Source organism: Podarcis pityusensis (genome assembly GCF_964106645.2).
Source record: "Podarcis pityusensis genome assembly, chromosome: 18".
NCBI lineage: Eukaryota > Metazoa > Chordata > Lepidosauria > Squamata > Lacertidae > Podarcis > Podarcis pityusensis.
The window spans coordinates 11,821,293-11,891,201 of record NC_138043.1 but is presented as its reverse complement, the minus strand read 5'-3'; the positions used below and the strand labels follow the sequence as shown (position 1 = coordinate 11,891,201).

The window sequence follows — 69,909 nt, the reverse complement described above, 5'->3', positions numbered from 1 at the left end:
GTCTGTACGACCCACTGAGGAGGATAGTACAATAAAACCCAAAACGTTTGCAGTCAAGTTATTCAAAATCACTTTCAAGCTCTTCATTTGGGGAAACGGACGAACTTCAGTCATTAATGCCAGCTTTTCAAATGCATGCCATGACTTCGTCAGGATCCCAGCGTGGAAGGATGCAGCTTGGCAAGAACCAAGAGTCTCCCTGAGATTTACTCACTTGTAATCAGGAATGGGCAGCCCAAGACCCTCCCTTCCTGGATCTGAAACGCCTGCAGGGTCCTCTGTCTTGGCAGCCGCCAGGCATTCCCTTCGGCTCTTGAAAAGTGTCTCTGTTTTACCTCCTGTGCGGTTTTTATGGGGTGGGGCGTTCCTTGCATTTTTAAAACTATGGATTTATCTTGGCCTTCTAATAGGATTGTTCTGATGTGTATTTTAGTTCAGGATATTTATGTGTCAACATTTGTGATTTTATTTTATCATTGTAAATCACTTACAAGCCCTTTCTGTCATTAAGCAGTAAATAAGTGAATATTAATGAAATTAAAAAAATAAAATCTCTGCTGCTTTGTCCAAGGGCTAAGACTGGAAGCAGATGCTTGACTTGGAAGAAGGGCAAAATATACTGAGAAAGGGAACCCGATTATCCTTGTTTGTTATTGTAAATTTGAATACCACCAGGCATCCGAAGATCACAGAGTGGTTCATAAAATCGCAAAATGAGATCATGGATCACATAATAAAACAAAAGCAAACTACTCCCCCCCCCCCCGGCCCACAAACACAGAATGTTGATCATCTCAAGGCTTGATTGCAAAACAATATTTTTGACTGGTGCCAAGCGAGCTTCCCTGGGGAACGCATGTCACAAGGGGAGACGCTGTAGGAAACGCTCCTTCTGGGGTTGCTGCTCTCATGGAGGGGGCACACAAAGAAGCGCCTCAAAATAATAAAATAATAATAATAATAATAATAATAATAATAATAATAATAAATGTATTACTTATACCCCACCCATCTGAATGGGTTGCTCCAGCCACTCTGGGTGGATTCTGACATAATAAAAACACAGCAAGACATCGAACATTAAAAACTTCCCTATGTGGGGCTGCCTTCAGATGTCTTCTAAAAGTTATGTAGTTCTTTATCTCCTTGACATGTGACGGGAGGGCATTCCACAGGGCGGGCGCCACCACCGAGAAGGCCCTCTGCCTGGATCCCTGTAACCTCACTCCTCTCAGGGAGGGAAGCCCCAGAAGACCCTCGGAGCTGGACCTCAGTGTCCGGGATGGATGATGGGGGTGGAGACGCTCCTTCAGGGATCCAGGGCCAAGCTTATTTAGGGCCAGCACCAACACTTTGAATTGAGCTCAGAAATGTACTGGGAGCCAGTGAAGATCCTTTAGGACCGGAGGGAAGATCCTTTGGACCTCCATGGCTTCCCTCCAGAGAATCCTGGGAAGAGTAGTTTGTTCAGGGCGCTGAGAGTTGTGTTAGCTGCGAGGTTTGACTGCTCAGCCACTCTTCTAGCTCTGTGAGGAGGAATGGGGTCTCCGGCAACTCTCAGCACCCTGTACAAACTACAGTTCCCAGGATTTGGCTGCAATTCCGGCACTGCAGGGGGTTGGGCTAGATGACCCTCGGGGTCCCTTCCAACTCTATCATTCTGTGGTTTTCCATTTGTTTTGCAGCCTGTTTCGCCATTTCAGCACAATCCATTCATTTCATAAGCCATCTCTCTTTGGTTGGTGTCTCTTCCTCTTACCTTTCTGGGAGTTCTCATAGGAAAGTCCTTCCAGGATCCCAGGAGAGTCTGGGGCCAGCGCTGGGCGCCCGGTTGGGTGCAGAGCTTCCTTCGAGGGAGCTCAGAGATGGCGCAGGCCAACCTCCTAACGTCTGGTTGCGGAGATGAGATTTGCTGGTACGTCAAAAAGCACCTGACCCCATTTCCTGTTTTCAGAGAATTTCAGAGGCCTGTGAGCCATTTCCTGCCGCTGCTGCCAGAGAAGATGCTGAGGACCACAGTCGAGGCAGGGGAGGGCGAGGGGAGGAGCAGATGGTTTTATTTATTTATTTATTTATTGAATTATATACTGCCCTGTACCCAGAGGTATATCAAAATAAAAACAACCCAGTAACCCCCCCCCCAAAAAAGAGCCACATTTTAAACAGGGCAGAGGATGTCAATCAGATCAACCAAAGGCCTGGTTAAAACGGAACAGTTTTGCCTGGCGCCTAAAGGTGTATAATGAAGACAGGGATGCAGGTAGCCCTGTCGTCTAAACCACTGAGCCTCTTGGGCTTGCTGATTGGAAGGTTGGCTGTTCGAATCCTCACGATGGAATCATAGAATCCTAGAGTTGGAAGAGACCACAAGGGCCATCGAGTCCAACCCCCTGCCAAGCAGGAAACACCATCAGAGCACTCCTGACATATGGTTGTCAAGCCTCTGCTTAAAGACCTCCAAAGAAGGAGACTCCACCACACTCCTTGGCAGCAAATTCCACTGTCGAAGAGCTCTTACTGTCAGGAAGTTCTTCCTAATGTTTAGGTGGAATCTTCTTTCTTGTAGTTTGGATCCATTGCTCCGTGTCCGCTTCTCTGGAGCAGCAGAAAACAACCTTTCTCCCTCCTCTATGTGACATCCTTTTATATATCTGAACATGGCTATCATATCACCCCTTAACCTCCTCTTCTCCAGGCTAAACATGCCCAGCTCCCTTAGCCGTTCCTCATAAGGCATCGTTTCCAGGCCTTTGACCATTTTGGTTGCCCTCCTCTGGACACGTTCCAGTTTGTCAGTGTCCTTCTTGAACTGTGGTGCCCAGAACTGGACACAGTACTCCAGGTGAGGTCTGACCAGAGCAGAATACAGTGGCACTATTACTTCCCTTGATCTAGATGCTATACTCCTATTGATGCAGCCCAGAATTGCATTGGCTTTTTTAGCTGCCGCGTCACACTGTTGGCTCATGTCAAGTTTGTGGTCAACCAAGACTCCTAGATCCTTTTCACATGTACTGCTCTCAAGCCAGGTGTCCCCCATCTTGTATTTGTGCCTCTCATTTTTTTTGCCCAAGTGCAATCCTTTACATTTCTCCCTGTTAAAATTCATCTTGTTTGTTTTGGCCCAGTTCTCTAACCTGTCAAGGTCGTTTTGAAGTGTGATCCTGTCCTCTGGGGTGTTAGCCACCCCTCCCAATTTGGTGTCATCTGCAAATTTGATCAGGATGCCCTTGAGTCCATCATCCAAGTCGTTGATAAAGATGTTGAATAAGACCGGGCCCAAGACAGAACCCTGTGGCACCCCACTAGTCACTCTTCTCCAGGATGAAGAGGAACCATTGATGAGCACCCTTTGGGTTCGGTCAGTCAGCCAGTTACAAATCCACTGAGTGGTAGCATAGTCAAGACCGCATTTTACCAGCTTCTTTACAAGAATATCATGAGGCACCTTGTCAAATGCCTTACTGAAATCAAGGTAGGCTACATCCACTGCGTGAGCTCCCGTTGCTCGGTCCCTGCTCCTGCCAACCTAGCAGTTTGAAAGCATGCCAGTGCAAGTAGATAAATAGGAACCGCTGCGATGGGAAGGTAAATGGCGTTTCCGTGCGCTCTGGTTTCCGTCAGTGTCCTGTTGTGCCAGAAGCGGTTTAGTCCTGCCGGCCACATGACCCGGAAAACTGTCTGTGTACAAACTCCGGCTCCCTCGGCCTGAAAGTGAGATGGGCGCCGCAACCCCATAGTCACCTTTGACTGGACGTAACCGTCCAGGGGTCCTTTACCTTTTTTTTACCTGTAATGAAGGCACCAGGTGAACTTTCCTGGGGAGAGCATTCCCACAGACAGGGAGCCCCAACTGGACAGAGCCTGGAGACAGAGAGAGAATCTCATAGACCACAGCAGCTCCCCCTCCCTGACCCTCGAATCTGGTCTGTGGCTGCACTGAGTACCCAGGTGGGCACAGCTGGGAGAGACCCCCTCCACCCTGTTCACCCACCCAGGTTTCTTTTTAAAAAAATTAACGTTCTTATGTCACATATGTATACATTAGCATATTACATTACAGGGCATATTATAATATAATTTCCAACATGTATACAAAGTTTATATACCAAATTTATGTACCTAAAGAAAGAAAAAAGAAAAAGAAAAAAAGAAAAGAAAAAGACATAAAGCCATTTCAAAATAACATTTGTACCAGCACTACGAACTTCCTATCAGTCTCGTTGTATATTCTTTTTTTTAACAAATGAATGTACTCTTATTATTGTATATTTCTTTACATTTTATCTAATACATTCCTATATCAATATGTAACCTTAATCTTGTTTCTCAACTCAATTTCTCTCCAATGTCAATTGAATGCTAGCATAGATAGCGAACCTTTACTATATTTTTGAACATATATCTTATATCTATCCCATTTTTCAGTCCCACTGTAGTCAATGGAGCTTACGACCAAGTAATTGGGTATAAAGATTGTGCAGCTTCACACTGCAAGCCGAATCTGATTTCCATAACCTTTCCCAATCTACCATCTGTATTTTATGTCCAAAGTCCTTTGCCCATTATATCATTACCGACTTAACCTGTTCGACCTTTGTATGCCACTCACTTGGAATCTAATAAATCTAATAAATAAAAATCAAAGGGCTGCTTAGAAGACAGTCTCCTGACAGCTGGGAGTCTCTCTCTGAATTTTGGAATGAAACACACATCAGAGCTGGCGGAAAGGGCATCTAGCTGTTAATTAAAGGCTTGGTGATTCAAGCCCACCTCAGGGATGGCTGTGGACAGGATTCCTGCATTGCAGGGGTTGGACTAGATGACCCTCGGGGTCCCTTCCAGATCCACCATTCTATGATTCTATGAATAATTTCCTTTCTCCAGGTTCTGGCAACCCCTGCTATGCCACTGCCCAGGCGCCATACTCTCCTTGTGGGAGCAGAAGCTCATTTGCCTTCCAGATGAACATATGCAGCAAAGCCGGAAAATAGACACTGAATTTCTCGCTGGGGTTTTTGGGGGGGCGGTATTTTCTTCTGGAGAGTTCCCCGCTTGCTGTCAGCGTATCGGTTGCTGTGGCCTCAGGATGAAGCAGGATGAGGCTCTTGCCAGCTGCTCCACAGGTGCAAGAACCCCTTTGCCCTGACCCAGTTACCCATTTTGCCTGCAGGTTTCGCCCTGGGGTGGCATTTGGGCGTTGGCTGCGAAAGCCAACATCTCCAGACAAAAGTCCCTGTTTGCTTTTGCATCCTTAGCTTTATGGAAACAAAGAGAGAGTGTGTGAAAAAGGATAAGAAGGAGGCCTTTACTTGGAGAGACATCAAGGTGAGGTGAGAGTTGTCTCCACCTCCTGAGATGCCAATCTGAAGACTGAAGAAGGAAGGAACATGCAGAAAACTGTCCTGGGGACTCCCCTGGAAAAATCCTATGGGGAAGAGCGCTTAATCCCACACTGAAAACATATGGGAAGAGATACGTGGGCGAGAAATCATTTTGGGGTTTTCTTTTGCTTACAAAAATGTATCAAATAAGTATTGGAAATGTAAGGCCAGTGAGGGGTCATTTTATCACATGTGGTGGATCTTACATTAAGCCAAAGGCATTTAGGGGCATAATACTTAATAAAATTAAGAAAAGAATAATGTGACTTTCCCCAAGAGGACAGAATCCTTCCTGATGGATGTGATATTGGGGACCGATCGCTGCCTTTCAGCCCAACCAACGTCACTGGGTTGTTGTGGTGATTAAATGAGGAGGGAGAGAACCATATGGGTCACCCTGGAGCTCCTTAGAAAAGGAAAGGTGCGCTATAAAGGCAAATGCAATAATAATAGACATATGCATGCAATAAATAAATATAAATCAATGAGGCTTTCCGGTCATGTCATGAACTCAATGGTGGTGGCTCCTCGCTGCCCTCCGTTCAGGCAGGGGAAAGCCAGGATTTATGAGGCAAAAATCCTGTCAGTGTTCCCTAGTGGGTTCTGAGGAGCTCACTGCATCCCGCTGTGCTGCTCAAGCCCGTGTCTGCCAACCTGAAATGCACAGCGGGTGCGACCTGGGAGTGTGTCCCTCCATGTCCAACATAATTTGTGGTTGGTTCCTCCATAATTCGGACAACTGACCTTAATAAAGAGGTGCTCCTGGGCTGACATATGCTAATGGACTGCAATCAGTCAGCTGCCGAAAGGACTGGGCTTGGCTCTTTGAGGTATCTAAATGTTTTCTTTGAAGCTTGAGAACCCTGACAGCAGCCGGGAAAGGAAGGGGAGACAAGGGGGGAGGCTTTTGATTTATGCTCAACAAGGAATTTAACAAGGTTTTACTATCCCCCCCCCCCCCGCGACCGAGGCTGAATGGACTTTATTTAAAATTATTCTTGGACTGCACCAGGAATGCTGATGGAGCAATGTAGTGAAAAAAGAATGTACTGCTGGCAAAGAGGCTGAATTTGAGGGAAAAAACTTGTTTCTAACTGTGTGCCGAGGAAGAACTCCAGAGCGGAGTTTTAATGGCGGAGACTGGAGATGCACTCTGTGGGTTATTTATGGCCGCAGCTCATACACTAGTTGGTGAACAGCGGAAGGAACAGAATGCGACCTTGTACCATCCAGATAAACACTGCAAAGAACTGGACAGTGGAAGATAGTAATGAACTCTCCCAGCACACCAGGTCTGGAACAACAACGCATATGAAGGACTACACACGCGAAATGGATCGCTTATTTATAAGATGCAATGGAGGTGCTGTTTGTAAGGTGGAAAAAGCGGCCAGCTGGAAGACTGGTTTAACAGCAAGTGAAGGATGTCAGCTGGACTCTAAATAAGAAATGATGCGGCAATGTGAAGAAACGATGATGGAACAGGAACGGGAAATTTAAGGAACTGTATAAAATTAAATTGATTTGATTTGTAATAATTTGGAAAATTAATAAAAATAATGTGGAAAAATATATAGCTCAAGAAAACTCCACCAAATTTCTTGCTCTGGGAGCAAATCCTGCTCCAAATCCATCATAGGCAAACATTACAATTCCTCTGTCCAGTTCAGAGGGATTTTGTTCGTTTTTGAGAGACAGAGAGAAAAGTTTAGAGGTGTTTTCTGTTTTAACTGCATTTCTGCAAATTTCAGGGCTTCCGAACTTCGGGGCTGCAAATTTCAGGAGCTTGATTTGGGCCTCAAGTGGTCCCTCTGCCTGATGCAGCAATCAAGGAACCCCCGCCCAACGCCTCTCTTTTCCTGCAGAATGATGTGGCAGCAACACTGAAGACCTTTGGAGATGAAAAAGGCAACATCATCTTTGTTCTGTCAGGCTAATGACAGCACCCTTTGTTTGGCTTCTGCGTTTTTGCATAAGAGATGCAATCCATCATCTTTGGGGAGATTGCCCTGGAGACAGGGAAGAAACTTAAATACTGTATACAGCACAAAAACCAGCCTTTTTTAATCACCTGGGAAATGGTGGAAGGGAGGGGAGCGTACAAGAGGCCTTCTGCAGGCTTACTCAGGAGTAAGTCCTATTGGACTCAGAGGTGCTTTCCTCCATGGAGGTATGCATTGCACAGAGCCTCTGTTTTGTTTTATTTTTAGTGGCAAAGAGACTAACTAGTCATAGAATCATAGAATTGTAGGTGACACCCCTTCATATATTTCATAGAATCATAGAGTTGGAAGAGACCACAAGGGCCATCGAGTCCAACCCCCTGCCAAGCAGGAAACACCATCAGAGCACTCCTGACATATGGTTGTCAAGCCTCTGCTTAAAGACCTCCAAAGAAGGAGACTTCACCACACTCCTTGGCAGCAAAGATGGCTATCATAGCTCCTCTCAGTTTCCTCTTTTCCAGCCTAAAGGTAAAGATAAAGGGACTCCTGACCATTAGGTCCAGTCGTGGACGACTGGGGTTGCGGCGCTCATCTCGCTTTACTGGCCAAGGAAGCCGGTGTACAGCTTCCGGGTCATGTGGCCAGCATGACTAAGCTGCTTCTGGCGAACCAGAGCAGCACACAGAAACGCCATTTATCTTCCCGCCAGAGCGGTACCTATTTATCTACTTGCACTTTGACGTGCTTTCGAACTGCTAGGTTGGCAGGAGCAGGGACCAAGCAACGGGAGCTCACCATGTCGTGGGGATTAGAACTGCTGACCTTCTGATCGGCAAGTCCTAGGCTCTTTTGCAGGCTAAACAGACCCAATTCCTTCAACAGTTCCTCATCAGGCCTGGCTTCCAGGCCCTTGATCATCTTGGTCTCCCAAGATCCTTCTTAAAACATGGTGCCCTGAATTGGAAACAGGATATTCCAGGTGTTGCCTGACCAAGGCAGAATAGAGCGGCACTATGACTTCCCTTGATGTGGACACTAGGCTTCTGCTGATGCAGCCTAGAATAGTGCTAGATTTTTTGGCTGCTGCATTGCACTGTTGACTCATGTTCAGCTTGTGGTCCACCAAGACCCCTCGATCCTTTTCACGTGTACTGCTAGTAAGCCACTGGCCTGATCTAGCAGGCTCTGCTTTTTATATTGGTGATGGATCTATATCTATATAAAGATGCCTTCCACCAGTTGAGGGGCTACCCCAGAGGAAACCCTGCTCCCCCGTGACCATGGCTGTTGCATTCAGACGGTCCTGCTTGCCTGCTTCCTAGAAGAGGCATGTGGTTGAGGTGGGGATGCTGGATTCGGTGGGACCCATTTGGCCTGATCCGGGTGCTGCAGGCTCTCTCCTGGAATTCCTACAAATTGCTGTGCATGTGCCAAGGTGGAAGGAGAGAGGCCAGAGTTGCTCCATGGGAGACAAGGAGCGGCAGATGTTGAGCTTCTCCCCACCCTTCCTCCTTCTTCCAGTTTCCTGCTTTCCTGCTACGAGGGCCTCGACTGGGAAATCACCATCCATTCCTTGGAAGAATTTGCGATTACAGATTAGGCACCTGGGATTAGCTGGATCTGTTTTCTCCTTGCAATAACCATGTGAAAAAGGACAGCGAGAGAGAAAGGAGAGAGAGGTAGGGACATGCCCAGAGCCACCCTCTCAATATCCTGGCACAGGCAGCGATTTATCTCGAGGGAAGGCACCTGGATTTTACTCACCCAAAGGAGATTAACCCAGCAACCTATGAAACATCTCATTGTCTGGTGTGTCGCTGGACTCTGCTTTCCCTTGTCAGCTGCTTCCATTGTTTTCATTTCATTCTTAAATGTTGCAACCTGCCCTGGGAACCTGGGCATGCAATGAATACAAATAATACTGCTAATAATTTGTGCTCTGTATTTATCATTCTTGATTTATCTTTATTTATACTCTGCCTTTTTCTGAGGGTCTCCTGATGGTTCCCTCCATGCGAGAAGACAGGTTTCAAGGAATCAGGGCCTTCTCGGTGGTGGCACCCTCCCAGTAGAAGTCAAGGAAATAAATAACTACACAACTTTTAGAAGTCATTGAAGGCAGATCTGTATAAGCAAGTTTTCAATGTTTAGTATTTTATTTAATTTTTATAATTTTTTTATTAAGTTTTCAAAGATTTAACATATATCAACAAATAAGAAATTAATCTTTTTCCAACTTCCACCCCATTTCCCACAGTGATTTAATTTCTTCCCCTCTGCTGCGAACTTCCTTCTTGATACTGTAATCTCTAATTTCTTCTGTTGCTCTCATTTCTAATCCTGCCTGTGAGTTAATCAAACAGCAATATTTCCTTAAATAGTCTGAAAAGGGCTTCTATCCTTCCACAAAGCAATAATCATTTGGTTCTCCTGTTTTGGCTGTTAACTTTGCCAGTTCAGCATAGGCAACCACCACTGCCACCAACCAATCAATCTTTATTGCGGTCAAAGACCTGACAGTCAACAACAACCACCACCATTTTATTATTAGTACCCTGCCTATCTGACGGTTGTTCAAGCCACTCTAGGCAGCTTCCAACCTATATCAAAACGTAATGAAACAACCTTACTTATCCTCCATTCTTCTTTGGTGGGAACTTCTTCTTCCTTCCACTTTTGTGCCTAGACAATTTAATCATCTTTTTTGGAATTTCTGTCCCTTTAATCCCTAATTTTAGGGATTATTATGTTTTTCTATGTGCTGGAAACCCCCCAGAATGGCTGGGGCAACCCAGTCAGATGGGCAGATATAAGAAATAAGTTATTATTATTATTATTTTGCACCAGCTACAACTTCTGGACCAACCTCAAGGGCAGCCACACAGAGAGTGCATTGCAGTAGTCCAATAATAGAGGCTACCACCAGCGGCCAGTGTGCTTTAAAGGAAGATTGATGGGCACTGCAAACTTTAAATGACATGAAGAAACATCCCTAAGTCATCTGATGTGTTGCGATGAAACATTTTAAGTCTCATGTTTGGATCCTAGAACAATAGGCAGGTAGGATCCTAGAATGCAAGAACCTGATTGGCCTGCAGGAGCAGCCCAATCCGGCTCCAGAGGAAGCAGAATCAGTCAACCAGATGGGACCCATTGTGTAAATAATGTATATAAAGTCAGAGGTTTTTTGGGGGGAGGATGGATTCCTTCACTGTTTTACGAGCTGCAATAAAGAACATGAAATCACTATGCAACTCCGAGTATATTTCACTGGCGACGAAGGTGGGATCCCGCTGAGCTGTCTGCCGCGCACCGCACCACAGCCCACCACTGGCCACACTGCTGCATCGCACCGCACATCCAGGCTACAGCTCCAGAACCCAAGGACCCAGAATGGCAACAGACAACAGCTTCATGCCGTTCAGCCCAGCATCAGGAGACTGGGAAGGATACGCCACCCGCTTCCAGTTCCTCCTGGAGGCAAAGGACATCACCGAAGCAGCCAAGAAGAGGGCAACATTCTTCAGCGTCTGCGGAGAGGAAACGTTCGAGGTCGCCCGGGCCCTCCTCACACCTGAAAATATCACGACCGTTAATGGAGCAGCTGAAGGGGCACTTCTCGCAGCAAGCCTCGGTGGTAGTGTGTCACAACGCCTTCTACGCAAAGCAGCAGGCCCCTGGAGAAACCATAACCGGGTATGTGACCTCCCTCTGCCAGGCTGCCAGGCTCTGCAACTTCACAGAGCTGGACATGCTCCGCGACTGGCTCATGGGTGGCCTGAGGGACGAGAAGTTGCTCTTCCATGCCAAGAAGGACCTGACATTCCAGGTCGCCCTAGAGGAGGCCCTGGCAACCGAAGCCGCAGAGAGGTCTGCGCAAGGATTCCAGCCAAACTCATCGTCCCAGCCGAGGGCCCACCACGAAGACCTCACCGACTCATAATCCGACAGGGAGGACGTGCACTGAGTGCAGCAGCTTCCACAAGCCGCACGCCCACCACAACTGCCTCGGCCAGAAGAGGGGAACTGCACGACCTGTGGGGAGAACCACGAGCAGAGGACTTGCTGTTTCTGCAGTGCAGAATGCCGACAATGCAGAAAAGCGGGACACATCGCCCAGGTGTGCCTGGCCTGCCCGACGCCTCACATCTGATAGCCGACCTAAGAGTCCCAGGCCCCGCGGTCCGACAGAGCAACTTGACAGAGATCACGAACTGTCAGGTATAGCAGCTGCCCCATTCCAACGTGGAAAAAAATAACATTGAGGTACAGATATAGGAGGGACGCAGGTGGCAATGTGGGTTAAACCACAGAGCCTAGGACTTGCCAATCAGAAGGTCGGCGGTTTGAATCCCTGCGATGGGGAATTTCCGTGCGCTGCTCTGGTTCGCCAGAAGAGGCTTAGTCCTGCTGGCCACATGACCCGGAAGCTGTACGTCGGCTCCCTTGGCCAATAAAGTGAGATGAGCGCCACAACCCCAGAGTCGGCCATGACTGGACCTAATGGTCAGGGGTCCCTTTACCTTTACAGATATAGGGGGCCCTGTGCTGCATGGAGCTCAATACAGGCTCAACCCTGTGCATAATCTCAGCATGGGCATTAAAGAAGTTGTGTCCAAATGGTGGCCCCAAGCTCAGGCTGGCCCCATTCACCCTCCAGGACTTCCAAAATTTTAAGGTCCCCATGATGGGGGTGGGAACCTTCAATGTACAAGATTGAGGGTGTAAGTGGCGGTTAGACTTGATTGTGGTCAAGGGGCCCTAGGCCAGCTTACTGGGGTTGGTGTGGTTCAGGCCACTGGGGCTAGCCATCACTGGGGTGAACCACACCAGCTCCTATGTGGATGTGGACGCCATATGCAAAGCATTTCCGGAGGTTTTTGACGGAGCATTGGGATGATATACTGGCCCCCTGTTGGCCTACAACTAGATCCTGCTGAGTGACTGCTGAGACTCGTACTCCAAATGGCTGTCAAACAGTCTGTCAAACAGGACCCATTGTGTTAATAATGTATATAAAGCCAGAAGTTTTTTTTTGGGGGGGGGGATTCCTTCACTGTTTTACAAGCTGCAATAAAGAGCATGAAATCACTACACGATGCCAAGTATGTTTCATCTCCTCAAGCGACGTGCCGCACAGTTGCTGTATCTGGGCTTGGCTTGGAGAAATCAGGGTGCAAATAAAGGAACAAGCCCATGTGCAATTTGGCCCTGGATAAGATTAAAAAGGGGATTGGCTCAAAGGGTGAGCGGGACTAAAATCTGTGGCTGGCAGAGAGTTCTGTTCACAAGGAGGAAAAGGGTGCAAGAGGTGAGAGTCCTCTACCTTCTGAACATTTAAATTTGGATGGCAAGCCACCCTGGGACAGAAATGACGACAGGCTAGTTCATACCCTGGGACACGGGTGGCGCTGTGGTCTAAACCACAGAGCCTAGGGCTTGCTGATCAGAAGGTCGGCGCTTTGAATCCCTGCAATGACGGGGTGAGCTCCCGTGGCTCGGTCCCTGCTCCTGCCAACCTAGCAGTTCAAAAGCACGTCAAAGTGTAAAGAGATAAATAGGTAGCACTCCGGCAGGAAAGTAAATGGCATTTCTGTGCGCTGCTCTGGTTCGCCAGAAGCGGCTTAGTCCTGCTGGCCACATGACCCGGAAGGTGTACGCCGGCTCCCTTGGCCAGTAAAGCGAGATGAGCGCCGCAACCCCAGAGTCGGCCACAACTGGACCTAATGGTCAGGGGTCCCTTTACCTTTAGTTCATACGCTACAACATTTCTCTGATGAAAATAGGGACATCCTAAGGAAAAAGCGGGATCAAATTGGAAACTGGGACGGCTTCTGTAAATCCAGGACTGTCCCTGGAAATTAGGGACACTTGGAGGGTCTGCTGGTCATTGTCATGGAGGTGACAAATTTAATTCTTGCAGCCCCCTCTGACTCTCAGGTCCTCTCCAGATTCTCAGTTGCTGCTTACAGCTCTCCTTGGCAAGGCTCCATTAGAGAAACAGTGTCATGTGACCAAGACCCCTGCGAGCCGAAGCCGCAAGGCAGGCTGGGAAGGGCTGGGCCTAGTCAAGGTATCCAGGCCTGACTGCCAACTGGGGAGTCCCCCTGAGTCATGTGACTTGGCAGCCATCTTCTCACTCTGGCATGTGACTCATTCTCCTTCTAAGTGGCAGCCATTTTCTCTCTCTGTAAGATGTCAGTCGGAGTCAGTCGCCTCAGTTCTGAGCAGTGTGGACTCTCAGTCAGACTGTGTGGAAGCATGTTGTTTAGGAAGAAGTTGATTTTAACGCAGTAAAGCTCTTCTTCTCTAAAACTCCGCATTCTGAATTTGCGCTGCGCGTCAAACAAAGGGGTTCGTTTTTGCAGCCCAGCTCCCCAAGGGACTCCCCTCAGTCCATGATGGGTCAGAGAAGAATGGGTGGAGGCCGGAACCAGCAGAAGGAAAGCAAAGAAGACCTTTATTTTCCTGTTGCAACTGAGTCTCCTGCTCTTTTGCAAGGAGGTGACTGCGACCCCCAACAAAGGGACTTGGGCAATTGCCTCGCCCCTTAGCCAAAGACACCCAAACGCCTCACACAGAAATCTGCATCTGCAACAGAAATTCGAGAGTACGGCTTGCCTCCTGTCTGTCAAGATACCTGACGATGGCCGCTCATTCCATTACCTGGCCAGTCTTTTGAGACGGCAAATACCTTAGTTCTGGAATTCAGGTAACAGACCTCCTCTATTCATACACAAAATGTGTCCTTAAGACAAGATTTGAAGGATTTGTCTAATGGGAAAGCTTTCTAATGAAGGAGGAGAGGACAGGTTAAGATACCCTAAAAACCTGTGTAGTCACCCCCCCAAACCAGGCCTCAAGCCTCAAAACTTTTTTTCTTCAGTTTAAATCCCCAATAATCTCTCTTCCCACCCGAAGGCAAAGCCTGAAAAGGCTGCACTACAACATATTTCCTTCTGCACAGGAAATATTTGGAGTTATTAGTACAGCAAACCCTCCAGTGCTCCTATTTTCCAGGGACAGACCCAGAAGCCATTTTGGTTTCTGATTTGATTCCAGAAAGTCCTGTTTTTCCTTAGGATGTCCCTATTTTCATTGGAAAAATGTTGGAGGGTCTGGAGTTATCCAGCACCGAGACATCTAAAGGTAACGCTGTATAGAGAGGTGTTTAAAAAATAATAATCATGTTTCATTATTATTATTAAGTTTTACATTGCAAATTTAAATTCAAACACTAAACATTAACATCATCATTTAGGATTCTCTGAATCCTTTGACTCCCCTCCGCCCTTCCATGGTTACCATTATCAATATTTTTTCAACAACTTCACTTATTTTCTCTATTTAAAAAATAATAATAATCCATTCTTTCCCTTAGTTTTTTAACACAATACAAGTGTTACTCAAATCCTGCCAAAGTTTTTAGTTGTTTACAGTGTTCTCTTAAATACATTATAATTTTTTCCCATTCCTTAAAGTTCTTCTCTTCCTGGTTTCTGATTCTCCCGGTCATTCTCGCCATTTCGGCATAATCCATCATCTTCATCAACCATTCGTCTCTGGTCAGGACTTTATCTTTCCAACTCTGGGCCAGTAGCATCTGCGCTGCTGTCGTTGTGTACATAAATAGTCGTTATAAGATAAAGCTTTCCACAAGGGCCAACACTGATGCGGAAATCCAGCATCTCCTGAGCTCTGCGACTGTGGCTTTCTCCCGACTGAAGTGCAGAGTATTTGAGGACTGGGACATTTGCAGGGAAACCAAAATGCTTGTTTACAAAGCTATTGTACTACCAACCTTACTGTATGCTTGTAAAACATGGACCACTTATAAACGCCATCTCCAACTCTTCGAAAGATCCCATCAACAGTGTCTCTGAAAAATTGTACACATCACTTGGGAAGACAGGTGAACTAATATCAGTGTACTAGAAGAAGCAAAGATCATCAGTGCTGAAGCAATGATTCTTCAACATCAACTTTGTTGGACTGGTCATGTTGTGCGGATGCCTGATGATCGTCTTCCAAAGCAAATACTCTATTCCGAACTTACAAATGGAAAGTGTAATGCTGGTGGTCAACAAAAGAGGTTTAAAGACTCATGGCAAATCTTAAAAAAAAGTAGTATAAACACCAACAATTGGGAAACTCTGACCTGTGAGTGCTCCAATTGGAGAATAGCCTTTCCCAAAGGTTTCCTTGGCTTTGAAGACACTCAAACTCAGGACGAAAGGGAGAAACAGACTAAGAGGGAGGCATGCTTGGCAAACACTCACCGGGATCAACTCCTGCCTGGAAACCAATGTCCCCACTGTGGAAGGACGTGTGGATCCAGAATTGGCCTCCACAGTAACTTACGAACTCACTTTTAAAACCGTGTTTATGGAAGACAATGTTACTCGGCTATGAGTGATCAAAAAGAAAGGAATAAAAAAAGAGTCGTTTCTGCTCCTTTGGTATCTCTGGTTTTTTTACAAACATCATTTTAAACATTTTTTCAACTCATTATATATCATTTCCCAGAAGGCTTTTGTTATCTTGTACGTCCACCACATATGGTAGAATGTGCCTTCCTTCTCCTTACATTTCCAACATAAATTTGAAGCAATTCTATACATCTTTGCTAATTTTATAGGTGTTAAGTACCACTGGTACATTATTTTCATATACCAATTCTCCTTCAACGCACATTCTCCTTCATTATGTTTTTTATATATGTTGGAAGTTGCCCAGAGTGGCTGGGGAACTCAGTCAGATGGGTGGGGTGTAAATAGTAAAATTATCATTATGGAATGGGACATCCCTATTTTCAACAGAGGAATGTTGGAGGGTCTGGGAGTTGCGAATACAGCTTCTGCATGCTAAAATAAAGCGTGATTTCCTCAGAGAATATTTCATAAATTCTGAAAGGCGAAGGATTGGTTTCCTGCAGATTTTGTGCCTGTTGTGTTTGTGCACCCTCATTTTCTTTATAGCAGCTCCCTCCTGGCCTCTCCTTGCATGTGCCTCCAATTTATCGCCTTGGCTCTGTGCCCCCGCCTCTAGTGGGTGTCATAAGTTCTTTGGGTGTCAGAGGCACCTGGGTGTTTGCATCGCCCAGGGGGAAAAATAGGTGTCAAATTTTTTCAGGTGGCACCTTCCCATGTTGACTCTGAACCACGGACCAGGAAGAAGGCAGCTGCATTGTTTGATTTCATCTGTTTGCAAAAGGTGTTTTCCTTTCATTAGAAAAGGAATCGAAAACAAAACTGGCAACCTAGTAATGCAATTATGCAAATCTACGGCGAGGCTGCATTGGGATGTATGCTGTGGTCAGTTTTGGTCGCCTCCTCTGGAAAAGGATATTCAGGATTTGGAAAAAGTTTTGGAAAAGAGCAACCCAAATGATCCAGGGATTGGAGCAACTCCCCTATGAAGAAAGGTTAAGATTAAAAAATAAATAAAGTAATTAACATCAAAGAATTTTTCTGTACGGTCAAGTTAATTGTTTTTATTACCCTCTCCATACCCTCCAACATTTCTCTGATGAAACAGGGATGTCTTTAATAACAACAACAACAATACTACCCACCCATCTGCCTGAGTTCCCCTAGCCATCCTGGGTGGTTTCCAACATATATAAGAGAATAACAACAACAACAATAATTTATTATTTATACCCTGCCCACCTGGCTGGGTTTCCCCAGCCACTCTGGGCAGCTCCCAACCGAATTAAGAAACTTCTCTATACAGGGCTGCCTTCAGATATCTTCTAAAGGTTGTATAGTTATTTACCTCCTTGGCTTGGGGGTCACATAACTCCATAACCTCCAACATTTCTCTGATGAAAATAGGGACGTCCAATGGGAAAGTAGGATCAAATCAGAAACCGGGATGGCTTCTGTAAATCCAGGACTGTCCCTGGAAAATAGAGACACTTGGGGGGTCTTCCTCCCCCCCAAAATTACCAGTGTGGGACATTGTAAGAGCAGATCACACAGATTCTTGCAGAATTCCTCTAAGAGCTTTGAAAACAAAACAATTGGGGGCTGATTCCAACATATTTGCTTCTAGGCAGCCAAGAGAATGCAAGAAAAATGATACCCATATCTCTTGATATGGGCTTGAGCTCAAACAAAGGACTTTCACATATTTGCTCAAGGAAACTTCTTCCACTAGCCCAATGGAAGTTTTTTTCTTTTTAAAAAGAAAAATTGACCGTTGACGACCATGCCACACAAACCAAGACATCCCTTGGTTTCAAAATCAATTGGCAGGAGTGGCTGCAGTTTAAGGAAACTTAGGTCTAGGTCCCCCATGGGCTTATGAAACCAGTTTTGCATTTCTGTGGCTCCTGATTGCAATGAGATGGGATTGAAATCACAGGGTTGCGGGTTTGAACCCCACCTTGGGCAAAGAAATCCTGCATTGCAGGGGGATGGACTAGATGACCCCTGGTGTCCTTGTCAGCTGCATGATTCTATGTCTATGTCTGAAGCACAACAAAAACCACCCAGGAAGCTTCAGAAAAGGGGGGTCAGAACCGGGATGTACATGCCCCAAGAATGCGAAATCACACGTTTCCCATTGTATAAAAACATAATATTGCTTTAAAAATAATTGGTGCAGCACTCGCAGTTCAGAGTTCGTGCCCTAGCATGCCCTGCTCTCTCTTGCTTGACTTAGCGGGATCTCTGCCTTTTGGCCCTGCTGACCCAGTTTGGTTTGACCCAGATTCAGTGGGGCTCTTACATCACTGAATCTGGGGATGTTTGTTCGTGCCGGATCCGCTTTGCCCCTGGGCAGAGGAGAGAGGGTGATGTTGCATCTGTCTTCAGCTTTTTGACAGGCTCCCCAATCTGCAGATTACAAATTGCAAAAGCCGGAAACCCGACAGGTCTCTGCCCCCAGGGAGCCTACAGTGTGATGCAATTGCTGGGAGGAAGCAAGGTGGCGACGAAGAGGCAGGACTTGGGAGCAAGAGGGCTGAGCGCCCAGCTGAAGCATCATGGGATTTGGGAGTTGTAGTGCAGGGCTGAGTTTGTGAAGAGGTAATCCTGGAGGATAATAATAATAATATCCCTCCCATCTGATTGGGGAGTAGGGAAGCTGCCTTACGCAGAGCCACACCATTGGCAGATTGGTGGCTGTGGAGAGAGCTGGATTCATAGAATCGTAGAAGTGGAAAGGAACCTGAGGATCATCTAGTCCAACCCCCTGCAAGGCAGGAATCGAACCTGCAACCTTGGCATTATCAGCACCACGCTCTCACCAACTGAGCTATCCAGGCTTTGAGATGCCATGTCCTTTGCTAATCTTTTTCCTATGCAGGTAACGAAAGGTCTCTGGCTTGGAACGCCCAAGCCCCTCACACCACCTCCTTGGCATCAGGTCACTATGCCCTTGATCGCTTCTCATCTCCTGCCGGGGCGCACCTCGGCTTTCCATGCAAAACAATCAGATCTTTCTCCCAGCGTCTGCAGGCAGGGGCAAAGTTTTGGGCACAGCAAACTCCCCTCCCTGCCTTCATGCCTCTTTTTCTCTTTTCGGACTGGAGATATTAAAAGCTATTGAAAGAGGGTGCCAACAGACGGGTGCAAAGCCCTTTGCTCACAGAGCATCCCAGAATGGGTGGTAATTTGCCCACCACCACTAAAATGAAAATTTAAAAATCTTCTTCTTCTTCTTCTTCTTCTTCTTCTTCTTCTTCGTCTCCTCCCCCCCCCCCCGAGGGTCATCTAGCCCAACCCCCTGCAATGCAAAGGTCGTTTCAGAACATGGAAAAGAATAAACTGTTGGAATCTACGATGGCCATGATATGCATGAAAAGAAAATCAGCTAGCTATGGCAATTGTGATTAATCTTTGAATTGTTTTTGTAGATGGATGAAAGAGGATATTGCAAGACATTTAGTGAAGAGGAAGATTTGTCAAAGCCAGCTTGTCAACATCCTTCTTAAATTGTGGAACCCAGAAATGGACACAGTATTCCAGGTGGGGGCTGACCAAGGCAGAATAGAGCGGCACTATGACTTCCCTTGATCTGGACACTAGAATTCTGTGGATGCAGCCTAGAATAGCATTAGCATTTTTTGGTGCTGCATCAGACTGTTGACTCATGTCAAGTTTGCGGTCTACTAAGATCCCGAGATCCTTTTCACATGTAATGTTAGTAAGCCAGGTGTCCCCATCCTATATTGATGCATCTGGTTCTCCCTGCCTAAGTGCAGAACTGTACATTTGTCCCCATTGAAACATACCCTCCAAGATTTCTCCAGTGGAAATTGGGACGTCCTATTCCATAAGAATAATAAAAAAGTATTATTTATACCCCACCCATCTGACTGGGATGCAGCAGCCACTCTGGGTGGCTTCCAGCATACATAAAAACATAATAAAATATTGAAAAATTTCCCTATCCAGGACTGCCTTCTGGTGTCTTCTATAGGTTACTCATCTCCTTGGCTTGGGGGCTGCAGAACCCCATACCCTCCAACATTTCTCCAATGAAAATAGGGACACCATAAGGAAAAGCGGGACATTCCAGGATCAAATCAGAAACCGGGACAGCTCCTTTTGGGGTTGGACTAGATGACCATTGGGGGCCCATACAACTCTACAATGATTTGATTTTGTAAATCTGGGACTGTCCTGGAAAACAGGGCCACTTGGAGGGACAGCTGAAATTCATTTTGTTAGTTTTGGCCCAGTTCTCCAATCTGTTATGGCCATAGAATCATAGACTGGTATTTGGCCACTGGGCTAGATCACAGAATCATGGAAGAGTTGGGAGGGACCCCGAGGGTCATCTAGTCCAACCCTCTGCAATGCAGAAATCTTTTACCCAATGTGGGGCTCGAACCCACAACCCTGAGATTAAGAGTCTCCTGCTCTACTGACTGAGCTGTCCAGGCCCTTTGGGTCTCATCCAGCAGCCAGGCACTTCTTGGGTTCTTCTGCTTCTTTATCATAGCAAAAGCTCAAGCAATGAAAGACGTCCACCATAAGGAATGCGGGGTTCTCAGTCTGCCCCGCTGCCTCTGACACCCTGATTTTTCTTGCAAGGTTAAAAGTATTTCCTTGTGATGCAGACACACCCTGCATGTAAGGCCCCCCCGTGGCTTTCCCACCCACCCAGCCTGGATTATGGATTATGCAAGTGCTATTGATCTTGGCACCTGGGGAACAAAGGTGCACAGAGTGATGCAGCAGAAAGGAGGGAGATGCGTTTATTCTCTAGGGTGTGGAAGGGAAAGATGATTAAGAGACGGGAAACTCTCAGGGAGAAGGAGGAAATGTTTCTTCATGGCGACTGAGGGAAAATGAAAAGAACATTTAGTACAGAGGTCGTCCATGAGCCCTAGGCATGACGCGTCAACATTTGCTTTCTCATGAGGACTAGCGACATGGGGATTAAAAAAAGAGAGAGAACATTTACTTCGGTAGACAGAGGAAAGTCCGCAGACCCTGATCAATGACTCAGCGACATTTGCTTTCTCATGAGGACTAGCGTCAGGATGTGGTTCATTACATCATGGCCATAAGTTATATCAGACCAAAGGCCTTTCTAGTAAATGATGCTCAATTTCGTATGTGGCTGCCGAGACCATATAACACCGGTCCTGAAAGACCTTCTCAGTACACCCTGTGGAAAGCCCTCCCGTCAGATGTCAAGGAGATAAACAACTATCTGACTTTTAGAAGACATCTGAAGGCAGCCCTGTTTAGGGAAGCTTTTAATGTCTGATGTTTTATCACTATCATCATCATCATCATCATCATATGCGGAAGGACAAGCCTGTCAGTTTCAAGGACTCTCAGTTCCACGTTTTCCCAATCCTCCATTTTGTTTGCCAGATTTTTGGGAAATGTTTGCTCCATTTTTTTAAAGTCCTTGTGAAAATCCTTCAAAATTCCAGCCTGCCTTTCTCCTAATAATCACCTTCCTGCAAGCCCATATGCAATGCATTCCTGTATGTTATTTTTGCAGATACCTACCTGCATTTTTAAATGCACATTTCCCCCTAACATTTCTTTGGCTGCAGAGATGCATTGCAAAAATTCGGAGAGGCACAATTTTTTTCCTGAAGGATAGAGAAGTTTTGGTTCGCGTGTTGTTTTGGAGAGGGCCACGAATCCCGACTTCTTCTCCATCCTCCACATCCTCTGCTCCACCAGGCTGATGCTCTTCCTTCAGATTCTACCTGCAGGGTGGGAGAGATCCTGCCATTCAAGCCCTTCCCCAAGTGCCCCATGAAACCAGCATCCTTCCTTCGCCACCTGCTGTTCCTGAACGGGAAAAGCAGGCTGCTCAAAGGGCAGGTTGCGCATGGCATCATGGAATCATAGAACTGTAGAGTTGGAAAGGACCCCAGGGGCCATCTAGTCCAACCTCCTTGCAATCCTGGAACCTCCCTCTGCTTAAAAACCTCCCAGAAGGAGAGTCCGCCACCTTCCACCCATGGTCGAACAGCTCTTTCTGTCAGAAAGTTCTTCCTGATGTTGAGTTTAAAACTCTTCTCTTGTCACTTGAAGCCATGGGTTCGAGTCCTACCTTCCAGAGCAGGAGAAAACCATCTTCCCTGTGACAGCCCTTGAGCTATTGGAAGATGGCTCTCCTCTCTCCTCTCAGTCTCCTCTTTCGCAGGCTAAACATCCCCAGCTGCTGCAACTGTTCTTGGACACATAATAATTGTGAGCATTCATTCTATCACATGCGGCTGCTTGGACTGAGTTTTTGTCTCTCTGTGTGATGAAGGTTGTTGGGTCAAGCTAGCCATTCTGTCAGGGGGCTTAGGCTGTTGTCTTTTGGGGCTGTATATATAATAAAGGAGCCACAACAGGGTGACGCCATCCTCTTTCATTTGTGCTGATTTCAGTTTGTTGGTTAGCTTTTCCAGCAGGGCTGTTTCTGATTTCTGTTTGCTTGTTAGAGTATAAAGAAAAAAGGCACAAAAATATCTTTTCCCCACCCCAAACGAAAACTTGAATCTAAATATCTTATCAAAGGAAAAGAGGGAAGAAAAAGAGTAAGAAAGAGGGAAGAGAAAGAAAGAAAGAAAGAAAGAAAGGGTAAAAAGGAATGCCAAGGTTGCAGGTTCGATTCCTGTAAGGGACAGCTGCCTATTCCTGCATTGCAGGGGGTTGGACTGGATGACCCTCAGGGTCCCTTCCTACTTAGATTCTGTGGATTATGTCCCCCTCTAGTAGGGTTGTTTCTCATACAGTCTTGTACCAGTGGCCCATGTTCACTCCTGACAGGTCTCTCCAATGTCTAGTTATGACACTCCTATCTGCAAGTAGCTTATGTTTTTTTTGTAATGTTAGTGTGCATTGTCATCTTGAAAAATTTTTAGTAGGGCCGGTTCTGGAGAGGCTCCTAATACATGCTTAGTTATTTTGCAGATTTCTCCTCAGAATGAGGTTCAAAAGCATTGGATTTCTGAGCTGAGGCATCCAGAACTACACACAATATTCCTTACTCTCCATATACTCATTGTATGGAAATTGACATGGATGAATTGGAATAATAATAATAATAATAATAATAATAATAATTTTATTTATACCCCGCCCTTCCCGGTTCTGAAAACCGGGCTCAGGGTGGCTAACAACAAATTTAAACCACTTAATTGATGCAACAAAAAACAGCATAAAATACAGTATAAAATGTGAATAACAATAAATGCAGAATTCAAAAATCAGTTTAGGGGGGAAATCCATCAAATAAACATTAGATGTTTATTTAGCCAGGGCTAGCTGGCTAAATTGGTCCTATTTGGGCCAGTGAGGAGACCAGGGGAGAATTAGCTGTGGGGTCTCAGAGCGGGTAATGTTCATAAAAAGGGGAGAGGGAGGGAAGGAAGGGGAATAAAAGATCAGGCTAAGTTCAAATTGAAAGCCAGGCGGAATAGCTCTGACTTGCAGGCCCTGCGGAAGGAGGTTAAATCCTGCAGGGCCCTGGTCTCATGGGACAGAGCATTCCTCCAGGTCAGAGCCACCACTGAGAAGGCCCTGGCTTTGGTGGAGGATAGTCTGACTTCCTTAGGGCCCGGGACCTCTAACCTAGGATTATTCATGGACCTTAAGGTCCTCTGTGGGGCAGACCAGGAGAGGCAGTCCCGTAAATACGAGGGCCCTATTCCTTCATCAATGGCTCAACAACATGACAATATTGGCAGCGTATGAATGGACTTCTTATAGAGGCAGACTTCCTTTGGATAAATACCATGATATTGGGAATGAGTTCTACACAGAATATATTAGGTTACTGACAATTATTGCAGAGGTTGGCTGGCCATCTTTCCTGGAAGTTTGAGCTGAGATTCCTGTATTGCAGGGGTTGGACTGGATGACTCTCGGGGTCCCTTTCAGCTGTACAGATAATAAGAATATATACACCTGCATATTCAGGTATGTTAATGTAACAGCCTTTTTTCTTTTCTTTTCCAATCTCATTGTTTAAAAAAGCTCTCAAGTGACCTGGTCCCTTCCAGTGATTATAAGTGATAAGTGTGCCAAATCCCATGCATGCAACTTGACCGCGTGGGCCTTGCAGCAATTGGGGAATTTTCCAGCCCGTGTCTATGATGACACATTTCTCTCCACAAACTTTCTGTTTTGTTTTGTTTGGGCTGTTTGAGTAAGGAAGGGATTTCGAAGAGAGGCAGGCACACAATTCAGCAGCTGCGGGCAAGACGTCATGTGAGAGTAGGGCTGGCATATTTCAAAATATGAAAATCCAGACAAAAAGTTGGCAAAGTTGTTGTTGAGCAACCCTAGACTTACTGTTCTTACTGATTTTGGGCCTTTTTGCAGGTTATTCAGGTGGCAGGGAGTGAAAGGGCAGGTGCTGGGAGAGCAACAGCCAGTAGCCACCAAGGGACCCCCAAGGGTCACCTAGCTGAACTCTCTGCAAGGAAGGGATGTGTTTGCATTTTTTTTTTAAATAGAGTACAATATTTATTTGCAGGTGACTGGGTCCTTTCTGACAGATGCAAGAAGGCTTGCAGTGCGTGCAGAGGGAAAAGAGAAATTTCCTGGTTGCACAATAACACAACCCAGAGTTGTGGGGCTTTTTTCTCTTGCAGGTTATGCGGGTATGGGGAGTGCAGAGAGCTGGCCTTCTTCTAAACTCCCTCATTTCCTGAAGGTGTGTGTGCCTAAGAGATGCCAGTGGGCTGGCAGGCGATGGGTGATAGGAGATCTGAAGGGCTGCCCCATGGGAGATGCCCCATGGAAATGCCCCTAAGGAACCATAAGGAATCAAGATAGACTGCCTCTGGTGCTGGAGGTTTCATAAAGGCACAAGCCTCTAGGATCAGGCCAATGGGGGCCCATCTGGCCCACAAGCAGGATTCAAACACGAGACCAGCCTCTGATAGACCTCTCCTCCATGAATTTATTGGATCCTCTGCTGAAGCCGTCAGGGTTGGTGGAATGTGTTCATAATCCCCCCCACAGACTATTTGTTTATTGGTCAGTGACTTTCTCAATGTTTTGCGACATCATTTCACTTGAGGCAGATCTAAACCATACATTTGAAGTTCATACATCATTACCATGGGAACTGCAGTTTTCCCTCTCACAGAGCTGCAATGCCCAGCTTGCTTAACACACTACAGTTCCCAGGATTCGAGAATCCTGTGCTTTAAATATCCCTGCATTGCAGGGGGTTGGACTTGGTGACCCTTTGAGATCCCTTCCGTTGACAAACGCCAGCTCCCTCAGTCTGAAAGGTGAGATGAGTGCCGCACCCCCATACTTGAATTTGCCTGGACTTAACTATCTAGGGGTCCTTTACCTTACAATTCTATGATTTTATGAAATTTGCTTTCAATGTTAGGTGTTAGTTAGGACACTTCTCCCTAACAAACTCATCTTTCTCTATTCTGCGAATTTCATTTGCAAATAGGTAGCTCTGCTTTCAAATGCCGGAAAAATTAAAATTCTACCCCATACCTGCAACTGAGCAGCTTTGCTTGTTGCTTCTATAGGATATTTTGTGTTTTTATATATGCTGCAAGCCACCCAGAGTGGCTGGGGAAATCCACCCAGATGGGTGGAATATAAATTTAAAAAGAAAGGAAATAGCCAGTGTTCAGCCCCTGTAAACAGCGTCTGAGTGGAAATCACTGACTGTCTGAGAAAAGAGCTCAAAAACTCTTTTTGTGTCCGGATTTTCACTTTTTGAAATATGGCCGTCATGGATGCTTGACAGATGTCAAGGTTGGAAGGACCCCCGGGGGGTCATCTAGTCCAGCCCTCTTGCAAGGCAGGAATCTCAGCTCAAGCACCCTTGACGGACCCAACCTTTGCTTAAAAACCTCTCGGCAAGCATTTCATTTTCCAATATTCTGATCATTTCTACTTTTAGATAAGTATTTTCATTTGTTTCCTTGATTTAGGGGTGGCCAGCTGCCCCCTGCCTACGCCCATGACCTTGCCCTCTGGAAGACTTCCTCTTGCAGAAACCCCAGGTTATTTTTGCGCCTGGGCTTCCTGATCTCAGGGCTGAAAGGGCGCAGAGAAAAAGAGAGAGGGGGGAGAAAGAGAGGGAACCTGGAGCCAGAATTGCACGTGCCCGGGTCCTTCTTTCCACCAAACAGATCACCTTTGATAAAGAAGAAAGGGATTGGGGGGGCGGGAAAGGGTGACGCCTCCCTCTCTCATCGCCGGCTTCATAAAAGTCCTCGCAGGTGGCTGCAGGGAAGCTCTGCAAACAGCTGATCTCGCCTTTGCAACCCGGGCAATTCCTCTCTTGGCTTCCCCTTTTGCTTCTTCTAAGCCGAATTTCTCTTTTTCCTCTCACCTCGGGATCTCAGCCTCTTCGCTGAACCTCACAGGACAAATCGCTCGCTTTCTCCCTTTTTATCCACCTGGCTCCTTTGCTCGTCTATTCATTCATTTCCTTTTGAACTGTTGCTATCACCTAAACCAGATTTTCGTTTTTTCAAGAGACAGTGGCAGAGAGGATAGAGTAGACTCTATAATTGCAAGATATAGGTTATCTTCTTATTCGATTCCTACTTTACAGACACCAATTCTGGTGGGGCTGTGTGTGGGGGTGTGGGGGTGTCTTTGCTGACTTTTTATCCCTGAGAGATTTTGGGTGGGTTTTATTTTCCTGGCTTGATTCCTTTGCCCTTCCTTGGGTGGGGGGCCCTCCTTCTGCTTTCCACACTTTTTTTGTTTCTGTTTAAATAAAACCTTTGCTCCTTTCTTCCTCGCCTGCAAACTTTTTGCTATTCCAATGTATCACATCTTGTGGTTAAGTTGTTTGCTATCCAGTCACCTCCAAATCTTGTAAATAGTAATTTGTGGAGACTTCTCTCTCTCTCTCTCTCTCTCTCTCTCTCTCTCTCTCTCTCTCTCTCCATCCCACCCCCCCTCTCTTTCACCCCACTTCCTGTACTGAGCAGACTTGGACCTTTACTCCCTTCTCCCCAAGGACTGAAGCTCATTTCTCTTCCCTCTGCTGTTGTCCTTCCAACCCTCCAAGTCCTCCTCCTTTTTCTTTCTCTGCTGGACCCACCAAGGGTTGACCTCTCCATCTGCTGTGGTGCTGGTCCTCTCAGCTGCCCAATATGGCGCTAGGAGGTGGTTTAGAGGTCTTTCGAGCAGAGATGCTCACCTTCAGTTTATGGGATTATGGGGTCTTTGCCTTGATGCTCCTCATCTCCACCAGCATCGGCCTCTTCTATGCCCTCTCCAAAGGAGGCCAGAAGACTTCTGAGGACTTCTTCACAGGCGGACGGCAGATGTCGGCTATCCCTGTGGGGCTCTCCCTGTCCGCCAGCTTCATGTCGGCCATCCAGGTTCTGGGGGTCCCGGCCGAGGCATATCGCTATGGGGTGAAGTTCCTGTGGATGTGCTTGGGGCAGCTGCTGAACACACTCCTGACCGCTTACCTCTTCCTGCCGGTCTTCTACCGCCTCGGCCTCACCAGCACCTACGAGGTGAGCTCATTGCTTGGTTTGCTTTATTGCAATTCTTTTAAAAAATGTATTTATCAGTTTTTTAGTTTTACAATTTTTTGGCAGCAAATCACAGTGCATAAAATACCATGAAGCATACAAAACCATGTAAAAGGATCAAACATGTCATGCATTTTAGTTATCCTTTCCCACTGCATGTTTCAATCAATCCGTGTTCTTTTCTTTTTCAATCTTCTCTGTTAGGTTTACACTGCTGAATTTACTCTAAACCTACTAACGTCTTAATCCGTTCAAAATAATTTTTTTAGATATTCCAGAAAACTTTTCCAAACTTGCTTAAAGACTCTTTCTTCCTGATCTCTTGATTGCTTCGTTGCATTTCTGTCCCAAGATAAATTGACGCACATGGTGGTTCTTCCACTCCTCATTTAGTCCCCACAACAGCCCTGTGAGGTAGGGCAGGCTGAGAGGCAGAGGCTGCCCCCCAAGGTCGCTTCCACTGAGCTTCATGGTCGAGTGAGACCTCTTCCTAGCTCAGTCAGTAGAGCAGGAGCCTCAGGACTGCAGGTTCAAGCCCCACGTTGGGCAAAAGATTCCTGCATTGCAGTGGGTTGGGCTAGATGACCCCCGGGGTCCCTTCCAACTCTACAAGTCTAGAATTCTATGACTTGAACCCAGGTCTCTTCCAGCTCCTGGTCCTCATTTAATCCCCACAACAACCCTGTGAGGTAGGCTAGTGCCCGCAAGGTCATGCCTAGTGGACTTCATGGCTGAGTGGGAGGACTTGAACTCTTCCAGGTCTTAGATTGTGCTGTGATTCCTGCATTGCAGCAGGCTGGGCTAGGAGGACCCTTTGAGCAATTTATGATTCTATGATCCATTGAAGGTTTTTAAACAGGGCTCCTTCCAACTAGGAGATATCTATGAGAGTTTGGACAGGCATCTGTGAGTGATTCTTGGCAGGGAGTTGCCAGACTCCTGCTTGTGGGCTTCCCATCGGGGCAGGAGGAAGGGCTGGATGGGCCCCTTTGACAGGTCAAGCTGCTGCCCGGCTCCTATGTCCCTAAGGAACCTCCCAGGCCAGAGGCAATCTATCTGGATTCCTAGGTTCTATGGGGTATTTGGCCCCTGTGAGAAAAGGGGGCTGGGCTCTGTCCAATTCTGCAGATTGGAGAGGTGAAGTGTTTATTGTGGTTTGACCATGTGAAGCACCTTGAGACTTCCTCCCTGACATCTCCACCATCTGGGGATCCCTGGATCTGGACTGTTTTCACTCACTGATACCCCATCCTGTAGAATTTTATCAGTTATATTTCATCTGCACAATTGGAACGAATTTCTGGAACCAAAATGCCTTTTCTGTGCAGCCTGAGCAAGATCAGTGAACAATGCAATAGTGAATTGTTGTTGCATGTCTTCACTCCCCCCCCCCCGCCCTGCTCAGAGTTGAGAAGAATATTCTTACATTATGAATGGTCCATGTCTCCGGTATAGAGGCTAATATATATGCAGACTGTTCCTGGATCAAGTGACTTTCCTTTAAGTTATCACAGCTCTTAACCCAGTTCAGGGTCGTCCTCGGAACTAGTCAGATGTTTAACTGAGAATCAAGCACTGTCAGCCCATCATTTGACAAAATAAGATTTTAGAGCCGTCTTGCCCCAAAATGGCAACTAGACATTCCATTTTGGTTACTGCAACCTCAGTTTAGGGGGGCTTAACTGGCTGCTGGCTGCTGCTCTGCGGGTGAGAGAAGGAGCTCTGAGCGAACTTTAGCTGCTTTGCACCCAGCCTTCCAGCAGCAAAGTGACCTCAGGATAAACCGAGGTCAGTCCTTTTGCACAGCACTAATCTTTGCACCGTCTCCTGTGGACCTTGAGGTTTTGTTTGGGTGCTTGTCACTTTGGCACAGTTAAAAACATGCCAGATGATTTGCGTTGCCTGCTCAAAACAACCTGAAACAAAACAGAGTAAGAGGCAAGGCTGTCCATCACCTTGACCCTAACACTGGGTGATCCTCGCACTTGCATCCCACTTGCGAGTTTCCCATAACAGGAGGCTGGACTAGGTGGACCATTTGCCTGACCCAGCAGGGGTCTTTTTATGTTCATAAGGGCATTAGGAACACAGGAAGCTGCCTTAGAATCATAGCATTGGAAGGGGCCTGAGGGTCATCTAGTCCAACCCCGTACAATGTAGGAATCTCGGCTAAAGCATCCATGACAGATGGCCACCCAACCTCTGCTTAAAAAAGGAGGAGTGTCCTGAGGGAGACAGTTCCATGGTTGAACAGCTCTCACTGTCAGAAAGTTCTTCCTGATGTTTAGTTGGAATCTCCTTTTTTTGTAACTTGAAGCCATTGGTTTGGCACCTACCCTCCAGAGCAGGAGAAAACAAGCTTGTTCCCTCTTCCATGTGACAGCCCTTCAGATATTGGAAGATGGCTCCCTTCAGTCTCCTCTTCACCTGGCTAAACATACCCAGCTCCTTCAGCCATTCCTCATAAGGCCTGATCATCTTGGCTGCCCTCCTTTGCACATGTTCTAGTTTGTCGATGTCCTTCTTAAATTGTGGTGCCCAGAATTGGACACAATATCCCAGGTGTGGTCTGACCAAGGCAGAATAGTGGAAATACAAATCTCCAGGATCTGGACACAAGGCTTCATGGAAGATGAACCCCTTGGGCCAAGCTATTGCTTTGGATGCGTGTTGCAAGAGCTGAGCTGCCCATGAAGCTGAGCTTTGCAAAAGGTTGGCCGCAAACCCAACTCCCTCAACCGTTCCTCATCAGGCTTGGCTTCCAGACCCTTGATTATCTCCGCTGCCGCCCTCTGCACACCTTCCAGCTTAAATTGCGGAGGGTATTCTAGTGTTCCCTGAGCTCTAGTGTTAGGACAGAGGAAGAAAAATGCTCCTCTGCTCACGATCTCCAGGCCCAGCTTGGTTTTACAAACCCACGTGACCACATGCATGTTTCCAGTGCACATGCCCATGCGCTGCAGAGGCCTCTCCCGAACCAGATGGCAGGATAAGGGTGTTTTCCTAGCGTATCTTGAGACTCCCAAAACAAACCACCTCTTGACTTTTGAATCAGCCCTGTCTGAGCACCCTCTTGGAGAGCAAACATATCCAGACCAGCTGAGAAGAGATTTTGGCAGCAGAGGCAGCCTTGTTCTCACTCCGGGAATCTTGGCCAGGAATGTGCCAACGTGTGTAAAATTTACAAAGCAAACGTAGCCCATTGGAGCTCTCTCCTCAGTTAGGTTCCTCGTGCTTCTGATCTAAAATCCTGTTTTTGCATCAATTTGCTATTTTCTTTTTTTTTTAACCCTACCACTGCATGCAATTTTACTAATACTTTAGAGCAGATTTCTCCCAATAAACACATTTTTGCTATCACTTTTAGAATCATAGACTTGTAGAGACATGGGTCTTGAACCTACAACCTTGAGATTAAGGCTCTCATGCTCTACCTGCAGAGCTATCAGAATACATTTTTCTACGTTATATTCACCCATGAATTCATGTGGCACAGTGGGTCAGTGGGGCTGGCTGTTCACCCGAAGGCTGGTGGTGCATTGAAGGGGGTTGGACTGAATGACCTCTGGGGGTCCCTTCCCTTCCACCTCTACCATTCTAGGATTCTGTGATATAGCAAAGGTGTGACTAGGTGTAATGTAGCTTCCTGTGTTCCAGCTAAGTACAAAACCTCCAACATTTCTCTGATGAAAACAGGCATGTCCTGTTAAATAATAATAACCATAACAATAATACCATAATAATTAATTTTATTATTTATACCCCACCATTTATATCACAGGCACTCTGGGCAGCTTCCAACATATATAAAACATAATGAAACATTACACATTAAAAAAAGCTTCCCTATCCAGGGCTGCGTTCAGATGTTGTCCAAAGGTTGTCTAGTGACTTATTTCTTTGGCTCGGGGGTTGCATAACTCCAGACCCCCCAACATTTCTCCAGAGAAAATAGGGACGTCCTAAACAGTGGTGGAGTTTCATGCTCCGGCACCGGGGGGGCGGAGAGCAGGCGGGGTGGGGCTGGTGCGTGTCCCAGGGGCATGGCGCCCAGCGTGGGCGGGGGGAGCAGCCGCAATGGAAACCCCACCCACCGGGATTGCGCTGCCAGGGGCGGTGCACTCCCCCCACACTCCTCTTCCTCCGCCACTGGTCCTAAAGGAAAGCAGGACATTTCGGGATCAAATCAGAAATCGGGCCAGCTTCCGTAAAACAGGGAGTTTCCCTGCAAAAAGGGACACTTGGAGGTCTGAAAGTACACAGTGGGTTACATATAGAGGAATGTTGCATATACAGGATTATATTGTTTGCCTCGGAGACGTTTGATGCTGTCAGGCAGATCAACAAATGACTCAAGGAGTGAACCTCGGGTCTGAGTCACCTGTTGACTGATTTCAGATTAAATCCTCTGCATCTGGACTAGATCCCTGGGATCACACTGCGGTGTCCCAAAGCCCTGCAGTCATCTTGTTTGCATTGCATAGCAGCCTGCAGTTAGCTGGGATTATTACTATTTTTAAAGAAATTGGGGTTTAGGAACTGCCAATCTTGCAAAGTGGTTTGGATTGCGAAAGAGAAGGGCTGAGAGTTTCCCTACCTGTCGCGCAACACAAGAACTTGTAGCCAACGGAAACTGAGGTCAGATAAATGAAGAAACCGCCTGCACACAGCACGTAGATGAACTGTGGAACTCCCTGCCACAGGGGGAGTGAGGGATTCCAAACTGGATGGCTTTAAACTGTGCCTTTTTTTCTAAAAATAATGCTTAGGGGTATTCTCATTTTCCTACTCATTTTGAAATACTGCCCCTCAATGAGGCCAAACTTAGATTCACAAAATGTTTGGCGGTATGCGTACCTGTTTGGAGTCAGCCATGCTTCTGAGTTCCAGTTGCTGGAAACCGCAGGAGGGGAGAGATGCTCTTGAATCCTGCTTGCGGGTTCCCTTTGGGGCATCTGGTGCACCACTGTGAGGACAGGATGTTGGGCCAGGTGGGCCATTGGCCTGATCCAGCAGCCAGGCTTTTCTCGTGCTCTTGTGGAGCCTCCAGGCCCAGAGGCAGTCTATCCTGATTCCCAGGTTCTATGGGGTATTTGGCCACTGGGAGGACAGGACCCTGGGCTGGATGGGCTTCCCTTGGCCTGATGCAGCTGGTTATCCTCTTATGGAACTTCCAAGTCCAGAAGCAGTCTACCCAGATTCCTAGATTCTTAGGGGTCTTTGGCCACTGTGAGGACAGGGTGAAGGACTAGATGGGCCCCTTGGCCCTGGGTTCTCACATGAAACCCAGGCAGCCAGGCCTCACCTGACGCAAAAGCCACCATCACAGATTGGATGCTTTTGCTTGCATGGCTGGGCAGGGAGCCAAGAAGCACCATCAAGGGCTTTCAAAGAGGCAGAGATCCATGTAGCTCTGGAGTGAAGGTATCTCAGGTGGGTTGAGGAAGCCAGCCGTGGAAGGATGTGGTGCGCATTTGCGTATGGTAGTGCCGCAGATGAGCCGATGTGGAAGCTTGGTTCCACAAGGAGCTCTCAAGGACATCACAGCAACCTGGAAGCTGCCTCATAATCCAGTAAGAACATCAGAGGAACCCCTGTTGGGTCAGGCCAAAACCGCAGACCTTTGAGCTAGAGGTGAGAGAAGGCTCAGGGGCAAAGTCCCCATCCCTGCACTTCTTGACCGCCTGGAAATCATCAGAGATGGGGTGAAAGGCGAAACACACACACAGAGGGGTGTCTCTGTGTGTTTGCAAAATCAATAAACAAAATGTGTGTGTGTGTTTTGGAACAAGGGAGGCAGTCAGCTGAGATGCTGCCGGGAACGAAGTCTGCTTACTATCTTTGGCAGGGAATGGCTGAGCTGAAAGAATGATGGAAACAGCTGGAATCCTGCCATAGAATCAGAGGATTGTAGAGCTGAAAGGAACCCTGGGGTCATCTAGCCCAACCCCACTCAAATCCATGACTCTGAGATTTGGAGTCTCTTGTTCTCTGCTGAATGGGCTGCCCGAGCCAGACCACTAGGCACATCTAACCTAGTGGTGCCCACACTGACTGGCAGCCGCTCTCAAGAGTTTCAGGACAGGAGTCTTTCCCAGCCTCCCCTGGAGGGGCCCTTTGGGACTGAATCGGGGACCTTCTGCTTGCAAGGATGCTGAACCGTGACGCTTCCACTGAAAATATTTTTTAAAAAAGATTCTAGTCCACACCCTTATTAGAATCATGGAACTGTAAAGTTGGAAGGTACCCCAAGGGTCATCTAGTCCAACCCCCTGCGAGGCTGGAATCTCAGCTAAAGCAACCATGGCCTGTTGATTCAACAGGAACAAAGAAATCTCCCTTGTAGCCTTGACCCATTCACCACAGTGTTGTCTAGACAGACTGGCAGCTATGGCTCTTCAGGATTTCAGATTCGGGGGTCTCTCCCTGCAGCCCGTCCTGGAGATGCCCCGGGTGACCTTCCGCATGCAATATAGGGGCTTGACTGCTGAGCGAAGGTCCTTCTTCTCCATGCCCTGGGCTCAGTGGATAAGAGCACGAGGCTCTCTATCTCAGGGTCATGAGTTCGAGCCCCATGTTGGGCTAAAGATTCCTGCACTGCAGGGGGTTTGGCTAGATGGCCCTTGAGGTCCCTTCCAATGCTACAATGTTACCTGAATCTACAATTCTGGGATTCTTCTTAAACCAAGATGAGGCTCCTGCCCTCATGTTTCTGAAAAAAGGAGGGATTTAATTGCAGTCTGTGTCATACCAGCTTAGATTGCTAGTCCATGTAGCTCAGTACTGTCTACACTGGCTGGCTGCAATGAACCACCAGGACTTCAGAGAAGAGGTCTTTCCCAGTCCCACTTGGAGATGCCACCATGGGACTGATCCTGGGACCTTCTTCTGAGAGGAATCTCCTGTGGAGACTCTTTGGAAAGATCCCAGGAGTCCTTCTCCCTCTCCTCTCAACTCTCCATCTTCTCTCGACAGTACCTGGAAATGAGGTTCTCCAAAGCAGTCCGCCTGTGTGGGACGATCCAGTATATCATTGCCACGGTAAGTCGCTGGGGGTCTGCTGGGTGGGCAAAGAATCTGTGGGAGAGAGGAGGGCAGAATCAGGGCAGAAGCTGAAGCAGGAGAGGAGGGGTCAAGGGGAGAGAGGAGTCTGGCTGGTGAAGAAGCCAGGGGGTCTCCCCCCTCCTGCTGCAACAAGTTCCCCTCCCCGCTGGTCTCCCAGAAGCAGGAGAGGTGGGTTTAGGGTAGCACAACTGGGCGCTATGCTGCAGGGGACACCAAAACTACACTGTAGAACGGAGTGCAAGAAGTGGGGGGGGGGACCAAATTTTAGCGTTGCACAGGGCACTGTTGAAATTTGAAAGCCCAAAGTCCACCCCTGTTTCCTCCAAAGTTCCTTCTTCTAAGACGTGGATGCCGATGTTGAAACAATTCCTTCTCCCCATCCAACACAGATGCTGTATACCGGGATTGTCATCTATGCTCCAGCCTTGATCCTCAACCAAGGTCAGTCTTGTGTTGTCTCTCGGGTCTGGAGAGCAAGCCAGATGAGGAGTGGTTGAGGGAGTGGGGTCCGTTCAGCCTGGAGGAGACCTTAGACACCGCAAATAGCGGAAGGGCTCTCGCATGGAAGGTGGAGCAAGCTTCGTAGAATGGCAGCGTTGGAAGGGGTCCCCGGGGGTCATGCAGGGATCTCAGCTGACAGGGGGCCCACCAGCCTCTGCTTGAAAACTCCCCCTGAGCTCACAGTCCTTCCCTTTTGAGGAGCAACACTTTTTGCCGGCAGCTTCAAGACCAACCTTTCCTCTTGGTTATGTCTCTAGTGACTGGGCTGGATATCTGGGCCTCCCTGCTCTCCACGGGGATCATCTGCACCTTCTACACAACCATTGTGAGTACGATTGGATGGGCTCATTGATTTATTTCCATTAATTAATTTCTTTTTTAAAAAAATATTTTTATTGCTCAATTTCCAAATAACAAATTATCAAGCCATACAATCACCTACGTAATCCCCCCCCATGGACTTCCCTCAGCTCCTCTCCCTGATTTTGCTGCACATATTTTCTCTGCATATTATAAAATTATATATATCCTTACACATCTGTCCTTCATGTTATCAACAATAAATTTGTGTATTCAAATTTGCCAAGGAGCCCAGTTCATTTTTTTTGTATTTTTAAATAAGTTGTCTAAAGTTCCCATTCCTCCTTGAAGTCACAGTTGTCCTTGTCTCGCAATTTGTACGTCAATTTGGCCAGTTCTGTGTAGTTCATCAATTTCTCTTGCCACTGTTCCATTGTTGGGATTTCTTCATTCTTCCATCCTTGTGCTATCAAGACTCTTGCCGCTGTTGTAGCATACATAAATAAGTTCCTTATTTTCCTTGGCAGGTCTTGTCCTACAATCCCTAACAAAAATTGTTATGTACTGAGTTGAATAGGATCCAAACTGCAGCAGTCTGATTGGCCCTAGAACAATGCAGCAGTATGATTGGTTGGCAGGAACCACCCAATCATGCTCCAGATAGAAGTGAATCCCCAACCTGATTGGCTTACAGTAGAATTCCGGAATTAGCCAATTATGTGCAGCCCATTGTGTAAATAATGTATATAAAGCAGATACTTTGAGGGGACTTTCATTCATTCCTCCTCACCACTATGAGCTGAATAAAGAGCATGAAATCACTTTGCGACTCTGAGTATATTTCAAAAATGCTTCTGGTTTTTTTGCAAATGTCATTTTAAACATTATATATCATTTCCCAAATTTTTTAAATTTCCTTACAATTAATTAATTTCTATTTATGCACATTCAATTTGTGCGCAACCATACACACACACACGCTGATCCCGGAAGTGACCTGGAAACGTCACCAGAAGGAGCGGGATGGGGCATTTGCTTAGCTTTGCAAATGTGCTAGCAGTTTTATCGTTGCACCACCTGGAGGGTAATAATGCACAACCCTGCTTTAAAATAAAAATACTAAAACTAATTACTATGACCTCACCCTTCTTAAGGTAGGCTTGGAGAAACAAGGATGTTTTTAGCAGGCGCCGAAAAGGGAGCAGGGAGAGCGCCTGCCTGGTGCCAAGAGGCAGGGAGTTCCAAAGGTTAGGCACTGCCATCCTAAGTGATTGATGTGCTTGGGGGCTCCCTCTCCACCCGGGGGTGAGCCAAAGTCCTCCCTGACCCATTCCGGTAGATACCTGCTCTCCAAGTGGTTTGCAACAAAAGTACCAGTAAAATAAATAAAATAATAATATAAAACGAGAAAACCACTCTTAAAAATAAGAAATCAGTATGACGCACTGTTCCTGGAAGAATGGAATATTTGAAATAATATTTTGGAATATTTGTAAAATATCACAATCAGATGACATTATGAGCAGGATTTGGAATATGAGCAGCAGCAGAGAACTGATAATATATGAAAAAGGAGGCTATGTCTTGGGTGAAATGCAGTATGTTGTTATTTGATATAATTTTGTTTTATCTACATGCAGGCGTTGGTAAAGGGACAGCTTGAAGGACAAGGAATTTGCTTTAAAATGGGTGTTAATTTGAGATATATCTGTAAAATAAGCAGCATGTAAAAGGGTATGAACTGGAATATATCTGAGAGAGTGGGAAACCAGTTTTTGCATAAACCTGTATGAAATTAATTTTAATTTGGTTTTGATGTGTTTTAAATTTGAAAATGAATAAAAATTAATTGGCAGAAAAAAATAGAATACATTCTGTAAATGGGATGGGATTAAGAATGGCATGGAGAGGAAGACCAGAAGTCAAAGTTGAAAGAGAAACGCATAACAAATTTGGAATGTAGAATTTATATGTAAAGGTGTTAGCATTTAAGTAAATAATTGACGGAGAGAGAGACTTTTAAAAGCATTTGAAAGAGGAAACCAGCCACGACACGTTCATTTCTCTGTGCGTTCTGCAGCCAGGCGACTTGGGCGCCCCTAACTTTCCCCTCCGTCTTCCAGGGAGGAATGAAAGCCGTGATCTGGACGGACGTCTTCCAAGTGGTGGTGATGCTTTCGGGTTTTGTCGCCATCTTGATCCAGGGGACCATCCTGGTGGGGAGCCCCGCACAAGTCCTGGCCATCGCCTACAATAACTCCCGCATCAACTTCAACGAGTACGTCCTGGGTTGTGGAAACTATAGCGCTATCGGCGCCATCTCTGGGGGGTCCAGAGGCAGTCTATTGTGATTCCTAGGTCCGTCTTCCCACATTCCTCCCTCTCTGTTTCCCCAGCTTTAACCTGGATCCTCGCAGCCGCTACACTTTTTGGACCTTCATCTTTGGCGGGACGATGGTCTGGCTTTCCATGTACGGGGTGAATCAGGCCCAGGTCCAGCGCTACGTGGCCTGCAAGACAGAGAGAGAGGCGAAATTGTGAGTTGGGTGGAAGGGGGAAACCTGAAGGGAGGGCTCATTTAAGCATCGCCCTTAGACGCCGGAGAGAACTGAGAAGGAATAACCTGGGGCATCTTTTCGCAGTGGAGCAAGCAGAGACCCCCAACCCAAAGGAGTCCATTTTTGTGTCTGATTTTCCTAGAAGCTGCATCTGAGCAGCTTCCCAACTCCCCGTTTCAGAGGGAACAGAAAATAGAGAAAAGCTGACCCTATTTTCACTGAAGAAATGTTGGAGGGGCCAGAGGGAACTGAAGCCCCAAAGTGGTGGAGGCTGATACACATCAGAAGGAATATCAATCAATCAATCAATCAATCCATCAATCAGTCATAGACCAGCAGTTTAAAAAAGGCTAAGAATACAATAGTTGTAAGAACAAGCCGGATAAAAGCAGGGAGACGAGTCGCCAACCAGCTAGAATTTTAGTTGTTACTAAAATGATTCGAAGAAGAGCCATGTGTCTGAAATACAAGATTTCATAAAAGGAATTATAATAAGGCCTCTCTCAGGCTTGCTGTCCTGATTTATCATGATTTTCCTGCGGGTAATAGCAGATGCACAGAATTGTGCTACATTGTGTGTAATCAGAGGGTTTCAATCTGATAATAGGTATTTTAAACAGACTGCTTCAGATCTCCCTGAATTGGGATAATGAGCTGTTTGCGGAGGTTGTAATTAAAAGGGCAATGGAATAATACATTGACACTTCCCATGTCACAGGGAAATTACCACTTTTAAACAGGGATCTTATTATTTCTGCCTCTGAGGAGTAGGGAAGGTAGAATTCTAAATCTGGTTAGCATAAAAGCTTTCCTATATTTGGGGATGGGTAAATTTGACACCTATTTTGGCATTGTAAATGCTCCCACATAGCCCTTAATAGGGAATCATCCGAGGTGACTTTTGCACTGGGGCGAACAGAGACTCCCCCCCCCCAAACGGCTGCATTTTTGTCTCATATTTCCTCGGAAGCTGCTGGCTGTTCCTCTGGCCGAGGCTTCTGAGATCCCCATGGCAGATCCCGGGGCACCTGCCAGGTAGTTGTGTTGCTCTGTGTCCCTGAGTCTATAGACTCAAGCTGTATTCCTGGGGAGGCTCGATAACCTGGGGGCACCCTCTTGGCCACCCCACCCGGGTGCCCAGCCCCACAGCCCCACAAAGCTATCAGCCGCTGGCTGGGCTGTGCTGGGCTGATAAAAAGGTTGGCTGGGGACAGACTAGGAGATCCAGGGCCTTCCTGCATAGACCAGGCAAGGTGCCAGACCTCAGTGTTTCATTTAAGCAGGGCATTTATGTCACAGCCTTTTCTCCAAGGAGCCCAAGGCAGCTTGCCTGGGTCTCCTCTTTTAACACCCCCCCCCCAATGACCCTGGGAGGTGGGCTAATGCCGCAGGAGGGGAAAGAGGGCTCTTGTGTTCAAATCCTGCTTCCCTTCAGGGCACCTGGTTGGCTGCTGTGGAAACATGACACTGGACTAGAAGGGGCCATTGCCCTGATCCAGCAGAAGCCCCTTATTACAGAATCACAGAATTGTAGAGTTGGAAAGGACCCCGAGGGTCATCTAGACCAACCCCCTTCAATGCAGAAGTATGCAGCTGGCCCACACAGGGATTGAAGCCACGAACTGAGAAGATAGCTCAGTCAGCAGAGCATGGGACTCTTAATCTCAAGGTCGTGGGTTCAAGCCATGCATTGTGCAGAATATTCCTGCCTTGCAGGGGGTTGGACTAGATGACCCTCAGGGTCCCTTCCAACTTGACAATTCTGTAATTCTACAATTCTACCTTGGCACCACACTCTGACCAACTGAGCCACCTTCTGGGCTCCCCATCCCCCTTCCAGACCTTTGTAAGCCCCTTAATTGCTTGATTTCCCCTATTCTCCCTGTCCTGGGTTCAAATTTTATTTTTGTCCTCTCTGCTTCCCCTCTTCTCTCTCCCCAGAGCTCTCCTTGTCAACCAGGTGGGCCTCTTCTTCATCGTCTCCAGCGCTGTGGGCTGTGGGATTGTCATGTTCACCCTCTACAAGGACTGCGACCCCCTTTTGGCCGGATACATCTCTGCACCTGACCAGGTACCTCTGCCTCGCAGGGGTGGGGCTGGGGCTCAGAGGGGGCTTGGAAAGCCACAGCAAACTGCTTGCCGTAGGAAAGAACAAAGGGTCAAACAGGCAAACAAACAACCCCCAACAGAGAAGTTCTTGTGCTGCAGTCGTGCAAAAATCTTATGGGATGGCGGGAGGTAGAACACACATTGGAGAAATGAGAAAGAAAGCAGACGGGGTGGAAATTGCTGAGGTCTGCTTGTTTAATTTAAGAAATGTATTAGTTACCTTGCAGGGGGTGGGCATAGAATCATGGAACTCTTCCAACTTTATGATTCTTTCATTTTCCCTGTTAACAATTCCTGCACTGCAGGGGGTGGACTGGATGACCCTTGGGGTCCCTTTTGACTCTATCATTCTTTGTGCATCTTGTGGCCAGCTTCAAATCATGGCCATCTCCCTGCCCTCCTGCTGCCCCTGAAACAGAACTGACACTTTCTCTCCTTTTCTCTCAGTACATGCCTTATTTGGTCTTGGATATCTTTGAGAAATACCCCGGGGTGCCTGGACTTTTCCTGGCTTGTGCATACAGCGGGACTCTGAGGTGAGTGTGGGAGACCCCCTCTTTGCCCCACGCAGAATAAACCCCCCAAAGAAATTACATTTCCTGCAAAGGAGACACATAAACTTTGATTCCTGAGTATAGCTAAAGCTATCTAATATTAGAAGCTCTAGGAAAGTCAACAAAATTTATTTTATTGCATCTGCTTCTGGGGTGGAGCATGGTGCCCCCAAAGTCCCCAGCTCCACCTGGAGGGAGATTGTGGTTTCTCAGGGAGCATTTCCATTTCAGTTTTCTGAGTATTTCCAGCACTCTGGTCCAGTGCAGGATGCTGAGCTGAAATCCAACAGCCAGCCTGGTTAGGTTTTGTACACAAATGGCAGTGGCAAAATGTCCTGGGCTCAGCCTGAGGATCTCTAGGGGCCTCAATAGGGGCGGCCCCGTGAGTTAGGAACACCAGAAATACATGCCTCACTTTCTTCTAGAACGGGACGGGTGTTGGTTTACGCAGATTAAAACGCTGCAGGTGAGATGCAAAAAGCGAGGAACATATAAAAATAATCATGAATTTAATAGAATTAAAACAATATTTCTACATTGCAGGGGGTTGGACTTGATGATCACTGGGGTCCCTTCCAACACTACAGATTCTAATATGAAAAAGATCTATTAAAAGACACATAATAAAAACAACACAGCACTCTTAAAAACCGTTTCCTTTTTTTAAAAAAGACACATCGAAATAGGACAGGATTCACTTGCCAGCAGAAGGTCAGCAAGGAGGGAGCCAGCCAAGCTTCTCTAGGCAGGGAGTTCCAAAGTTGTCTGGGAGGAGCCACCACCAAAAAGCTCCTCTCCTGCTATATGGGAAGATATAGACCTTCAGCTAGCCTTCAGGATCAGGCCAAAGGATCATCTAGGTTTGCATTTCATCCCTGGAGGGGCCAAATTACCCCAAAGAACCTAGGGATCTAGATAGACTGGCTCTGGACCTGGAGGTTCCACAAGAGTCGATGGCACCCCCCTGAGAGGTGCTGGAACTGCACTCTGGCATTCTCTGGCTGGGAAAAAAAGCACTGCCAGAAAAGCATGGCATGAGCTGAACAGCCATCTCTTGGGATTGCTTCCCCGGTGCATTTGATGATAGACTGCTCTTGAAGCTGGAGGCTCCTTCCTAGCTAATTCCGGCTGCTGGTGGCTTTGTCCTCCGTGACCCCGTCTTCCCTCCCTCTGCAGCACGGCTTCCACCAGCATCAACGCCATGGCCGCCGTCACCGTGGAGGACCTGATCAAGCCGAACTTGCCCAGCCTCTCCCCACGGAAGCTGACCCTCATCTCCAAAGGGCTCTGTGAGTGAAGGTGGCCGGGGCATCCTCCAAAGCGTGGGGAGGCTGGGCTGGGCATCCCAGGAGACCCCTTGGGAACAAGCATAGTTCCGTCAGGAGATTCTTAATTTCGGGGTTGGGGGTTCGAGCCCCACATTGGGTAAAAAGATTCCTGCATTGCAGGGGGTGGGACTAGATGGCCCTCGGGTCCCTTCCAGCTCGATGATTCTACCATCCTAAGCCAATTGTTTTCAACAGATCTACTCCTGAGGATTTGTTCATTTCGTAAAATTTATACACTGCTTGATTGTAAACAAACAAACAAGCAGTCTCCAGCAAGGCCAAAACACTAAAATGGCCAATGAGAAAAATTAGCAGTAATAATAATAATAATAATAATAATAATGGAAATTGTGCTTTTATTCTTAACATTTCCAGCACTGATTTATGGGACGTCGTGCATCACCGTTGCAGCGCTGTCTTCGTTACTGGGAGGTGGGGTGTTGCAGGTAATAATAATTTTTTTATTATTATTATTTTGTTATTTTTACTATTTATGCACTGCCCATCTGGCAGGGTAACCGTCTCCACTTATGACCCCTCCCTCAATTTCTTCTCTTTCTTCCACAAGGATTTGGCTCATGTGTTTTTTCCTGAAAGCACAATCTGCATTCGAGATAGCAACAGGGTATTTTGCAGGCCACGTTTCTCCACTATTTTCTTCAGGGAGCCAAACTACTTAAGAACCCAAGAAGAGGCAGCTGGATCAGGCCAAAGGCTCCCCCCCCCCACCCCAGTTCAGCATCCTGCACTCACAGCGGCCAAATGTCCTTAGGAATCTGGGAATTGAGATAGATTGCCCCTGGACCAGGAGGTTCCATAAGAAGATCATAAGAGTTTGGCTGACTGGATGAGGCCAAAGGGAGCCCATCTAGTCCAGCCTCCTGTTCTCACAGTGGCCAGCCTGCAAGGGAAACCCACAAGCAAGATCTGAGCACAGCTGCTGTTTCCCCATCATCTAGTATTCAGAGGTAGACTGCTCTTGGGCATGGAGGTTCTGCTGTCACAGTAGTCCTCCTTAAGAAGAGCTTGGCTGCTGGATCAGGCCCATCTCATCCTGCACCTGTTCTCACAGGTGCCCCCAAAGGAAACCCAGAAGGAGGTCCTTTTATGATTCCTGTTGCAGGGAGTTCCCCTAACCCTTCTTTTTATCTGTAGCTGTAGAGTCTAGGAACCACTGATAGCCTCCTCCTCCTCCTCCTCCATGAATTTGCCCCGCCTCTTTCGAAGTCCTCCAAGTCATTGGCCTCTTGTGGCAGGGAGTTCCGTAGGTTAACTACAAGGTCCAGCTTAACTACGCTGCTTGGTGTAGTAGTTCCTCAACAAGCTTGAGAGGGTGGGCTGCGAGGCTTTTAAAAGGACAAATCCAGCCCTTTGCATCAGGCCCTGGGAATGTACTGAGGACCAATGCAGGCTGATATGCGTTCTTGCCAACAGTCTCCAAGGGGCAGCCCCATATGTGGTGCATTGCAGTAGTCCAGCCTGGGAGCCACCGAGGCACGGAAGCTGGCAGCCAGGCCTCTGCCTTCCAGTCATGTGTGTCGGTGGCTGGTTTTATGACGTAGGGAGTTGATTCTCACGCTCGGCCCAGTATTGTCTCATCTTGTTTCAACAAGGAGGCCACTCCACCCGCCTTTGTAGCAACCAGGAAAAGTTTGCATTCACAGATGTGCGCACACACGGCTTATCGGTTTCTGCATTGTATCTCATATGTTAACAACTCGAGCTGCATAGCAGCATATCTGGGAGCTGATTGGCACTTTCAGATTGCAGCTGCTACTCGTGTCTTAGAGGTGACGCGATAGAGGTTTGCACAATTGTGCGTGGCGGGGAGACAGTGGACAGAGAAAAGTGTTCCTTCTTCTCTCGTGACATGAGACTCTTGGACAGCCAGCAGAGGATTAAAGACAGATAAGAGAAAGTCATTCTTCACAGAGTTAATCTGCGGAACTCCCTCCCACAGGCCACCAACTTTAAAACCTTTGACTTTAAAATTTGACCAGAGGCGGTTTTAGGGCAGTGTGACAGCTTGCCCTGCGTTGGGCGCCTGGTAAGCAGTTGCCCAGCTTTGGGAAGGAGGTGTGAGGCCTCTAACAGAATCATAGAATGGTAGAGTTGGAAGGGACCCCGAGGGTCATCCAGCCCAACCCTCTGCAATGCAGGAATCCCAGCTAAAGCATCCAGGACATCCTTGTGACTTGAAGCCATGGGTTCGAGTCCTACCCTCCAGAGCAGGAGAAAACAAGCTTGCTCCCTCTTCCATGTCATTGAAATATTGGAAGATGGTTCTCCTCTCTCCTCTCAGTCTCCTCTTTTCCAGGCAGAACACCCCCAGCTCCTTCAACCTTTCCTCATAAGGCTGGGCTTCCAGACCCTTCACCATCTTGGTCGCTCTCCTCTGCTGCACACCTTCCAGCTTGACAACCTCGTAACAACAACATGCTTACCCCTGCCTTCTCTGCCCCGCTTTGTGTTTCTGCACAGGGTTCGTTCACCGTCATGGGCGTCATCAGTGGGCCCCTTCTGGGAGCCTTCATCCTGGGGATGTTTATCCCAGCTTGCAACACCGTGGTAAGTCCCAAAGAGGACCCGAGAGGATGCTTTTGGGTGCCTTCACCCTTCATAAAAGGGTGTTGGAAGAAAGGTGCTGTGCCATGGAGGGGCCTTGCAACAAAGCAGTAGGATTGGAACGAAAGAACACAAAAATACCACTAACAATGCAGGAATCTAGATAGACTGCCCCTGGACTTGGAGGTTCCATAAGCACATCAAAGGGTGCCCATGTATCCCAGCATCCTCTTCTCACAGTGGCCAACTGGAGGCCTGTGGGGAATCTCCCTTCCTATGCAAAAATTCCCGGCTGGGGGGTGGGACTTTCAGCTCAGCAGCAGCAGCATAAAACCCGACCTCTCCTTCCTTCCCAGGGGGTGTTGACTGGGCTTCTTGTGGGATTCGCCCTCTCTTTCTGGGTGGCTGTGGGGGGCACCCTCTACCCGCCCAGCGCCGCCACCATGGGGGTGCTCCCATCCTACGGAGACTTGTGCCCGCTCTACAACGCCTCCGAGGGAGCCAACGCCACCATCATGCTCGGCCCACTGCCACCCCGGAACATCACGGAAGTCGCAGACAGGTGAGATGGTTGTTGATCTCTGGTGCAAATTCAAATAAGTGGCTGGGGCAGCCCAGCCAGATGAGCGGGTATAAGTAATAAGATTATTATAACACTAAAGGAAAACACAGCAAAACAACATTTCTTTGCCCAGAGTAGAATTCAGGAGGATTCAGTAGAATTCAGTAATGGGAAAACATCATTTATGGACTGTAAGAACTAAGGACATTCTACAGTGCGCCTCAATGCGCTTTGGTGCTGTTCAATGTGCTTACAAGCCCAGGAACAAGGTACTGCTGAAGCTTCATAACAGGCATAAGAAGATCTTGCTGGATCAGGTCAAAGGGAGCCGATTTGGTCCTCACAGTGGCCAACCCCCCCCCCATAACCTGCAAATTGTCTGCCTGCGGAGCTGGAGGTTCCATGAGAACATGAGAGGAATCTGCCTGCTGGACCAGGCCAAAGGGGGCAACTGACCCCAGCATCCTCTTCTCACAGGGGCCAACCAGGTGACCCGAAAGGGACAAGCAGGGACAATGTCAGGTTCTGCACTTAGGCAGGAAGAGCCAGATGCACACCTGGCTCACTTGCAGGACACGTGAAAAGGATCGAGGGATCTTGGAGGGTCCTCTGTTCCAACCCCCTGCAATGCAGAAATCTTAGTTAAAGCATCCATGAGACATGGCCCCCCAGCCTCTGCTTAAAAACCTCCAAGGAGGTTTCTGGGTCACTGTCCTCTCCCCCCAGAAGTCCCTTCCCCATTAAACAGCTCTCACTGTCAGAAAGTTTCTCCTGATGTTTAGTCAGAATCTCCTTTCTTCTAACTTGAAGCCATGGGTTCGAGTCCTACCCTCCAGAGCAGGAAAAAGCAAGCTTGCTCCATCTTCCCTGTGACAGCCCTTAAGATGGCTCTCCTGTCTGCTCTCAGTCTCCTCTTTTCAAGGCTAAACATCCCCAGCTCCTTCAACCGTTCCTCATCAGGCTTGGTTTCCAGACCCTTGATCATCCTGGTCACCCTCCTCTGTACTCCTCCCAGATTGCCAACACCTTCTAGGAGCCAGAACTCAATTATTCCCCTGCCTGCGGATCTCACCATCTCACTTCCTTTGCAGGTGGGCCATTGCGGATGACTTCTACGCCATTTCCTACCTCTACTACGGTGCCTTGGGAACGCTCACCACAGTTGTAATCGGGGTTCTAGCCAGCTGCCTAACCGGTAAATTGGTGGGGTGGAGCCATTAGCTACCTATTAATTTGCTTCATTTGTTTTTTTTTTTAAATAAGTTGATTCCATTTTTAAATAATATTTTTTATTATATTTCCAATTTTAACCAATCCTTTTAAAATGCAACCAGAACAAATCTCTCATATCTGTTGACACATTCCATGGTGTTCTTTTACTCCCTTATAAAGCTTCTATATTACTGATATTTTATCCATTCTGTACATCAATTCCAAATTTTTAAATGACAAATTCTCATCTGTTGCTATTGTTCAAATCCTGCGTACATTTTGACATAACTATGATGGTCCCTCCCCCCTAATATTCTACAAAAGAATACCATTTTAGAAGTTGATTTCAATACTTCATGTTTCCTTGCCTTAAAGTGTGCAAATTCTCTCTCCCTCGTGGTTCTGGGTTTTGCTGCAGGGCCTGCGAAAAGGAGCTCAAAGAAGCCAGGCGTGCTCTGGTGGGACGTCATGAAGCAGACCGCCATGGTCTCCCCAGAGGGGCTGAAGAAACCGTTCACCAAGGTAGGGCAGTGGGGAAACTGGGCACTCTGATAATGGTGGGCAGTGCATCGGAGCTGCCATCACTCAGCGTAGAGAACAGGGACCACCTGAACCCTCATATTCCAGCTTGATCATCGCCATCACCTGCAGCTGCAGGAGCATCGCTGGCCGTTCTCCAGTTTGGAGAGGCTCATTTGACAGCAGCCTTTAGTGTCATTGTTCCAGTCCTGTGGAGCTCTCTGCCACTAGAGCAGCATTACCTGAATTTGGGTCTTCTGCTGTTTTTGGACTACAGTTCCCACCAACCCTGCCCACTGGTCCTGCTAGCTAGGGATGCCTATTGATCAATTCCTGCTCATATACCCTTACAAGAAAAACAGAAGCAAAACAAACAAGGTTACTCTGCCCCTTGCCTTTCTGCCTTAAATCATTATTTGTATTTTCTTTATCATTTCTTTCTTTTCATCTTGCTTGGGTGTAAATCTGGATCCATCCTTTCTCAATGGCTTCCTTCCATTTCTCAACCGTCCGCACAGGATGCAGGGAACTCTCCCAATCTGCAGAAGAAAGCCTTTGGCTCAACGTCTCTGGTGCCCAGCTTCCCGGCCGAGGAGAAGACCCTGATGGCCAAGGAGGAGAAGGCATCATCAGAGCCCTCTGAGGAGAACCTCTGCGTCTGCAACGCTTTTGAGAGCAGCTATTTCCACCTGCTCAGAGAGACCAATGTGTAAAGGGTTGGGCACTTGGAGGCCTGAAGCCTCCTGGACCAGCTTTACTTGGGAAAGGACCCCATTTTGGGAGGGATGAACCTCATTCCACAAAGAGATATTTGTAGATCTCTGGCCAGGCCAAGCTGCAACCTCTGGAGAAATTTGGGCAGGGCATTCCTGTCCTGTTATCAAAATCTGGCCAAGTTGTGCCAACAACACGGGGCAACGTGGACCCTTGGAGGCTTCTGTTTGTCCTTTTAGAGGACACACCTCCCCAACCGGGTCCTGTCATGAGGGAGCTTCTTCATCAGTTCATTTATTAGTATCAAACAGAAGCACAGGAGATCCATCAAGGCTTGAGCTGCTGCCCAGGGGGCCTGCTCCTCCCCCCAGAAGCTCGCTTTCTCCATATCAGACCCGTCCTGCTGTCTACGGTGGCTGCCAAGGGACTCTTCTGTCGATGTCTAGTTTTCTGCTCTCTGACATGGAGGAAACACCTGCTTTTAGGGGAAGGAGGGGGATCTATCAGGCTCTCAAGGGACATCGTATCAACTGGCTCTGGTACTCTCCCTACCACATCTGGCTCCTGTCTCTGTTCAGGGCTGGTGCATCTGCTAGCTCACCCCTGTTCCTTGCCCTCCAATATTTCCCAGTTCTCCTCCTCCTCCTCCTGTTTCCCACCACCAAGGACCTGGGTCCACACTATCTTCTTCTGCCCCCTCCCTGGGCGCCTCTTAGGGTGGCCGTCTCCACTACTCCTCCTCATCTAGCCTGATATCTATTCTCAATTTTCACCTGGAAATGGAGGAGTTTGAGATTGGCAAAGATGAGAAAAAGCAGATGTAATAATAATAATAATAATAATAATAATAATAATAATAGTTTTATTATTTTACCCCGCCCAGCTGACCTGGTTGCCCCAGCCACTCTGGGCAGCTGATGTATATTTTGCTCTAGGAGGCTTCATTTGGTCAGAATTGAGTCAGCACTTCCAGAGTTAACACTAAATACATCTCTTCTAGTTAAGGAACCACCATAGCTGCTAGAAGGCTGTGGAAATTTGTGTCCTGGGCTTTTTAGACTCATCTATCCATGTACTGGGACGCGGGTGGCGCTGTGAGTAAAAGCCTCAGCGCCTAGGACTTGCCGATCGAAAGGTCGGCGGTTCGAATCCCCGCGGCGGGGTGAGCTCCCGTCGTTCGGTCCCAGCGCCTGCCAACCTAACAGTTCGAAAGCACCCCTGGGTTCAAGTAGATAAATAGGGACCGCTTACTAGCGGGAAGGTAAACGGCGTTCCGTGTGCTGCGCTGGCTCGCCAGATGCAGCTTGTCACGCTGGCCACGTGACTCGGAAGTGTCTTCGGACAGCGCTGGCTCCTGGCCTCTAGAGTGAGATGAGCACACAACCCTAGAGTCTGTCAAGACTGGCCCGTACGGGCAGGGGTACCTTTACCTTTACCTATGTACTATCAGAAACTAAAGGGGTGCCCTGGTTGCCAGGTGCAAAATATCTTGGTATTCTTTCCAGCTCACCTGCCCCCACCATCCTTGCCACTTCTCAGGGCCTCCTGCATTGTTTCCTTTTGGACCTTGATCCTCCTCCTGCTTGCCTCCACCTGTCATGGAAAAGCCACTCTGTGCATGCTCAGAGGGCCAAAGCTTAGGCTGGAGGATGGGAATAGAGTCCAGCTGGGTCCCTACTGTGCCCTCTCCTCCATATTCCGTCCCATGTTAGCCGTCCTCCTGTCGGAAGTGTGTAGACAGGACTATTGACAGCTCCTCCTGGCCTCTTCTCCATCCCCCCGCCTGTAAATAAGATGCACCAGGATGGAGATTTGGGACCTTCAAGCTGCACAGGGGCTACAGGGTTGAATGGGTGGGCTTCGCCAGAGGGTGTATGTTCCTATCTTTGCATATAAAGATATATATTCAGTCTGCTCTGGCTTCCAATGATCAAAGGACTCTGGTGTTGTGCCATTTGAGGGGAAACGCTCGGCATGAAATAAAGAGAATGTTATACAAAAGCCAATGCTAATTCTGTGTTTGGAATGACAAATTCAGAAGGGAACGGATACATATCCCTGTGGCCAGAATGAGGACGTTGTGCAAAGCTGAGCAGGATGGCTACAGGACCTGCTTAGCTTAATTGCCGTTGCTCATTTATTTGTGTAGCCGAAGGTATTACAAAGCCAGATGCATAAGAACAAAAAAACGCTGCACAGATTTTTTTAAAATTGTTTTTATTAAAGATTTTCTGGGGTTGCAAAAGTACATACATCGTCTCTGTTTTCAAATCACGAAGCCCTTTCTACGGATCCGTGAGGTTTTTACAAGCCCTCTACTCTCAGCAGCCCGGAGCATCATGGCAGAACACTAGAGGGATAACTTTTTGACTTTCTTTTTTTCTTCAAAAACAAAAACGATTTCCTGTATCGTAAAGGGATGAACTTTTGCTTAGAAACACTGAAAAATGGACTAATTCTCAGTTGTGAAAAATGGTCACCCCAAAATGAAAAATTGGAATCACTGTATATATAACCTTACTACTCATAAGTATGAACACTTTTAAAAACTTCAAGGAACTGTTTGGAACTTTTACAGCTGTCTGAAACTACCTAAAACTGTATTGGAGAAGCCCGGGAAGCAGAGCCATCCAGATCCCACCTGTGCGCACAACACGCAACCAAACTGATGTGGGAAATTTATGGTGCTTGAAGCAGAAACCAAGGCCTTGATTTATTCTAAGCAATAAGAGGGGATGTACAATGTATAACACTTTGTGCAAGTATTAGAAAATTTGCAAATCCAATTTCCCCCTGTATTATACAAAAAATACATTATACAGTTACATATACGAAAAATGATTTGTGGATTTTGGGGTGACCTTTTTTCAAAAAAATTGGAAATGATAGTTCATTCCTTTGTTTTTAGGCAATAGTTTATCTAAGCTTCAGGAACAGCAGGTTGTAAAAAAGTTATAACCCTACTGGACACTAGAGGGATCGGTCTGGAATGAACATGGACCACTAGTACCAAACTGTATGGATAACAGCTGTACTACAAAAACTAACCAACAGACTGAAACTGACACGGGGACAAATAACAGGACGCCTTCACCCTGGGGTGGCTCCTCTTTCATACACACACAGCCCAACAAGATAACAACAAGAACCCAATGAGAGCATCCGAATCGATAGGGCTAAGTTGAGCCAACACACACACGCAAATAATACACTGCACAGTTATAATCATTTTTGGTACCCAGCATTCCATCAGGTAGAAATCTGCTCCCCTGAACTTTTGAACTTGCTGCTCCTGCAAGCTGTCCTTAAAAGGGCCGCTCTGGAGGCAGCTCAAGCCACCTCTCAGAAACGGAAGAACTTCCCAGAGACACACACACACACACACACACACACACACACACTCACACTCACACCCCGCCGCAGGGCCTATATGGCCAAGGCCTGGACCACCTCTTGAGTTTGAAGAACCAGGTGCCTCCCACTACCCACCACCAGCCTGGAATTGCCCCAGAAGGGAGGCTCTGGGATGGAGGAGCATCTTCAGGTGACAGGGTCGACCCTGTAAGACTCTGAAGTCCCTTCCCACAGGGGTAGAGTCTGGAGGACTTAGTCTGGACCCAGAGGGATAAAAGGCCTCTGCTGGCTCCCAACCTCGCTTGCAGCAACTGTCTCACTGGGAACTCTCTCTGGTCTGGCAACCTCCAGCCTTTCTCTGTGGGATCTAGCACTGGAGCAGAATATATTATTCCTTTGGAGAAGGGGGCACAGCTAGGTTTTCAGAGACGGGCATCCTCCACTGCCCAGGGGACGAAGCGATGGTGGGGAGAGAGACAACCATAGAATTGTAGGGTTGGAAGGCCCCTCAAGAGTCATTTAGCCCAACCCCCAAAGCGTCCATGCCAGATGGCAAACCTCCAAGGAAGGGAGAAGACACAGCAACTACAACACTTGAATAGAATGGCACAATTCTCTCTGTTTTTTCCACAGTTTTTATTGATTGAGAGAAAAAGGATATTCGGGGGAAATACAGAGAATTGCTTAGACTTTTGGAAAGTAACCAAACCTGCTCTCATTGCCAACTGCAGAATTTGACGGGAGAGTTTGTACTGATAACTAGGAAACTGTGATTCATTTTTGTGGGGATGATTAGGGAGGCAGGAGAGGATATATTATTTAATCATATCCTTCCTAACTTGTGCTAGCAAGTTCCATATTCTAGCAGAGTTCCAAACATCCCCCTTTTTAAATTACACAGTGGTTAGCTTGTTGCTGGCTTGTCGGAGCTTCACTACTTAAGATTCCTGGTGAGATCCCTTCTACTCCCTCTTAAAAAGAATAGACATGAGAATCTGATTAATGTTACTATAAAAGTAGTTTACTCACAGATTCATTCAGGTTCACAGACATCATCCCTGAAGGCAGGCTTAGGTTACATAACAACTAGAACTATTCCATAAAGAAGTTAGTCCCAAGTGATTGTGACTAAGGAGTCACTTCTCCAAACACACAGCAACATACACAATGGAGAACACACACTGATCAGAACATGAGGCCGTGTGCTCCTCCATGCTAGTACAACAGACAGCACCCTCTTCAAGTCTGTCCCAGCTCAGCAGGAAACAGGAAGTCTCCTGAGTGGGACAAAACATCCCCTAACATGTCCACTGTATGAATGTTGTACTTGACTGCTATAAGTTTTAAATCCTACAATTTTGTGAAAACTTAACTGGCAGGGAAGATTGAAGTGGGTTAGATTCCCGTTTTCCTCATTAGATGTTCTCTGCTGTTGAGGTTGGGCTTCAGAAGAATAATGTAGCATTTGGGGAGAAAGATGCAAGCCAGAAGACCAGCACCAGAGGCCAAGATGGAGAAGATCTCTACAGCCACCATGATCTTCCCTTTGGTGCTCAGGTAGGTTGGGACGAAGGAGACCCAAACGCTGCAAAAGACCAACATGCTGAAGGTGATAAACTTGGCTTCATTAAAACTATCAGGGAGCTTCCTAGCTAGGAAGGCCACCGTGAAGCTGACGAGGGCCAGGAAACCCAGGAAACTCAGGACATTATAAAACATGGTGGTTGAACCTTCATTACATTCCACTACAATCTCTCCAGCTATGGAATGGAAATCCAGGTTTGGAAATGGGGGAGAGGTTGCCAGCCAAACAACACAAATAGCAGTTTGGATGAGGGGGCAGATCAGAACAATAGAATTTGCTGGTTGTCTCACCAACAGTTTTCTTGCCATGTTTCCCGGCTTGGTGGCCATGAAAGCCAGGACCACCGTGATGGTCTTTGCCAGGACGGAAGAAATGGCAACAGAGAAGACGATGCCAAAAGTAGTTTGTCGGAGAAGACAAGTGACCTTCCTGGGTCGACCGATGAAGAGGAAGGAGCAGAGGAAGCAGAGCAGGAGGGAGACGAGGAGGACGTAGGTGAGGCTGCGGTTGTTGGCTTTGACGATTGGTGTGTCCCGTTGTTTGATGAAGGTCGCCAGCATGAGAAGTGTGATCAGAGAGAGGAAGAGGGCAAGGGAAGCTAAAAGAAGACCCCCAGTCTCTTGGTATGGAAGGAAGTTGATCTTCTTCAGGAGGCACTGGTCACCGTCCTTGTTTGGGCATTGGTCTTCAGGGCAGCTGGTACACTGAGTGGCATCTGGCATAAGGAAACACTATTGAAATATATCACATGTGCCATTTGTGTTTTCGACTGTGGTTGCCGCTCTGTCAGGCATCAGGGAATTGGCTTCCTCCCCTCTTTGGCAGTAGATAAGCAGAACAAAGGAAAAGGAGTCTTCTTACCAGTTAGAAACTTTAATGATCACAGCGAGAGAACAAAGAATCCATTTCCTAGGGATGGAGGTGCTCCCAGTTAAGAATCCCACCCACTTCCTCCCTAGTCACCCCCGTCACTCCCGCGTCTTGTAACCTGATCTCGTAACCACTGTGCTTTCTGTGCTGCCTCCTTTTCAGCTCTTCTTGACCTTGGGCTGCGCGGATGGATGCTTTCTAGAGACAGCGAATCTGTTAACTCTCTCTCTCCCAGTGCTTCTTCTAGTAGCTGTTCCCCATTCAGTATTTCCCAGCTTCTGCCTTCTGAACTATGTCCCTCTGCAAACCACTGTTCCAAATCTATACTACTTCCCTGCTCCTGGGAAGATTCAGCATCCTGATCAGGAGCTGAGGGGGGGAGGCTCCCACCATTTCTCCTTAGTGCAGCCCTCCTCAGCACGATCCCTGACACACTTGGGGGGGGGGTTAGACAATTCTGTTTTGGATCACAGGGTCAGATTAAAACCCCAATTAGCTGAGTCTTTAACCACAGCTATGGAAACATGTCTTGATGTGAAGTGCTTAATCTGGGCTCATCATCACCTTCACTAATAATAATAATAATAATAATAGTAATAATAATAATAATAATTTGTATACCACCCTATACCCACAGGTCCTAGGGCGGTTCACAGGATAAAATCACAATATAAAAACACAAAATACATAATCAAAATAAAAACAAGAACAACCCAATACCCACCCACCCCATTTTAACACGCTTTTAAAATGTATATGTTTATGAAAACAGAGGCTATGAAAATATGGAACAGTTTCTCATAATTATCAATGGTTTAGAACTTATTAAACTATTGATAACTATTCTGATGAATCCTAGAGTCATACTTTAGAGTTGGAAGGGACCCCAAGAGCCATCTAGTCGAACCTCTGCAATGTAGGAATCTTTTGCCCAAAATTCACGACATCTTTGTGAACAGGTAAAATCATAAACCCAAATCCAAGTTGCAGGGGATTTTTCCACTTCTCCTCATCCAGGATTTCTCTCTCTCTCCACAAGCCACGCTTCTCCTAACAACTTCTGCACCTCAATAGGGGTTTCTAGATTTGACATACCTGTCTGGTTAGAAAAGGTCCCTTCTGGGCAAGAAATGCATTCATAGCAGCAAAGCGGCTTCTCCTCTGGGACTCTTCTGCTCTGCCCCGGAGAACATCTCTTCACACACCTGGCAAAGGGGATCTTCTGAAAGGGAAGAGCGAAATTGCTGAGTTTTGCTGCACAAGGTCAATGCTTGTCTTGCAGTGAAAAAGGACTTGGAGGGATTTATCTACTTGAGTGGTCCAAATCTCTTCCATACCTCTGCAGGTTATAGGGAACCACAAAAACTGAGGCTCACAGTTTTTCTGTGAATCATTTAGGGGGATATTGTGGACCAGTTTTTCTGAATCATTTAGGGGGATATTGTGGACCAAGACCACTTTGCTTTGATTAAATAGATTTTAAGAAACCCCAAAAACTAAACAGGACTTGGAAGAGGTGACGGGAGATTCCCTATTGATGGAGAGAGACAACCAGCTTGGGAGTGCCAGATCCATTTCAGAACTTTGCAGTTTCTTTAAATGTTGCAAAAATGAACTCAGATCAAGTTTCGTCAAATGTAGTCCACATTTCAAGACTAAATGAGACTGTGGTTTGATCTGGTCTGGGGAACAGCACCCCCACAAAGCAGTGTGCAGATGTGGGGCCCACTGATCCCACCATGAAAGAAAGGGCAGGTAGTGATGGCTGCGGAGAGATGGGAGCCAACTCTTGTGCTGGCCTTGGCCTTATGCCCTCATTTTGCCCCACCTGGGAATCCCACACAATGGTGTCTGGGTTGATGCTGAAGTCCTCGCCTGGCGGAGCCTGAGGATCCAGACCTCCAACTTCCACAACAGCACAAGAGTCATTGGGGAAGAAGGCCCAGTTCAGGATATCAAAGCCAGCTGGTCTCCTGCCATGTTCAGAAAAGGAGACTTCGTCCCCAGCGCTGTTGTTAAACCGAGTCTTCCTCAAAGCGGCAAGAATCTGAAATGGAAGAGACACTCAGAAAACGGGGAGGGGGGGTTGTTGGTCTGGCTCCCTTGGATCCACTGGTTTCTGACCTTTTTGAGTCCACTGCTCCCTCAACCAGCCACATTATTTCTGCAGTTCCCTGGTAGAACTCCCTTACATAGAGGTTCTGTTACAGTAAGTTGGGATTTCCCCATTCCGGCACCATTTTTGGTGCTCATGTAAGTGGGAGCGCATGCATTGATGGGAACCCAAGCAGCTCCGCTACTCTGCAAGGCCCCGCATGGCAGCCCCAGCCTGCCTTTCCCAGAATTAGGGTGCGCATGGGAGGGTGGGTGGGGGACGAGGAGAGGGCAAAACCAGATGAAGATCAGAAGCAGCCATATTTTGTCCTTGTGGGGAAGGAAAGCAAGAAACACAGCACAGGGCACACGTCCCAATATGGTCCTTTCCTGCAACTTTCTCCCCGTCACCTTAAAGCTGGGTGACTATTAAGGAGGACAGTCTATATCAATATATCGCAATGCTTAGCTGGTGATATATCACAAAGTTTAAAAGCAGCTCCACCCTTATTTCAGACATTGTGATATATATATATATCCCAAAGTTGAAAACTAAATCTTGTCCAGCCCTACTGAGGAGTTCTGAGGACCAGAAAGAGAACCCAGATGGGTCACATGCAGCCCTAGACCTGAGGTTCCCCATCTCTGTTGCAGCTTCTGCAACATTCTTGCTGCTCCAATCAAGTCACCAAACTAGACAGCGCGAGGACATTACCTGCCATGGCTGGAGTTTTGGAAGACGGTTGACACCTCCCATCACTGCACGGTTGGTTCCCGGTGAGCGCATGGTGTCATGCAATGCGTGGGCCACGGAATGAATGGCGTTGTAGATGCTGTAACTGTGGCCAGTCATGGTCACTGAGAACACGAAGGCCGGCAGGTCCTCTAGTTTTTCCTCTCCTGTGCATTTTCTCTTGCTCCGTGAAGGTATGAAGCCTGATCCCAGAAACTCACAGTCAAACACAACTCTCCACCAGCGACAGAGGAAGGCATCTGCCTGTGGTTGGCGTGGATCCAACTCTGAGAGAAACTGGGCGAATCCTGGCACTTCCTTTGAGTGGATTTGGAAGGAAAGGGCCCCATGGAAAGATTTCAGCCCCTTCCATTGCTTCTGGGACCCCTCAGTGACGAAATCCCACTGGGCTGTCAGGACCCAAACTTTCCTGGCTGAGATCTTGTTGAGCTTTTTCATGACGGACATGGGACCCAACAGGTTCCGCAAGGTGTTGGAGTCCAAAAAGACAATCACCACCTGGACGTCGCTCTTGAAAAGATCTGAAACGTGTTTCATCCATATTTTTCCATGCTGCAGAAAAGCCACCGTTTCTGGAATGACCCTTCTGGCAAACGCCACGCAGATATTGTTCTGGGTGAGGAGGGGTGTCAGAGTCTGGATGAAGTTTTCGCCACTGCTCTCCTCCGGAGCAAGGAGTCCAATCCAATTCCAGTGGAAGTACAGGAGTAACTGGACTAAACCCCTGTACTGGAGGACTTGGTTGGGGTCAATGCAGCAAAAAGACGAGGATACCGTTTCATCTTCCTTGTCAGAGTTAAAGGAGCCATAACCCAGCTGAAAAGAGCAAGACGGAGATAGACTGAAATTGCAGAGTTTTGAAAAACTAAAAGACAAAGTGCGAGACTGGCTTCATTATTATCAGATAATGGAGGCATTTAAATTGGACAGGAAAATTGGCTTCCAGGTGGAAAGATCCAAATTGGAAATAGAATTGTTAGAACCCAAAACTAAGAATTTGTCAAGAATGTACAACTTGCTGCTGAAACGGAATACTCAGGATGAAACGGTAAAATCGGCTATGATTAAATGGGCACAAGATGTTGGACATAATATTATGTTTGCTGACTGGGAACAGTTATGGACCACAGGTATGAAATTTATGGCATGTAATGCCTTAAGAGAGAATATTATGAAAATGATATACAGGTGGTACATAACCCCAGTCAAGCTTGCGAAAATCTATCATTTGCCCGATAATAAATGTTGGAAATGTAAAGAAACTGAAGGTACATTTTTTTCAGCTTTGGTGGATGTGCCCAAAGATTAAGGCTTTCTGGTAAATGATATATAATGAATTAAAAAAGGTATTTAAGTATACCTTCCCTAAGAAACCAGAGGCCTTCCTCCTGGGCATAGTCGGCCAAATGGTGTTAAAAAAGGATAGAACTTTCTTTATGTATGCAACAACAGCAGCAAGAATACTCATCGCAAAGTACTGGAAGACACAAGAACCTCCCACGCTGGAGGAATGGCAGATGAAACTTATGGACTATATGGAATTGGCGGAAATGACTGGTAGAATCCGTGACCAGGGAGAAGAGTCGATGGAGGAAGATTGGAAGAAATTCAAAGACTATCTTCAGAAACACTGCAAAATTAAGGAATGTTAGAGTGATGTTGGATTGAAAATAAGTGGTTTCCAGCTGTACAGGTTAAAGTTAATGATAGACTAAGATTAAAGATTAAGATTAAAGATGTTTAAAGAAATGGAAATTTGATACTAAGAGGGAAAATTTTAACGTTATATGATACAAAGACCAAGGATTAGGTTTAAAGAAGTTGAAGTTATATATTTTAATATTTTATTAAACTAAAGATTGGGATTAAAAAAGTGGAAAAGAAACTGCTGGACAAATAATTTGGATTGGAATACAAAAGAGGGAGGTATGAGGAAGTCCAGAAAATAAGTAATTTAAAAATGGAAATGGAAAAGAGATATTGTTTTTAATTGTTATGTTTTTTGTTTTTCTTTATTGTTGAATTTTGTGTTGCTTTTTGTGTGTGTTGTTGTTATATGTATTGTGTATGTTTTTTTCCTCTTTCTTTGTTGTCTAAAACCTTAATAAAAATTATTTTAAAAAAAAAGAAGAAAAAAAAAGAAAGTGACCATTGAGACATAATGTGAACGTTCCGTGATGCCTTCTAGGCCCCTCAGTTCCTGCCACCCCGTCCTCCATCAAAACTATACACACAAATTTTTATTACATTTTTGGAACATTTTCACCTGAAGCAGCACCTCCACAGTGTCTTTACTCAAACCTTTTCTACTGCATTCAATCTTTATCCATTACAAAAAGTTTCTTCTCCTTCTTCTTCTTCTTCTTCTCCCCCTCCTCCTCCTCCTCTTCCTCCTCCTTCTTCTTCGCATTCTTCTTCTTCCCCGCCCATCTGACTGGGCAGCTTCCAACATATATAAAAACATTAAACATTACAAGCATCCCTATTGCAATTATTTTGTCATTTCTGCTGCTTTTATCTCAAATGCTCCCCACAATTTCATTTGGCTGTAATTTTTTTAAGTCATCCACGGAAGATCTATAAGAAGTTCATCATAAAAACAGGGCTTTCAAGGAGTTACTTGCAGTTTCCAATGAAGCCTGAGCAAAATGCCATCTTTAAAGTTCAGACTGTCTCCCAAAATTCACTTTCAGCACCGACTGAACGTTGTCCTTTTGAGAATGCAGGACTCTGGATTCCCTGGACTTTGCATAATGCAATTATACCCCCCCCCCCATATAATTTTTATTGAACATAATGCTTCAATATTTTTCACTCTGTCATTTCCCCCTCCTGCATGTGTCTAAAGTTTGAATGAAACTATTATCTGGGTCAACATGGTAGTTTAGGAAACTGCAACAGGTGAGTAAATTTTGTCAACTGTAGCCAAATTTGCTCTGGCAGCTAAAAGCTCTGTTCAAGATATATTAATGCTCTCTAATTTTAAAATCCCTTCATGGATCACTGCCTTGCTATGGCGAAGGGGCTTGAAGAACTCAGAGTAGCTATGAACTATGCCGAGCAGGGCACCCAAGATGAACAGGTCATAGTGGAGAGTTTTGACCAAACGTGATCCACCTGGAGGAGGAACCGGCAAGCCACTCCAGTATCCCTGCCAAGAAAACTCCATGGACAAAGACAACAGGCATATAAAAGTTATGACGCTGGAAGATGAGCCCCTCAGGTCGGAAGGCGTCCAACATGCTACTGGGGAAGAGCGGAGGACAAGTAGATCCAGAGCTGATGAAGCGGCTGGGCTAAAGCCGAAAGGACGCTCAGTTGCGGATATGCCTGGAAGCGAAAGGAAAGTCCAATGCTGTAAAGAAAAATATTGCATAGGAACCTGGAATGTAAGAACCATGAACCTGGGTAAGTTGGATGTGGTCAAAAATGAGATGGCAAGAATAAATATTGACATCCTGGGCATCAGTGAGCTAAAATGGACGGGAATGGGTGAATTCAGTTCGGATGACCATCATATTGTGGGCAAGAAACCCGCAAAAGAAATGGAGTGGCCCTCATAGTCAACAAAAGAGTGGCAAAGCTGTACTGGGATGCAATCTCAAAAATGATAGAATGATCTCGATACGAATCTAAGGCAGACCTTTTAACATAACAGTAATCCAAGTTTATGCACCAACCACTGGTGCTGAAGAAACTGAAATTGACCAATTCTATGAAGACTTACAACACCTTATAGAAATGACACCAGAGAAGGATGTTCTTCTCATTATAGGGGATTGGAATGCTAAAGCAGGGAGTCAAGAGATAAAAGGAACAACTGGCAAGTTTGGCCTTGGAGAGCAAAACGAAGCAGGGCAAAGGCTAAGAGAGTTCTGTCAAGAGAACAAGCTGGTCATCACAAACACGCTTTTCTAACAACACAAGAGACGACTGAGCTTGCAGGGCAGTAGTTGAAGAAGGAGCAAAAAGGGTTTTCTTGTGTGTGTGTGTTTCCTTTGTGGCTGATTGGCTGCTCTCCCTGTGCAAAGGTCAGAGGGGGCAGGGTTTCTGTTGAGGCAGGTGATTAGCTGTGGGAGGAGCTTGATCCAGTTTGATCCATCTTTTAGATTTAGGGGAGCTAGTCTCAAACGTTTGTTGGGGGAGACCTAGGTTTTTTTGTGGGGGGAGTTATTTGTCCTGTCTTCACGCTTTTCATGATAGAGGACCGTTGTAGACACCCCCAACGACACGTTCTCAAGATGGAGGGGGAGGGAACAGCTGCTGTCGCCTGCGGTTCCTGCGCAATGTTTGCCATCTTGCCAAAGGTTGCAGGCAGCTTTACCTGCAGCAATTGCATGTTGATTACCCTCTTAAAAGACAAAGTCCAGCAACTGGAGGAACGTGTAGCTACGCTCCAAAGAATTAGAGAGCTGGAGCTCTTCTTGGAAGCAACAGAGCACACCATCTCCACCAAGGAGGAGACAGGGGACTCCCCTGAGAAGGAGGCTAGTTCACCAACACAGGAGCCAGATATATGGAGAAACGTGACTCAAAGAAGTAGGAGGCCCAGGGTTCGCTCTGATTGTTTAGAAATACACAATCGCTTTGAGGTCCTCTCCCCTAGCATGGAAGACGAAGAGCAGACTCCATTTCAGGATCTCTCCCTCATTACAGTCGATCAGGTATATGAAGACGAGCAGCAAAGTCAGTCCTCAGGGAATGTGCAGGCGACCTTGGAGCGGACAGCTCACGGAAGAACCCCGACCAAACCTAAGAGGAGGCGTGTAGTGGTGATAGGGGATTCCCTACTGAGGGGAACAGAAGCAGTGATCTGTGGGCCTGACAAGATGTCTCGGGAAGTGTGCTGTCTCCCTGGGGCTAAGATCCAAGATGTAACTGAACGACTGCAAGGAATCATAAAACCCACTGACAAATACCCCTTCCTCTTGGTTCATGTGGGAACCAATGACACTGCAAGCAATAGCCTCCAGAAGATCAAAAGAGACTACGAGGCTCTCGGCAGGAAATTGAAGCAATTAAATGCACAAATTGTCATCTCATCTGTCCTCCCAGTTGAACGACGTGGCCCAGGGAGAGAGGGAAAAATAGTGGAAGTGAACAGATGGCTTCGCAAATGGTGTAAACAGGAACGGTTTGGATTCTTAGATCACGGACTGCAGTTTCTTGAAGATGGACTTCTGGCAAGCGATGGGCTTCACCTCACAACGGCTGGGAGAAATGTTTTTGCCAAAAATCTCAGAAACCTCATCAGCAGGGCTTTAAACTGACTAATATGGGGGAGGGAGACAGTGCTCCTGAAGGTAGGAGTCTATCAATTGATGAAGATGATCATCCAAATGTCATAGACCAAATGGAGCAAACAGCACGCAGACCTAGTGGTGGGAGGAAAAAATCCTTAAATAAGAGTCACGGGGGAATGATTAATGGACTTCAATGTCTGTACACTAATGCGCAAAGCATGGGAAATAAACAAGATGAGCTTGAGCTCTTGGTACAGCAAACTAAATATGACATAATAGGCATCACTGAAACCTGGTGGGATAAGTCCCACGATTGGAATGTAATAATGGGGGGATACAATCTATTTCAGAGAAACAGACCAGGCAAGAAAGGAGGAGGAGTGGCGTTATATGTCAGGGATGTGTATACCTGTGAAGAGATCCAAGATTTAGAACCTCAAAGCCAAAGTGAGAGCATTTGGGTCAAAATTAAGGGAGAGAAGAATAACAGTGACCTCACTGTGGGAGTTTACTATAGATCCCCAAGCCAAACGGAGGACATAGATGATGCCTTCCTGGAACAGATGGCCAAGCATGCAAAAGGAAGGGAGATAGTAGTAATGGGGGATTACCCGGATATTTGTTGGATGTCAAACTCAGCCAAGAGCATAAGGTCAAACAGATTCCTCACTGGCCTTGCAGACAACTTCATTGTCCAGAAAGTGGGAGAAGCAACAAGAGGAACAGCCATTTTAGATCTGGTCCTAACCACTGTTGATGACCTGGTTAGTGGGGTAGAAGTGGAAGGATCATTAGGCGCGAGTGATCATGCTCTTCTGAAGTTTACTATACAGCGGAAAGGAGCAGCCAAGCATACTAGGACTCAATTTCTTGACTTTAAGAAAGCCGACTTCATAAAACTTAAGGAAGTGCTGGACAGTAATACTAAAAGGAAAGGGAGTTCATGATGGCTGGGAGTTTGTTAAGAGGGAGATAGTAAAAGCACAATGTCAGGCAATACCAATGAGACGGAAACATGGAAGGTGCCTAAAGAAGCCAGGGTGGCTATCTAAAGAACTTTTAACTGAGTTAAGATTAAAAAAGGATGTGTACAAAAAATGGAAAAGGGGGGAAACCACCAAAGAGGAATTCAAACAAATAGCCAGCACGTGTAGACACAAAGTCAGAAAAGCTAAAGCACAGAATGAACTCAGGCTTGCTAGAGAAGTTAAAAGCAACAAAAAAGGCTTTTATGGGTATGTTTGTAGCAAAAGGAAGAAGAAAGAAACAGTGGGGTCACTCAGAGGAGAAGATGGTGAAATGCAAACAGGGGACACAGAAAGGGCTGAACTCCTCAATGCCTTCTTTGCCTCATCTTCTCCGATAAAGAAAACAATGCCCGACCTGAAGAATTTGAAGCAAATGATTCAGCAGAGGAAACACAGCCCAGAATAACTAAGGAGATAGTACAAGAATACTTGGCTAGTTCAGATGTATTCAAGTCTCCAGGGCCAGATGAACTGCATCCAAGAGTATTAAAAGAACTGGCAAATGTGATCTCAGAACCACTGGCAGTCATCTTTGAGAATTCCTGGAGAATAGGCGAAGTCCCGGCAGACTGGAAGAGGGCAAATGTTGTCCCTATTTTCAAAAAGGGGAAAAGAGAGGACCCAAATAATTACCGCCCAGTCAGTCTGACATCAATAGCAGGGAAGATTCTGGAGCAGATCATTAAGCAAACAGTCTGTGAGCACCTAGAAAGGAATGCTGTGATCACCAATAGTCAGCATGGATTTCTGAAAAATAAGTCATGTCAGACTAACCTGATCTCGTTTTTGACAGAATTACAAGCCTGGTAGATGAAGGGAACGCAGTGGATGTAGCCTACCTTGATTTCAGCAAGGCATTTGACAAGGTGCCCCATGATATTCTTGTAAAGAAGCTGGTAAAATGCGGTCTTGACTATGCTACCACTCAGTGGATTTGTAACTGGCTGACTGACCGAACCCAAAGGGTGCTCATCAATGGTTCCTCTTCATCCTGGAGAAGAGTGACTAGTGGGGTGCCACAGGGTTCTGTCTTGGGCCCGGTCTTATTCAACATCTTTATCAACGACTTGGATGATGGACTCAAGGGCATCCTGATCAAATTTGCAGATGACACCAAACTGGGAGGGGTGGCTAACACGCCAGAGGACAGGATCACACTTCAAAATGACCTTGACAGATTAGAGAACTGGGCCAAAACAAACAAGATGAATTTTAACAGGGAGAAATGTAAAGTATTGCACTTGGGCAAAAAAACCGAGAGGCACAAATACAAGATGGGTGACACCTGGCTTGAGAGCAGTACATGTGAAAAGGATCTAGGAGTCTTGGTTGACCACAAACTTGACATGAGCCAACAGTGTGACGCGGCAGCTAAAAAAGCCAATGCAATTCTGGGCCGCATCAATAGGAGTATAGCATCTAGATCAAGGGAAGTAATAGTGCCACTGTATTCTGCTCTGGTCAGACCTCACCTGGAGTACTGTGTCCAGTTCTGGGCACCACAGTTCAAGAAGGACACTGACAAACTGGAACGTGTCCAGAGGAGGGCAACCAAAATGGTCAAAGGCCTGGAAACGATGCCTTATGAGGAACGGCTAAGGGAGCTGGGCATGTTTAGCCTGGAGAAGAGGAGGTTAAGGGGTGATATGATAGCCATGTTCAAATATATAAAAGGATGTCACATAGAGGAGGGAGAAAGGTTGTTTTCTGCTGCTCCAGAGAAGCGGACACGGAGCAATGGATCCAAACTACAAGAAAGAAGATTCCACCTAAACATTAGGAAGAACTTCCTGACAGTAAGAGCTCTTCGACAGTGGAATTTGCTGCCAAGGAGTGTGGTGGAGTCTCCTTCTTTGGAGGTCTTTAAGCAGAGGCTTGACAACCATATGTCAGGATTGCTCTGATGGTGTTTCCTGCTTGGCAGGGGGTTGGACTCGATGGCCCTTGTGGTCTCTTCCAACTCAATGATTCTATGATTCTATGATTCTATGACTCTACACGTGGACATCACCAGATGGGCAGCATCGAAATCAGATTGATTATATTCTCTGCAGCCAAAGATGGAGAAGCTCTATACAGTCAGCAAAAACAAGACCTGGAGCTGACTGTGGCTCAGATCATCAGCTTCTTATAGCAAAATTCAAGCTTAAACTGAAGAAAATAGGAAAAACCACTGGGCCGGTAAGACACAATCTAAATCAAATCCCTTATGAATACACAGTGGAAGTGAGGAACAGGTTTAAGGATTTAGATTTGCTGGACAGAGTGCCTGAAGAACTATGGATGGAGGCTCACAACATTATACAGGAGGCAGCAACAAAAACCATCCCAGTGAAAAGGAAATGCAAGAAAGCAAAGTGGCTGTCCAATGAGGCCTTACAAATAGCGGGGGAAAGAAGGCAAGCAAAATGCAAGGGAGATAGAGAAAGATACAGGAAATTGAATGCAGATTTCCAAAAAATAGCAAGGAGAGACAAGAAGGCCTTCTTAAACGAGCAATGCAAAGAAATAGAGGAAAACAACAGAATGGGAAGAACCAGAGATCTGTTCAAGAAAATTGGAGATATGAAAGGAACATTTCGTACAAAGATTACCATAATAAAGGACAAAAGTGGTAAGGACCTAACAGAAGCAGAAGACATCAAGAAGAGGTGGCAAGAATACACAGAGGAATTATACCAGAAAAATATAGATGTCTCATACACCCCAAGTAGTGTGGTTGCTGACCTTGAGCCAGACATCCTGGAGAGTGAAGTCAAATGGGCCTTAGAAAGCACTGCAAATAACAAGGCCAGTGGAAGTGATGGTATTCCAGCTGAACTATTTAAAATTTTAAAAGATGCTGCTGTTAAGGTGCTACACTCAATATGCCAGCAAGTTTGGAAAACTCAGCAGTGGCCAGAGGATTGGAGAAGATCAGTCTACATCCCAATCCCAAAGAAGGGCAGTGCTAAAGAATGCTCCAACTACCGCACAATTGCACTCATTTCACACGCTAGCAAGGTTATGCTTAAAATTCTACAAGGAAAGCTCAAGCAGTATGTGGACCGAGAACTCCCAGAAGTGCAAGCTGGATTTCAAAGGGGCAGAGGAACCAGAGACCAAATTGCAAACATGCACTGGATTATGGAGAAAGCTAGAGAGTTCCAGAAAGACATCTACTTCTGCTTCATTGACTATGCAAAAGCCTTTGACTGTGTTGACCACAGCAAACTATGGCAAGTTCTTAAAGAAATGGGAGTGCCTGATCACCTCATCTGTCTCCTGAGAAATCTCTATGTGGGACAAGAAGCTACAGTTAGAACTGGATATGGAACAACTGATTGGTTCAAAATTGGGAAAGGAGTACGACAAGGCTGTATTTTGTCTCCCTGTTTATTTAACTTATATGCAGAATTCATCATGCGAAAGGCTGGGCTGGATGAAATAAGATTGCTGGAAGAAATATCAACAACCTAAGATATGCAGATGACACAACCTTGATGGCAGAAAGTGAGGAGGAATTAAAGAACCTTTTATTGAGGGTGAAAGAGGAGAGCGCAAAATATGGTCTGAAGCTCAACATCAAAAAAACGAAGATCATGGCCACTGGTCCCATCACCTCCTGGCAAATAGAAGGGGAAGAAATGGAGGCAGTGAGAGATTTTACTTTTTTGGGCTCCATGATCACTGCAGATGGTGACAGCAGTCACAAAATTAAAAGACGCCTGCTCCTTGGGAGAAAGGCGATGGCAAACCTAGACAGCATCTTAAAAAGCAGAGACATCACCTTGCCAACAAAGGTCCGTATAATTAAAGCCATGGTTTTCCCAGTAGTGATGTATGAAAGTGAGAGCTGGACCATAAAGAAGGCTGATCGCCGAAGAATTGATGCTTTTGAATTATGGTGCTGGAGGAGACTTTTGAGAGTCCCATGGACTGCAAGAAGATCAAACCTCTCCATTCTTAAGGAAATCAGCCCTGAGTGCTCACTGGAAGGACAGATCGTGAAGTTGAGGCTCCAATACTTTGGCCACCTCATGAGAAGAGAAGACTCCCTGGAAAATGCCCTGATGTTGGGAAAGATGGAGGGCACAAGGAGAAGGGGAAGACAGAGGACAAGATGGTGGGACAGTGTTCTCGAAGCTACCAACCTGAGTCTGACCAAACCGCGGGAGGCAGTGGAAGACAGAAGTGCCTGGCGTGCTCTGGTCCATGGGGTCACGAAGAGTCGGACACAACTAAACGACTAAACAACAAAATTTTAAAATTTTATGCTGTAAACTTTCTATGCTGTAAACTTTTATAGGGTATGTTGTGTGATTTCAGAGGAAAGCCTTGTAAAGGCCTTTGGCTATGCACAATAAATTGATGGGGGGGGGGGAGTAAATTTTGGGGCAGGAGTTCTTCATTGTCTTTCTAAAAAGAACTCTTCCCTCACAGACAGAGGTGGAATAATACCACCGGTAATATGCAATGGGATTATAATCAGGACATTCATTCATTGGGCTGGAGAAAGAAACTAAGGGATAAAAATGGATTAAAAATGAGATAAGAGGGAATGGGTAAGTGGGCATTAGGATCAATCGTACCATATCTGATCATGATTCATTGTCAACAGCTTAATGAGGCGCTTGAAGGCAAAAGACCAAACTGATCACTAACCATCACAGTCATAGAATCGTGGAGTTGGAAGGGACCCCTGAGGATCATCCAGTCCAACCCTCTGCAAGGCAGGAATATGCAGCTGCCCCATGCAGGGATCAAACCTGCAGCCTTGGCGTTCCCAGCACCATGCTCTAAACAGCTGAGCTATCCAGGCATTATAACAGAAGCAGTTTACAGAGAATGGGTTTTTGTATCTTTATAGCTTCTGCAAGTGGCTCGCCTCACCTGCGGGATCTTGAAGGAGCCCAGGATGGATGCCATCTGTCTTGAAGTCGTGGCATCTAGGCTTCCAATGACGGACAGCAGCTGGTCCCGACTGTCGCACTTGTAGTTAGGCACCATTTGTCTCCGCGTGGAAAGCAGAGACAGCGTGGCCTCCATGGTCTTGCTTGCAAAATTGCATTCTGTGTAGATACGGGAACCCAGAGTGACATTGGGGAGGAGAGTCCGGTCCTCGTTGATCTCTTTGATAGCAAACTGCAAGGCCAGGATGTACTGGTAGTTTTTGGGGACAAGCCTGCAATGCGAGTAAAATGGTTATGGGTGGAACGATAGAAAAGTTGAGCCCTGTATCAGGAAGTTTTCAATGTTTGATGTTATATTATGTTTTGATATACAGTCATACCTTGGGTTGAAGTAGCTTCGGGATAAGTATTTGCGGGTTGCGCGCTACAGCGACCTGGAAGTGATGGAGCGCGTTACTTCCGGGTTTTGCTGCTCGCGCATGCGCAGATGGTCAAAATTATGTCATGCGCATGCGCAGAAGTGGCAAATCACGACCCGCGCACGCGTAGACGTGGGCTGCGTTCGCTTCTGGATGCGAATGGGGCTCTGGAACGGATCCCGTTCGCATCCAGAGGTACCACTGTATGTTGGAAGCCGCCCAGAGTGGCTGGGGCATCCCAACTAGTTGGGCAGGGTATAAATATAATAATAATAATAATAATAATAATAATAATAATAATAATAATAATAATAATTAATAATAATAATATATTGGAACCCCAGAAAATCATGGAAATGGGTTTAACTGGGAAGAGAGAAAAACATTTGAATCTCACAAAATTAACAGTGATGTTGAACAATAAGGAAGCAATTGGATGCAAAGCAGCGATTTCTTACTAAATGAAATGGTGAATTGAGAGGGAGACTATACAGCAAATTGCTGTAGAGATATTTTACTCCTTTCAACCTCCCCAGCAGATCCCACCCCACTCCTGCCCTAGCATAGGATGTCCCCAGATTGCACAAGAAAGATGAACAGCATTTCAGTTGGGGGGGGGCAGGGAAAGCAACCCAGTTTCCAACTCAGAGCCCTACCTGTCTGAATACTTACTTTAAATCAGGATGGCCCTGTTCTTTGGAATACTCTTTAAAGGATGGGTTTTTGACCACAGCCCTGAACAGGGGTAAATTCCCACCCACAATGAGATCTCCCTCCCTATGGAAGTGTTCGTAGAGTTGAAAGGGCTTCATGGATCGTGTCTCTGTCCCTTTCATCAAGCAGCTGCCTTGAGGCAGGAGCCAGGACAAGAGCAGCAACCGAATCATCCGCAGCTCAGAGAGATATTATATTCCCCTTGAAACAACAATTGCACCTTTGCAGAACCTGATTTGAAAACTACCAATTTCAGCTGGGGGTTTAGGTCAGAGAGATCAATAGTCAGGCATAAAATGGAGTAGCTCAACATGATCATTTTTCTTATTATCACAAGATGGTTTTGTCCTGTATTTTGCTTTATTATTGACTCGATGGTTGTAAGCCTCCAGAGGTTCAACAGGAATGACTGTTATTGCGATAATTTCAGGGAAGAGAAGATAATTCATGCTGTAAGTTCTTTTTGCACCATCTTAGGAAGAAATGATAAACATGTTTTCTGGAACCATGGAAATTTGCTACAGGCCATACCAGCCTGGATGGACCACTCTCCTGGCAAGCCTATCAAAACGATTCATTCAAATCAAAGGGGCTAGAATCACAACTTTGCTTTCTAATGGAAAGGTCCATAGTTCAATATCTGAGTGCCCACTTTGCATGCAGAAGGTCTCAGGTTCACCTTCCAGGAGCAGTTCCTGTCTGAAAATATGGAAGGGCATTGCCCATGTTTGCTATAACAATTTTATGAAAGGTGGTTTTTTTACACATTAAACAATAAAATTCAAGCTCATTTATAAGAAAATGCAAAACACAAGTGTATAAAAAAGAAAAAGAGGGGAAAGATTAGAATAAGGGTAACTAAAAAGACCCTTTATCACATTTATATAGTGCATATCTTATAATTTATCCACACATAGAAAAGCAGACTCCCCCAGCTCTCACTTGGGTGCCCACCTCTTCTCCCAGCCTCCCACCCTGATGAAGATCCGTCCTACTTTTCTTGCAGGTATCTCCCAAGGAGAGTGAACATTAACAACAGTGCTAACCAATGTTGATGACCTGGTTAGTGGAGTAGAAGTGGAAGGATCATTAGGCGCGAGTGATCATGCTCTTCTGAAGTTTACTATACAGCGGAAAGGAGCAGCCAAGCATACTAGGACTCAATTTCTTGACTTTAAGAAAGCCGACTTCATAAAACTTAGGGAAGTGCTGGGTGAGATCCCATGGACAGTAATACTAAAAGGAAAGGGAGTTCATGATGGCTGGGAGTTTGTTAAGAGGGAGATAGTAAAAGCACAACGTCAGGCAATACCAATGAGACGGAAACATGGAAGGTGCCTAAAGAAGCCAGGGTGGCTATCTAAAGAACTTTTAACTGAGTTAAGATTAAAAAAGGATGTGTACAAAAAATGGAAAAGGGGGGAAACCACCAAAGAGGAATTCAAACAAATAGCCAGCACGTGTAGACACAAAGTCAGAAAAGCTAAAGCACAGAATGAACTCAGGCTTGCTAGAGAAGTTAAAAGCAACAAAAAAGGCTTTTATGGGTATGTTTGTAGCAAAAGGAAGAAGAAAGAAACAGTGGGGTCACTCAGAGGAGAAGATGGTGAAATGCAAACAGGGGACACAGAAAGGGCTGAACTCCTCAATGCCTTCTTTGCCTCATCTTCTCCGATAAAGAA

General features: G+C 46.5%; 3 protein-coding genes and 1 long non-coding RNA gene across 13 annotated transcripts in view; 1 reads left to right on the top strand and 3 right to left on the bottom strand.

Moving 5' to 3' along the window:
* The window catches only part of JAK3 (Janus kinase 3), a 26,472-nt gene extending 24,441 nt beyond the window's left edge, over nucleotides 1-2,031 (bottom strand). For 2 of the 4 annotated variants that reach the window (XM_080988590.1, XM_080988592.1), the window contains exon 1: nucleotides 1,760-2,028. The gene's annotated coding sequence lies outside the window, so the exon portion shown is untranslated. Of the gene's footprint in view, nucleotides 531-1,759 lie in introns of those variants that run through there. The other 2 variants (XR_013981144.1, XM_080988591.1) reach the window with 2 other exon arrangements.
* An 8,548-nt stretch (nucleotides 2,032-10,579) lies between these two features.
* Nucleotides 10,580-13,390, bottom strand: LOC308467183. The gene is made up of 2 exons (XR_013981146.1): nucleotides 13,077-13,390; nucleotides 10,580-10,904 (listed from the first exon to the last, which is right to left on the bottom strand). It is a non-coding gene; the product is annotated as an uncharacterized lncRNA (long non-coding RNA).
* A 114-nt stretch (nucleotides 13,391-13,504) lies between these two features.
* Nucleotides 13,505-49,275, top strand: SLC5A5 (solute carrier family 5 member 5). Of its 5 annotated transcripts, XM_080988609.1 has the most exons (17): nucleotides 13,505-14,042; nucleotides 19,194-19,305; nucleotides 23,651-23,724; nucleotides 34,263-34,328; nucleotides 34,742-34,793; nucleotides 35,111-35,178; nucleotides 37,277-37,431; nucleotides 37,550-37,690; nucleotides 39,653-39,782; nucleotides 40,268-40,356; nucleotides 41,551-41,663; nucleotides 42,078-42,148; nucleotides 44,184-44,270; nucleotides 44,624-44,829; nucleotides 45,921-46,024; nucleotides 46,460-46,563; nucleotides 47,079-49,275. In XM_080988609.1, the coding sequence occupies exons 4-17, from the start codon at nucleotides 34,272-34,274 to the stop codon at nucleotides 47,271-47,273; spliced, it is 1,572 nt and encodes a 523-aa protein (XP_080844735.1). In that variant the 5' UTR covers nucleotides 13,505-14,042; nucleotides 19,194-19,305; nucleotides 23,651-23,724; nucleotides 34,263-34,271; the 3' UTR covers nucleotides 47,274-49,275. The 5 variants fall into 5 exon arrangements, with proteins under 5 accessions (XP_080844735.1, XP_080844733.1, XP_080844736.1 ...); XM_080988607.1 differs by lacking the exon at nucleotides 23,651-23,724; XM_080988610.1 differs by lacking the exons at nucleotides 19,194-19,305; nucleotides 23,651-23,724.
* A 2,352-nt stretch (nucleotides 49,276-51,627) lies between these two features.
* Nucleotides 51,628-69,154, bottom strand: LOC308467165 (vomeronasal type-2 receptor 26-like). Of its 3 annotated transcripts, none has more exons than XM_080988599.1 (6): nucleotides 68,186-69,152; nucleotides 67,075-67,366; nucleotides 55,893-56,747; nucleotides 54,912-55,130; nucleotides 54,179-54,302; nucleotides 51,628-52,928 (listed from the first exon to the last, which is right to left on the bottom strand). In XM_080988599.1, exons 1-6 carry the CDS (start codon nucleotides 68,398-68,400, stop codon nucleotides 52,024-52,026), a joined length of 2,610 nt encoding a protein of 869 aa, XP_080844725.1. In that variant the 5' UTR covers nucleotides 68,401-69,152; the 3' UTR covers nucleotides 51,628-52,023. The 3 variants fall into 3 exon arrangements, with proteins under 3 accessions (XP_080844725.1, XP_080844724.1, XP_080844726.1); XM_080988598.1 differs by having other exon boundaries at nucleotides 54,179-54,305; nucleotides 68,186-69,151; XM_080988600.1 differs by lacking the exon at nucleotides 54,912-55,130 and having other exon boundaries at nucleotides 54,179-54,305; nucleotides 68,186-69,154.
* Between the last annotated feature and the right edge of the window lie 755 nt (nucleotides 69,155-69,909).

Excerpts from the sequence above, each read along its gene's own strand:
- SLC5A5 (XM_080988606.1), top strand. The coding sequence starts at position 26,898 with ATGGCGCTAGGAGGTGGTTTAGAGGTCTTTCGAGCAGAGATGCTCACC. Across the intron at positions 34,329-34,741 it reads TCCAGTATATCATTGCCACG|ATGCTGTATACCGGGATTGT; the intron begins GTAAGTCGCTGG and ends CATCCAACACAG. Across the intron at positions 44,271-44,623 it reads TCCCAGCTTGCAACACCGTG|GGGGTGTTGACTGGGCTTCT; the intron begins GTAAGTCCCAAA and ends CTTCCTTCCCAG.
- LOC308467165 (XM_080988598.1), bottom strand. The coding sequence starts at position 68,400 with ATGATTCGGTTGCTGCTCTTGTCCTGGCTCCTGCCTCAAGGCAGCTGC. Across the intron at positions 54,306-54,911 it reads CCATTGTGTGGGATTCCCAG|AAGATCCCCTTTGCCAGGTG; the intron begins GTGGGGCAAAAT and ends CTTCCCTTTCAG. Across the intron at positions 52,929-54,178 it reads GACCTTTTCTAACCAGACAG|ATGCCACTCAGTGTACCAGC; the intron begins GTATGTCAAATC and ends TCCTTATGCCAG.